This window comes from Ipomoea nil, unplaced genomic scaffold, assembly GCF_001879475.1.
Source record: "Ipomoea nil cultivar Tokyo-kokei standard unplaced genomic scaffold, Asagao_1.1 scaffold0642, whole genome shotgun sequence".
Lineage (NCBI taxonomy): Eukaryota > Viridiplantae > Streptophyta > Magnoliopsida > Solanales > Convolvulaceae > Ipomoea > Ipomoea nil.
Window position 1 is genome coordinate 2,861,062 of NW_017617070.1, and position 72,089 is coordinate 2,933,150.

At 36.3% G+C, this 72,089-nt stretch overlaps 2 long non-coding RNA genes across 2 annotated transcripts; both read left to right on the forward strand.

Annotated features, from left to right (window-relative positions):
- Window positions 1-746: 746 nt before the first annotated feature.
- LOC109174545 lies at window positions 747-18,268 on the forward strand. Its single transcript, XR_002053104.1, has 3 exons — window positions 747-757; window positions 2,371-2,374; window positions 18,188-18,268. It is a non-coding gene; the product is annotated as an uncharacterized LOC109174545 (long non-coding RNA).
- A 17,164-nt stretch (window positions 18,269-35,432) lies between these two features.
- LOC109174531 lies at window positions 35,433-41,453 on the forward strand. Its single transcript, XR_002053096.1, has 2 exons — window positions 35,433-35,568; window positions 41,077-41,453. It is a non-coding gene; the product is annotated as an uncharacterized LOC109174531 (long non-coding RNA).
- Window positions 41,454-72,089: the final 30,636 nt, after the last annotated feature.

Consider the following 72,089-nt stretch of genomic DNA (forward strand, 5'->3'; position numbering starts at 1 on the left):
GTTATAAAGTTATGGATGTGTAGTTATGCAATTCTAAATGTATAGTTATGAAGTTATGGATGTATAGTTATGCATGCAACTCTGAATGTATAGTTATGAAGTTATGGATGTGTAGTTATGCAATTTTGAATGTATAGTTATGAAGTTATGGATGTAAAGTTCAAATTATGCACAACATAACACCGTTAACGGTGATTGAAACTGATTTTTTTTTTTTTTTAAGTAGGACGTCAAAACGACATCGTTTTTGCAACCGTGTGCACCATGCTTGGTGCACACGATTACACAGCATAACGCTCCATAATAATAAGGGCCATTAAATTCAAAGTCCGTTTCGCCTTTTTGGTTATACAGGATAAGTTAAGTCTGTTTTAATGGTAAGTACAACATTTTCAAATGTACAACTATAATTACAAATAGACAATTGAGATTAGTTCTCACGTTTTGATGAGCAAATAATTCTTATTTAAAACCAATCTTATGAATATATATTGGCAAGTGAATACATATATTTTTGTAAAACTGTGAAATAATTTTAATTATCTATTTAATTTAAGATATTTGGAATAACAATGCCTAAAAAAGTGATAATATTTCTATAAAGAATTCTACTACATGTACTTCCTATTTCTAGTCATTCACTTTTACTCCTTATGTGACAATTGGTGATTAGTTACTATCATCCTGTGGATCTCAATGAAAATGTCAATGTCAAAATTTTGTGAGATGAAATAAAAATTGAGAATAATATTTAGAAGTATGAATAGTATTTTACTTCTATAAATATTATCAACTTTGAACGTGCCCAGGTAAGCATTAATTACCCCTACCTGGCTAGCTAGCTGGTAAAACAATAAATGGCATGGAATAAATCGCAACGGAAGAGATGGGGAAGAAACACGTACTACTACTCTTAGTTGTATCATTAATGCATCAAACCATAAACTATATACTATATATTATAATTTAAAAAAGAAAAAAAAAAACAAGAACAACAACAACAATGCATGCATTGTACCTTATGCCTTTTGGGTGTAAAAGTGGCTTTATTATTAATGATATATATATATATATATATATATATATATATATATATATATATATATATATATATATATATATATATATATATATATATATAGAATTGCACTCAGGTGCGAATGCTTCGCCCACGAAATAGGAATGGATTCTGTCCGTCCACGTGTCCAGATCTAATGGATGAGAAACAATGATTTTTTTTAAAAGCTCAGTGACATTTTCGTAAATAATTGAACATCGAAGTGCAAGTAAAATGTATTACAAGTGCATGTAAAATGTATTATAGGTGCAAGTAAAAATTTACACTGAGCATCAATACTAAGTGCACCTATAGTTCTAAGTAGTTGCACACATAGATATAAGTAGTTGCACCTAGGTGCATGAATGTTTGTGGGTGGTTTTCAGGGGTATTACTACCTGCTGAACTCAAATCAATGAATGTTAACAAGACAAAATTACATGCACTTATAGGTGAAAGGAGATGCACTGATAATTATAAGTAATTGCACATATAGTTATAAATAGTTGCACCTATAGTTATAAACACCCAGGTGCATGAATGTTTGCGGGAAGTGAATGCTAACAAGGCAAAATTACATGCACTTATAGGTGAAAGTAGGTGCACTTGTAAGTGATTTTACTTGCACTTCGATGTTCAATTATTTATTTTACCTTAATTTGAGGAGGAGAACTGTGAATTGGGATCGATCTTAAGGCGTAATAAATTCCTTTATTTATGTTCAAATTGAGACCTTAATTTGAAAATGACGAAAATACCCTTAATAATTTTATATTTTAGTGTGTGTAAAACAAATGAATGACCGGCATAATGAATTTTGACGCAAATAATAATTATGGACGAAAATTGGTACTAAAACAATAGTCGTGGATGAACATTGGTATGAATTAAACACGTGGACTAAAACTATCATTTTACTAATACTCGTAGGACCAAAATTGGTATTCGCTTAATTATTTCATAAAGACTAACAATGACATATTCCAAGCTAAGGTGTACAATTTTTTTTGCATCATTGATTATTTCCTTTAATGCTTCATTCATTCTATTTTATGTGTCTGATTCGGTTAATGAATCTTGACTGAAATTATTTCTAAATTAGTTTTTTTCAATTATTAAGTTTAATATTAATATATAAATTTAATATATTTAGAAACTGCATTAAAAGTATTATTAAACACACAAAATCAATATATTCCCTTCAAAAAAAAAAAAAACACATACAAAATCAAATTTAAAAACAATTAATAATATTAAAGAATAAAAAAAGAAGAAGAAATAATTGATTTAATCTATGATGAATAATAAATAAGAAAGGTAAATGGAATATATATTTTATAGTGTGTGCGTTGCAATTGAAGATAGAAATGGATAGACAACAAATAACATTTCTTGCCGAGTTAATGTCAGGTCCTCCGAGTATAGTGTTTTTGTCACGTTTAGTCTTAAATTTTTAAATTAATCATCCGTGATTTTTTGACTTTCAAATTTAATAATTCGTGGTCCAAGTTAACCACCTATGATCCTTCAACTTTAGAAATTTAACCAGCCATGGTCCTCTTGAAAGGACCATGATTGGTTAAAATTTAATAGTAAATTAGGAATTAGTAAAGAAAGAAAATAGACATCTTCATTAATGGAAATGAATTATTGAAGTTTGTTCAATTAAAATAAATTGACAATAAATGTTCTTTGTCTTCTACCAAATTCCATTTTCTATTGCAAAGTAAAGGCAAACACGCAATGTTATATAATCTACAATTAAAGAAAATAATCAACAACATAAAGAATTTTTACACTTTCAAATAGGTCATTGACTCATTATTGTTAGACTTTGTGAGAATTTTACTTGCATTTTTACCACTTTCTCTACCTTTAATTCATTATTACATTGGTCTGTTGGTGTATAATGGTTGATTTGTAATTCTAATCACACATGAATATGTTGAAAGATATTTTATTCTAACAATAATTGGATCTATATAGTCCACGGGGAGAGTTTATTGGTGTAGAAGGCTGGGTTGGTTTGTAATTCTAATCACACATGAATATGTTGAGTGTCATTGAAAGATACTTTATTCCCCAAGTCTATTGGTGTAGACTGTAGAATGGTTGGTTTATAATTCAAATCACATATGAATATGTTGAGTGCAATTGAAATATTCGATACTCTATTCTAACAATAATTGAATGTATATAGTCGGGAGAGAAATCATATTGATCGAATAATTACTGTTAATATAATTGTCAAATATTCGTTAAAAGTACCTACCTATTAAATATTTAATAACAAATTGTTCATAAATTTAAATATCTTCAATCAATAGTATCAACACAAAATACCATACATTTTTCCTGGGCTTCATTGCTTTAGCTAATAGATAAGATCCTCCATTGTGCACTACTGGAAATTATGAAATTTCCGACCACTTAAAAGTGATCTTAAATCAAGTCGAAAGCTTTGTTCCGATCACTTTTGGTATCCGGGAAAACCTTTGTTGTCATTTCCGACCACTTTTTGGTATCAACTTAATTTAAGAACACTTTTAGGTGATCGAAAATTCCATAATTTTCAGTAGTGGTGGTTTTTAAAAATGTGTTACGTTAATTATAGGGAAGTTCTATTTGCACCACCCTATTTACTATTTGCACCCACCTATTTAATAGGTCAAATAGATGGTGCAAATACCAAAGTAGGTGGTGCAAATAAATGTAGTCAAAGTAGGTGGTAACATTTATTATTTATTATTTTTTAACAATAAACATTAAAAAAAAAAAAAAATGATCGCCTTCTCCGGTGAGAAGGACTGCCTTCTCACCGGAGAAGGCAACTGGGCTGCCTTCTCCGGCGAGAAGGCAGCCCACTGTGTGGGTCGCCTTCTCGCCGGAGAAGGCAGCCCACACAGTGGGCTGCCTTCTCACCGGAGAAGGCAGCCCAGTTGCCTTCTCCGGTGAGAAGGCAGTCCGTCGCCTTCTCACCGGAGAAGGCGATGGCTGCTCCGTTTTTTTTTTTTTTTTTTTTTTTTTTTTTTTTTTTAAATTACATTTTGACCTCATAATTGTAAATTTAATAGGGTGGTGCAAATAGCATTTTGACCACCCATTAGGCTATTTGCACCACCCATATTTACTACCTTTTTACATTTTCAAAGTGCTTTATACCTCATTTTAGTCAATGGGTGGTGCAAATAGCAACACCCTTTTAAAACTGACCAAACAAATGAGTACAAACTTTGTCCTTATTTATTACCAATGAAATTTAAATTCAATTTTTATATTCATTTACGTGAACTTTTGGGTGTAAAAGTTGCTTTATTTTTAATGAGCTATATATGTTGTAGGCTTGTCCATAAAAGGCAATTGATGGATATCCAATTGTCCATACGTATAGGTTTCTAGAGAAATGGGAAAGCATGGAAGAAAGAGAGAAATGGGAACGCATATGAGGAAAGGAAATGGGAAATTGGAGAGAAATTAATGTTGTGTTGTACATTTGTCAGATTTTAAAAAAAGAAATTAAAAGAAAAAACAAAAATATTACTTATACTCTAAAAATTTATTTTTTACTTTTACATCCATTAACTCACATAATATACTATTAACTGTGTATATATATATATATATATATATATATATATATATATATATATATATATATATATATATATATAGAGGGTTGCATTTAAATATAAACCCCTTAAAATACAAACTCTCCTTAAAATACAAACTTGAGCTCGTGCACACATTAACATACTTACATGCACACAGTTTGTATTTTAAGAAAAGTTTATATTTTAAAAGGGGTTTGTATTTGAAAATAATCCTCTATATATATATATATATATATATATATATATATATATATATACACATACCGTTAATAATATATTATGTGAGTTAATGGATGTAAAAGTAAAAAATAAATTTTTAGAGTATAAGTAATATTTTTCTTTTTTCTTTTAAGGGAAAATGACACTTTTTCCCCCTGAGTTATATACTTATAGTACTTTTTCCCCCTGAATTATTTAAGTGGCTCTTTTTCCCCCTGAAATGTTAAATGGACATATTTACCCTTAAAATAAATATTTAAAATAAATAATTCATTTATTTTTCTTCTCCAACAAATTATTACTATAATTTGGTTCAAACCAAACAGATACTATAGCAACCAAACCAAAATATTCCAATTACAATTTATAATCAAAACGCGATATTTAGAGTTTATTAAAATCGCGAACCGGAATGGCCGGTTCATGTTCCGAACTGAAAAAATAAAATACATTTATTGTTGAATTTAGACTATTTTAAAATAAAAAATAAAATTTTAAAATAAAGACGGTTCAAAATTGCGAATCGGATCCGGAACCGCCGGTTCATGGTTCATGATTCAATTTTTTTTAATTCTTAAATTTAATAAATTGAAATCTAAATATTGGGTTCTAGATCTGAATTATAACCGAAAACTTTTAATTCGATTGCTATAGTGTCTGGTTCAGTTTGAACCGAACCGTGGTAATCGCTACATATACGCAATAATTAGTTGGATAAGTAAAATAAATAAAATGTTTACTTTAAGGGTAGAAATGTCAATTTAATATATTAGGGGGAAAAACCACCACTTTTAAAATAATTGAGGGGGCTAATGTGCTTACATAAATAATTGAGGGGGAAAGAGTGCTATAAATATATAACTTAGGTGGGAAAAGTGCCATTTTCCCTTCTTTTAATATACCGTTAATAATATATTATGTGAGTTAATGGATGTAAAAGTAAAAAATAAATTTTTAGAGTATAAGTAATATTTTTCTTTTTTCTTTTAATATATATATATATATATATATATATATATATATATATATATATATATATATATATGGATCATGTGAAAACACTTTTATAGGAGAGGAATAAGAACTAATCTTAGGTTTACATACGTAAAAATTCGACAGATTTGATTAGATTTTTTTTGTTTAAAAAAAAAGAAGAGATGTGATGGTAGTTTCGTAATTATCATAAACTTCTGTGCAAACTTTAACACTTAAATATGCAATCTTTAACACTGGACCAAATAAAATATAAAACTAAGTTATAAAACTCTAAAATCAAAATTCTAATTGCAATGTCCTTTTGCATTTTTGCAAGTGCAAACTTTTAATACTAAACATGCAAAATGTTCACATTAAATGTGCAAAAACATTAATACTAAATGAGCAAATGTGGAAAAGTCTAAAAATTGTAGATTTTAGTGTTCACATTTGCATAGCAAAGTTGGTGATAATTACGAAACTGTCGCTGCGGTTTTTTTTTTTTTTTTTTTTTTTTTTTTTTTTTTTTTTTAATATGATCTAGTGCATTCAATTTTTGTAAAAGTAAGGTTAGTGGAAGCGTTATTGACTCTTTATGTTTTAATAAGTTGAGAAAGTATATGAACAGATACTACATTGTAATAGAGCTAGTAGCATTCAAAAAAAAAAATTTAATTTTCTCCTACAAACTTGTTCTCATATAATCTAACACACACACATATGGATATACCCTGGGATACCAAACCGTACATATTAAGCACCTGACCGGACCACGCTTAGTAAGGATTGTTTACCAACCTAATCCAACCCCGAGAGACAACTCAATCAATCTGAACGGGAAATCTTTTCGCTTATTAGTTTTTATAATGCTGTCAAAATGATAATCCTCTAAATCTTACACATTTTAATATAATAAAGATGTCTTTAAAAAATAAATGTAGAATGATATTTGATGAACAAATATGCTAGATTTTAATTAGAGCAAACATATTTTATAATCTCGTGACTTTTCTGAAATTTACATGAGTAAAATTTTTGATTCTATATATTTTTCAAATATTGTTTAATGTGCACATTTTTTATTTTATTTTATTCTTTTTTGAAAATTACACATTTTTTTTTTATTTATGCAACTAACATATGTTTCATTGTTCTTGTATATGACAGACAATGTAATACATACTCGATCGCAAAATCAATTTGGATATGACATTATGTGAATCAAACAAATAACTTGCGATATTTAGGGATTGAAGGGTTACTTAGAAACGGTAATACTTGTGGGAAAAAATATAATACTTATCAAGAATCCGACTTATTTCACACAATTGTTATATCGTGCATCAGGGCGCACAATAAATTCCATGTTTCGTATGTACATAATCGTATAATAGAATACACATAAACTCCTAATATAATACACATAATTTTAACATAATACATAATACACATAAACTCTTAACATAATACACATAAACTCTTAACGTAATACACATAAACTCTTAACATAATACACATAAACTCTTAGCGTAATACGCATAAACTCTTAACGTAATATACATAAACTATTAACATAATACACATAAACTCTTAGGGCGCACAATGCATTGTGCACCTTGGTGCACGATATAATTTGTCTATTTCACAGATGAGGATCAATTAAACGGGTCTCGTCATAAGGTAAAATTATAAAAGGAAAAGGTACAAATAGGCAATTGAACTATTTGGGAGATAACAATTAAGCCACTGAACTCGAATAAGCTCCAAATTGATCCATGAACCTGAAAAAAATGTGCAATTAACATTTTTAGCAGGTTAACAACAAGTTTTTGTTGATTAGGATGTCATGTGTATTTTTTATTATTTATTTATTTATTTATTTATTATTATTATTATTATTATTGTTATTATTATTATTATTATCATTTGACCCTTAAAAAAACATTTGACACCTGACAACTGTTAAAGCATTTAGGATAATAATAATAATAATAACAATAACAATAATAACAATAATAACAATAATAATAATAATAATAATAATAATAATAATAATAACCAAACGCCCCCTTAGCAGTGAAATAGAGGATCACAAAAAGAGGCCATATATCTAATCCAATATAATTGAATTTACTGAACAGTATGAAGAATTGCATATTCATTTCAATATTAGGACTATATTATTTATATTAGACTAGGACTATATTATTCGTGTTAAACTAGGATTCTATCTAGTATCTATATATATGCTCTATGTACTCTCTGACATTATCATTGAATACAACACAATCTATATTCTCATCTGGTATCAGTTTTCAGGTTTTCTCTCATGGAGCTAGGCTTTAGCGCTTAAGAGTGTCGCTAATTACAATTGTTGATTGATGTGGTTCCATAATTACAATGAGCACTTGTTCGGCGGCGACGGAATTCTGGCTTGACGAGTTTGGGCGGTGCGATTATTAATCTTCTACCTCCATGCAAATTATTAATCTTGTTCCACTAGATCAAATCATTCTGTGGTGATCATATGGCTCCAGAAAAATCAAGGAAGCGAGGCCACCACCATAGCAATAGTAAGCATGCCGTACGTGGAGTTACCACGGAACTCGCGGAAGAAGTCGACAATCAATGTGGTGGCGGTAATCTTAATTGCCGTGGAAGCTGGCACCGTAGCGATGGTAGTGGCAGTCTGCACCAAGGTCAGCAACATGACTTTAATGAACCGTGTCAAATTTATAAAGGTTTCGGTCACACGGGAGCTAATTGTTTATGGCGCTATGATGAACCGTGTCAAATTTGTAAAAGTTTTGGTCACACGGGAGCCAATTGTTTTTGGCGCTATGATGATCCGTGTCAAATTTGTAAATGTTTCGGTCTCACGGGAGCCAATTGTTTTCGGTGTTATTCAGGGGCTCCGGGTTCTCAGCGCTTTTCACCCTCCCGGCTCCTCAGGCGAATGTAGCCGTTTCTGGTGATGACTCGGGTGGTCCACATGAGTGGTTTCCTAATACTGGTGCTACCAACTATGCTACGCCCGATCCTTCTTTGTTGACCTCTGCGACGGGTTATGATGGCCCTGAGACTCTTCGTGTTGGCAGTGGTACATGTTTGCCTATTGTTAATGTTGGTTCAGCTTCGTTAGCCACTAATTCTAGGTCTTTTAAGTTAAATGATGTTTTGCATGTTCCTGATCTTTCTAGTTCATTATTATCTGTCCAGCGTTTTGCCAAAGATAATAATGTTTTCTTTGAGTTTCACCCACTTTGTTTCTTTGTGAAAGACATTTTGACCAAGAAAGTCCTATTTAAAGGGCATGCATCTGGTGGCCTGTACTCCTGGCCTACGTCCTCTCCTGCTCCAGCTGCATTTGTTTCTGCGTGTTCCTCTTTTGTCTGACATATGTGGTTGGGGCATCTGCATTCTAGAGTCTTACGTAAAATTTTGGAGTCTTCGTCTATTAGTCATTTTAATTATAAAGATCTTCCCAATGTTTGTTCTTCTTGTCAATTGGAAAAATCATCTCGTTTTTCATTATCTCGTGTTGACACTACTAGTACGCATCCTTGTGCTTGAGGGGGAGTATTAGGACTATACTATTCATATTAGACTAGGATTATATTATTCGTGTTAGACTAGGATTTTATCTAGTATCTATATATATGCTCTTTGTACTCTTTGACATTATCATTGAATACAACATAATCTATATTCTCATCTTCAAATCCCATACGTATTTCAATGTTGAATATTAAATATATTTGGACGTGGACGGAGAGGTAAAGGACGCGATTATCCCCCGTCGATCTGCGTTTATCTTCTTTATTAAGCACGTAGCGTTCGACGTATTTTTAGTTTTTTTTTTTAATTTATTGTAGTATGTAGCCCTTGCACAGTCGAGGCATTTTTGGAAAAAACTCTTACTATTATATCAACTAGTTTGTTCATTTTAATAAAAACAAAAAAAAAAAAAAACCCTAAGATTATGGCATACAAGAATTTTTTATTTTTTTTTATGTGATATTCATTCATTAAACAATAACAAAAATATTAAACGAAGAAAAGAAAAACAAAAGTGTTTATTTGTGGAAATGATTAAATAAGGGTAGGTAAGCATAAAGATGTAAATAAGGGAATTAAATGATAGAGGGAAGCTAATATGCAAAGTTCACATGCTAGAAGTGTGTATTAAAATAAAAATAATACCTAAAATTATACCCTAATATAATGTTAATTATATGACAAGATGAAGAAAACATTTTCTTTGGTCTACAAAATATTAAATTTGTAATTCTAATTTGATTTTTTTCATTCTATTAGCATAAAGAATAAGAATTTTACATTATATGAAATATGATTTGATATTTCCAATTAGCATTAGTGTGGTTTCATTGTTACAAGACTTTTTTAAATCTTCAAAAATATATTATGGGCAATCACATATATGTTAAAAAGAAAAATGTGAATTAAAGTTAAGGGTGGAGTAGGGAGAGGAATAAAAGGCATAGGGGGCATGACGTAATGCAAACTAATATGGGATGGATAGTATGGTAAGAAGTAGCTTCATGTATTAGAGTATTAATGTTTTTCAATGGTGAAGACTAAATTATGGGCACATCTACAAAACTCTGCACAACTAGTGTGATCTCACCTATCACCTCTCATTGATGTTATCACATTTGTGCCTGTTTTTATAGCTATTTTGAATCATCTCAGTAACTAAGTTCTTTAATTTTGCTTATTTAATACATGTTTTCCCTTGCTTTCTCATTAGGACATGGTTTTACACTTGTTTTGAACGTCTTACGGTGTTTGGTAGTGTTTTTTTCACCATTACAGGTTAAGTGTAAAAGCAAGGGGGGATTTTCAAGCACGACTGGATAAAAAAGAAGAAGTAGTCGAAGCATCAAAGCCTCGACGCGTCGAGCCCGCTGCTCGACGCATTGAGAATTTCCAGTAGCTACAGAACGTGCCAGATTAGAGGCTCGACGCGTCGAGAACGCGGAGTGCTGAATTTTGGAACTTTCCTAAAAGAATTCCATTGTGTTTCTACTATAAAAGGATCATCTTTCATCAACCCTAGAGTTCTTCTTTTTTTTCAGATTTTGGTATTGGAAGGCAACTAAGAGCAAGAACCAAGAGGACTAATTTGAAGATTTACAATTAGCTTTGGAATAGAAAATTGGCTAGGAAGATTCGGGAGAATTCTTTCACTCTTTCTCTTATTCCTATTGTTGTTTATTTATCTTTAAACATTGTATTGATTGCTATTATGACCATGAGTGGCTAAAACCCTTAGGGATTTTTGGGTGAATTTGTTTATGAACCTATGTGCCTAGTTCTTTAATTCTTTAATATATTTATGTTTGGTTTTATGATTTGTGTTGCAATCTTGTTTTAATCTGTTGTTGTTAGTAATTAAAGGCCTAAATTACTTGCTTCATAGGCATGTTCGTGTCATAACAAGAGTTAGACATAAATTAGGGCACACACGATTGCACTTGACTTTTGCACCTTGAGAAAGGGAAAATTGGTTGGGGAATTTATTCTAGATTGTTGCGCATCGAGAAGTGGTAGTAATTGGGAACAAATGAATGCTGTTCTTTGTTCTTAATGAGTGTTTAAGCCATGAGAGTGGAAATTCTCCAGGAATAGAGATTACGAGAGTAATTCGATTCCACCTTGCATTCTCACACAAGTCTTAATTCCAAACTAAATATTACAACTTTAATTGGCATTAGGTGATTAAACATTGTGATCCCAAGAATCCTGCTTTGCTCTATTGCTTACAACACCTTGTTAATTAGTTTATTCTGCTTTGTATTTTCTACAATTATCATCTTCAAGTTTCGTTCAGATTAGTTCCATATGAGTAACCAAGTATCTAGTGCTTAGTACCTCACTTCCATGTGGTTCGATAACCCGAATACTCCGGGTATTATTTGTTTGCCCCAAATTACCGCAATCACTCATCTATCAGTTTTTTCTTACTATTAATTAAGACTTGTATATGAAATTATAGATTAGCGATGTCAATCGAGCCAGCCCTTTCGATTTCGGGCTAGTCCTGTTGGATTGTCGGGCTAATCGGTTATTTTATTATTTTATTTTCAGGTTCGGTTTGGCCCTAAGCCTAAATTTCGGGTTGTCGGACTAATCGGGCGGGCTGAATCATCTAAACTAAAATTGAAAACTGAAAGTGAGTATCCATATTTAGAGCTATAAAAACAGACCCGATTTGTCGAGCTGAGCCTGTTTAGCCTTTGTTTACGTATGTTAAGTTGTATAGTTCTCCGATACGATCCAAATGGGTCGTCCCGCTTAGCCCCTATGGGGTACCCGTGTTATACAGGTTAGTCTCATGACCTATGTAACCCACGGGCACACCTATATATCCCGCGAGGCCGCCACCCCTAGTCATACCTCCATTGTAAGCTTATTTAAATGTGTTTGTAATTGTGCATTACAATTTAAAAATAATGTTATTAGTAAGAATTAAACTTTTAATTTCTCATTTATTCTTAACCTATCAAGATCAATTAAATGCTAAAGGTATTTATTAAACTTTTTTGTATAACAATATGTTTATTTAAATCATTAACAAACATTATATAGTTATATAATTATATAACACACTCACACGCACAGAATAATGATCAAATGAAAATCACCCTATATGCTAGAACATGATGAGAACCAACATAATTGTACACAATCTACTCTAAGATAAATTGTGTGCATTGTGTTTTTCGAATATTATTGTGTGCATTTATATTGTCGTTGGCAGTTCTCAATTAAGGAGTGATGGTCACTTGAACGCAAGCATATATATATATATATATATATATATATATATATATATATATATATATATATATATATATATATATATATATATATGTTTATTTATTTATTTATTTTATATTTATATATAATTTAGTCATATTATGATTATTAAATTTTACAAGTATTATTTAATACGTTTAATGGTAATTTTATATTAATATTAATATAATTATATATATAACTAATTTAAATTTTATTTATTACATAAATTAAGTAAAGTTATTATAAACTATATCATTTATAAACTTCATAACTTTTTTGAATACTATAAACTCTATTACAATGCACTATCTATTTATAAGTACTTTCTCAACTTACTAAAGCACAGAAAGTCAATAGCGCATCCCCTGAGGCTCAAACCTACAAACTATAATTATATCAATGTTAAATACATTATAATTATATTTCAAACTAGGACATATTCACTAACAAATATAAACTTATACATAATTCAATTAATCTAAACTGACATTTAATTTCTAAATTCTAACTATAAATAATCAATATACTTACACAGTTATACTATAAAATAATATTTAAATTAAGTTTTTAACTTTCATTATTTATTATTATAAAATAATTTATATTGTAATATATTTATTAAAATTTTATTTAAAAATGTAATAAAAAATACTAAAGATAACTCACCTAAAAATTTAATGTATTTTATTTTTCACATCACTTCTATAATAAAGAATAGTTTCAATAGTTCGTGTTATCGGGCTAGCCCATTTAATTTCGGGTTATCCCTATCGGGCCATCGCGTTAATTGGTTTCGGGCTCATTGAACTAATGTTTTTATCGATCTAGCCCATTCGGGCTATAGCCCTATCGATTTTGGTTTTATCGGGTTAGCCCATTGGGTTCAGACCCGATTGACATCCCTATTATAGATGTAGAATGTTAGAGATAAGCCCGCACATGCTTAGCTCAATGGTTAAATAGGTTGTATTCAGGAGAAAAGACCAAGATTCGAACCTCGGCGGTGGCAGTGTGAGGATTATGCCCAAAGTCAATAGATTCTTATGCACTCTAGGAATATTTGGCACTGCCTACTGAGCCATTGAGCCAAATGCTTTGACGGGCCGGGAGTTGAGAATTCAACCTTTTGGGGAAAGAATGATAGAGATAAGAATTTCTTATATGCCATTTTTCTTTAACAACACGTCTGGTTCACGGAATGAATTTTGAGGTAATAGGAATGCTATTTCATAAGGAATATAATAGGCAAAGAATAGAATAAGAATTGTATTCTATTGTTTGGTTCGTGGAAGGAATAGACTTAAGAAATTATATTACAGTGTTTGGTTGGTTTAAGGAATAGAAATGAAATATGTTTTAAAAGACATAAATACATACCCTTATAAAAATATTTGGTGGTGGTGGCGAGTGGCGACGATGGTGGTGGTAGTGGTGGCAGCGGTGGGGTGGTGTTGGTGGCAGTGGTGGCGGCGGTGGCGGTGGTGGTGGTGAAATAGGAAATAAATTTAATTGGAGGGTAAAATACGAAATAGCAACTTTAGGCTATTCCTGAGAACTTACGAATAACCTAATACCAAGGGGTCTCCCAGGAATCTCTATACCCCTTGCAAGGGGAATATGTCATTCCCTGAAAAAATAATAGATATTTTTACAAAACAAAGGAATATGCCTATTACTAGGAATGCTATTCCATTCCATGCCTATTCCGCGAACCAAACGTGCCATAATACATTGGGTAGATATTCATAATGATATAATGATGTTCATTTAATTTCAAGCTATATGTCAATAGTAGTTTATTTAAGTTACCCATTCGGAGACGAAGGAGGAGGGGGAAGGGGGTGACAGGCAGCCACCCCTACGCTTTTTTTATTTTTATTTTTATTTTTAAAGTTTATTATTAAAAATTGTTTAAAATGTCAAACCCACCTTTCAGGTAAGCAGGAAACTTGATGAAATGGTAACATAATATCAGGTGAAATTGCATATATTTAGGGTATTTAGTGGTCTAATTACACTTTCTTTTTATTCAGTGGATTAATTACATTTTCGGATTACATTCAATTAGAACCTTGCTTATTCCTATTAATTTTTATTTATATTTGTATCAAACTTTTTTAGAATGCATATTAAGCTCTCTGCCGCTTCTATTTTATTAATTGGTTATATTTGACATTATTTCCATGACAGTTTGAGGGTTTAAAAACTTGATGAAGGCATTAGTGAATGGTTGAATTTAATGGTGTTAATTATTAATTTTAATTAATTAATTAATTATATCATTACTTTAAAACAAGCTTTGGGTGAATGTGATGCGGGAAAAGTATGTTAAAAACGCCAATAGCTCTTGGGGTTGGCGTAGCATTTTGAAGGGCAAAAGCTAAGGGGCATTCAGTGGAGAGTGGGTAATGGGTCTTCAATCAATCCATCCCTGGCATCAACCAGCTCCATCCCCCTTCCTGTTAACAGTGATAACTTGCAGGTGAAAGAAAGACGTGCTTAATAATGACAGTTCATGGAATTCATCAGTTCTTGAATCCCTCGTCCCGGAGGATCGATGTGGTAATAAATCGTATACGAGACATCCCCATACCGATCACCAACGGTCAAGAGGATAGACTCTTTTGGCCTCATTCAGACACTGCTGTGGTCACGGTAAGCTTGGCTTATTTTTAGCCGATCTTTGGGGACTCCGGGAGGGTCTCCGGCTTGCTAAGTCGCTCGGTTTCGATAAAGTGGAAGCGGAAATTGATTCTATGGCTGTCATGCAAGCTCTCAACAAAGAGTTAGAGTCCTTCCTGCAGGTAGCTGACACCCTTATTCTTGACTGCAAATCGCTCATGCAAAGCTTCCCAGGCTTCAAGCTCAATCACATCCTTAGGGAAGGCAATTGGTGCGCAGATTTTCTTGTCAATTTGGGTTAGAACTCACCCTGGCGTACGTCCACACTGATGCACACTCCGGACGAGACGGTTCCATTACTGAATGGTGACGCGAACAGAGTCGCCGTAAGAAGATTTTATTAACCCCGGGCCCTCGGCCCCTTCCCCCGTATCAAAAAAAAAAAAATTATATAATAGAGTGATGGCATACATGGTATAATTCCGCATTTTCCACATATATGCGCGAAAACGAAAGAATATGTCATAACATAAAAAATGTATCATATATATTATACTCAGTATTTGTGTATTGTAGAGAATTAGACAAATTTTACCTTTGTTTTTTTTTTTTTTTTTTTTTTTTTTTTTTTTTTTTTTTTTTTTTTTTGAAACAAATTTTACCATATTACCAATAGTTTGCTGGCAACATACAATACAATATTTGGTCATAATAATTTTTTTTTTTTTTTTTTTTTGAATGCTACTAATTCTATTACATTGTAGTATCTGTTCAAACATACTTTCTCAACTTAATGAAGCACAAAAGTCAACAATGCCTCCACCGAGGCTCGATCTCATGACCTCCCACATGGAAGAGGTCACTACAAGCCATCTGATAAGACTCACCAAAAAAAAAAAAAAAACAATCTTGATTAAGAAAGCGACATGTCGCTACTTTTACGCAATGCATTTTTGCCAATACTAGTATGGGCCAAGCAGTATCTGGATAATCGAATAATCTCCGAATACAATCTCCTATTTCTATTATCATATCTTTAGCAATTTCTTCTGAAATATCTATACTAGCCAAGGTCCCTCGAGTATAGTGGTTTCACCATCAATAGTCATAAATTTTCGTTTTTACCCTCCGTCATCCTTCGAATTTCAAAAATGACCTCCACTAGTCCTCCCGTTAAGCTTCTCCGTCTCATTCGTTACATCTTAAGGGCATAATAGTCATTTTGTTTATTTCTCCCAAATACACAGTTTGTCGAGCTAAGAAGTAAAAAAACCCATATGCAATCTGACGAAGTGGGGGTGCTTGATTCTACCTAGCGTCTGAATCTCCACCGAAAAACCTTGGTTGTGGCAGCCGGTGCCGCGCCCGATTAGCTTCTTGATTTCCATGTCCATGCCGGAGGCTTGGATTTCCGGTGAAAGATGATGCTGAGGAGCGGAGGAAGATGAAACTGAGGGGCAATATCGGGCGTGAGGTGAACAAAGGCTTGGATTTTTGGCGAAAAACTGTGCCAAAGTTTAGAGAAGTGAGACAGCGACCGTGGGGAAATGGGCGGTGGAAATATGAGATCCCCTGAGCCGTCGGCGGGTATGATTAGAAACCTTTGGCAATTTATACCATACACCCCGGCGTATAGCTCTATGTGTGCCCAGCATCAAAACGACGCCGTATGGAGTTGATACGTAACGGCCTTTTTTTTATTATTCAGTTAACGCCGTCAAGTGGTAAGAAGAGGGAAGTGAGAGAGGGGTTCTAAAGAGATGGTGTCGTCGCGCCGATCATGTCTGTTGGATTAGAGAACACGGTAGCGATCTGATTGTTCGATTTGTTCCGTATTTTGCAATTGTTGGATGTAAGCCATGTGTTCTTCGATTGCGCAGCAGCATGTGGCGGAGACAGAGCATATAACTGATCCTGTTGAAGTGGAAGATACAGAGGATGCTAGTCCAGGTATTAATATTTGATTTTTAAGATTTTCTTTTGTATTTTGTTTGATGTATGATGAATATATTGAATTCGCCGTTGAATTATATAAGAATTGATATAGGATTGTTGTTTGATTGTGGTTGTTTTGGATGTTAGTATGGTCTGATTTGAAGATGTTGATATAGGGAGGTTTTATGTGCATTGTATGGTTTGATTTGTTCGTTTTTTTTTATGCAATTGTGTAGATTTTTAGGATTGAATGTCATAGTAAGATGGACTGAAAAGATAGGTTTATGTATTTATGATTATGTGTATTGTGCCATATGTTTATGTGTATTATAGTTATGGATTATGTACATTAACAGTATGGGTAGTTAAACTGTATGTGATTTGCAGCTGATCAGGATTTGGTAGGGATGTCAGTGTGTTCGGTTGATGAAGCATATGACATGTATAATAATTGTGCTTTTAGAGTGGGTTTTAGTGTGAGGAGGGGTAAGCAAAGATATACTTCTGCTACAAAAACAATGAAGGCGAAGATGTTTCATTGTTCGAATGATGGATTTAAAAGGAGTACAGGAAAAAGGTGTTATTCTAAAATTGATGGTCGTATAGGTTGTGGTGCATATGTCCAATTTGATTTACTAGAGAATGGGACGTGGATTGTTTCAAAGCACGAGAAGTTGCATAATCACGAATTGGTTCCACCAAGCAAGAGTTACGTTTTAAGGTCACATAGGATGGTGTCTAGGAATCATATATCCTATCTTACTGATTTGAAGAGCAGTTGTGTGTCTGTTGCAGATGGTGTACGATTCTTTAAAACACAATCAGGGGGAACACCACTTGTTGGTTTTACAAGTAGGGATGCATATAACTCTCTATGTACCGATGCATTGAACAGATTGGATGGCATTGATTCAAACACATTGATTGAAATATACAAATGGAGGCAGTCAAGTGAAAGGGATTTTTACTTTGATTTTGAGGTGGATTTGGAGTCAAGGTTGTGTAGTTTTTTTTGGAGGGATGGACGAATGAGGAGTGATTATGATTTGTTTGGGGACTTGTTAGTTTACGATACAACATATCGTACTAACAAATATGACATGATTTGTGGACCTTTTGTTAGCATGAATCACCATTGCATGAATGTTATGTTTGGATGCGGTTTTTTGATGAATGAGAAGACTGAGTCATTTGTATGGTTGTTTAAGACATTTTTGAGATCTATGGATTACAAAAGTCCACAAAGCATAATGACTGATCAATGTGCTGCTATGGCTGTTGCAATTGTTCAAGTTTTTCCAAGTTCACGACATCGGCTATGTATATGGCATATTGGTGAGAACTCAAAGAAGCACATTAAAGGGTTAAGAAATCAAAAAGATTTCTTAGATATATTCAATTGCTTGTTGAAGTATACGGATACAGAGGCAGAGTTTGAATTTTACTGGACAAGGTACGTGTCTGATGTATGCTTCGTTATTTTTTATATTTTATTATTAGTTTATATTGGATTATCATTGAATGACTATTTTTTGATTATATTACACAGAATACAGAATTAATTTTTTGGATCAAGTTTATGTGTATCTATTTGATAGGTTATGTGTATTCATGTATAAGATTATGTACATTAGTCTGTTCTGTATGTGATATCCTGACATGCTTGTAGGTTTACTTTAATATATTTATGGCATGTTATTTCACAATAATCATTGGATTGAAAAGCTGTATGGGTGTAGAGAAAAATGGTGTCCTGCATTTAATAAAGATTATTTTTCGGGTGGGATTTTATCTTCTCAAAGGAGTGAGACCACAAATCACTCTATTTCTAGAAGGTTGTCCAAGACATCTGGTCTGTGTGATTTTTATAACTCATTTGTTGGGGTCATATCAGAGTGGAGAAGTAGAGAGAATGGGGAAGATGTTCGGTGTTCACAAGGGGTACCCACAATGGTGATGGATAATGTTAAGATTCTGTTGCATGCTAGGGAAATTTATACAATTGAGATATATTATTTGTTTGAAGAACAATTTTTGAAAGGTGGATCATGCTATCAAGAGTGTGTGACGTTGCAAGATGGTGTGTATAAGTATCATGTTTAGAGGCCTGATGTTGATATTATTAGGCATGAAGTGATCTTTAACAGTAGACAAATGGACATTGGATGTAGTTGCAAGTTGTTTACTGAATTGGGGATTTTGTGTTGTCATTGTTTACGCATTCTAAATGTGCATTGTGTTTCTGAAGTCCCTGAGAAGTATATTTTGAAGAGGTGGACTAAAAAAATTGTTGAAGTTGATAATTTTGATATAATGTCTAGAAGTTGATAGTGGTAATGGTGCATCTTCTGTTTGGTTATTAGAAATCATTAGGAAATTTCAGAGGCTTGCTGTTTACAGTCAGGAAAATATCGAAGGATGGAAGATTTGTGAAGAAGCAATTGCAGATGCAAAGAGAAGACTTAAAGCTGATTGTGGTGGTAGTTTATTTGAAGAATGTGACATAGGATCGCCAAGTGGTGTTATAAAGGATCCATCTACTAGGCGGACGAAAGGGTTGCGGAATAGGAGGGTGAGCAGTGTTATTTCAAAGAAATATAACAAAGCAAGGGGACGGAAGCATCTTGCAAATATGGTTGCTTCCAAAATAAAATCTGCTGTAGTTCAGTCTCAAGTTGAGGATGATATTGTAAATATTGCGGGTGATGGATATCTTGTCCACCCAAGTTCCGGAGGTTCTAGTTTTTGTCACGTTAGCACAATGTCAAGCATGGAGGATAATTAAAGCATATGTTAGTGTTAATCATCGTAGTTATATGTATCACGTACAGAAGGATGTTAAATCATATAACTCAGCAGTAATAAAATAGACATTTATTATGATATGTGCTGTTTTAAAAGTTTATGTGTATTCATTATATACTTTATGTGTATTACTTCATATGATTATGTACATTTTTATTTGTGTTAATTACTTTTATATATTTATGTACATTTCTTTTTTAAATTTGCAGTTATCAGTATAGGGAAATGATATGCTTGGTCCTATGTGTATTCTGTACATGGATTATATTCAGTAGGATGTTTGATTGTATATATTAGCAGAAACAAAATATTTGTTAGACTTTTTTTAGTAGTATGTGCACTGTTTTGAAAGTTTATGTGTATTCATTATATGGGTTATGTGTAATACTTCATATGATTATGTACATTTTTTGATAGTTCATAGTTTGTGTTGTATTTGCATTGATTATGTACAAAACTATATTGGGGAATATGAAAAATATAGAATACAAGTAAACATTAGATTGGATTACCAAAAGGAGCATATACAAATTTCTGATAATTGTTTATCAACTGAAACTTCCAAAAATTGAACAAAAAATACAAGTAAGTCTGAGCTTGGATTAGCAGAATTGCTTTTTACAGATTCTTGTTAGTAGTTTCACTTCTATTTCTTGTAGTTGTCCCTCGCTGAGTGCATGACTGTTTCTATGTATTCGTTGTTCTTCCACATGAGGATGTTTGCTGCATATTTGGCTCTAAGCGATGTAATGAAAGCAGCCTACAATAAACAAAAGATAGATGTTAAAATTAGAAGAAAGAAGAGATAACATGTGTAATGTAGAACAAAGTTGATTATTACTTACATCACTATCACCCCCTATGAAACCAGTTTCCCACTTGTCTACCTCAGTTCCTTTGTAAGTTTCCATGTGGCGCATGCAATACACGCCACAATCTGTTGTGTTCTCTTCATCCTGCCATGGCATGTGAATGCACTCCACTTCGATATTCTTCACTTTCCTTGCAAGGGAGTTTTTCTTCGATTGGAGGTATTTGTAGAAAGCTGTTTTCTGCACATTATAGTAATTGTAGTGTTTAATTAATTTAAGTAATGTAAATATTAAACTATAGATATTAAATAGGAGTATTAGTATATCTTACCAATTTAGCCGGGCAGTTCTCATATCTGTTCTTACTTGGTATTCCCTTGGACAATAGCTTGTTATTAATGATCTGAAGTTTTGACTTGGGTATGTTAAAGCACATTAGGTAGTAGTGATTGTGCCTCAAGATTGTAAAGAAAACCTGAAATGAATAATCAAAAGGTATTTAACAAACTGTGTCAAATACAAACATAAATTCAATAATCTTAGAATTCATATATATATATATATATATATATATATATATATATATATATATATATATATATATATATATATATATATATTTTACTTACAAGACTTGTATCTGTTATATCAATTGCAGTCCCCCTCAACTGGTAGTCAATATTTGTACAGAAGTCACCAATATCCATATTCCTTGCTTTTATTTCAACCTTTTCAAGCCTCATCTGTAAAGAAGAGGTTGTGTCATATAGTACATTGTTTAAAAAAATGCTTAGTTCTAGATGTGTACATTCATAAGCAGCTTCCGAGAAGAAGATCCTCTTTGGTTGATCAATTGCTCTTTTCATATCAAGCATTGTCAATCTGTGTGCCCAGATTTGCAGGATATTTGTAGCTAGTTGCCCACTTGCCAGTGTTGCAATGTCCTCTCTCGTTGCAAACAGATCATGGGCAGAAAACAACATTTCACTGGAAATAAACAAAACAAGTTGATATTACAAAATAAACACTTCACAATTTAAAGTAATCTACTGTTGCCCATAATGTAAATATATAATGTACATAATGTTATGAAGTAATACACATAACATATAACCAGGATACATATAATTTTGTGTCTAAGAATAGCTGTTATTTATGATGAGGTATAGCAACTGAAAGCATCTGTTATAACAAGTTATAAATGAAATACATACTAAGAAGGGTAGTCAGTTTAATTTGGTGGCAGGAACGCATAGTCCGAGATCAGTTTTTCCCTGGCGGAAACATTCTTGAGTTTTGAAATGTTGCTTGTCCAGTACGGGGATCGACAAGCTAGAGGGAGGTTCTTGAACTTTCGCTGTGGCCTTTTCCGGACATTGACATCTTCAACATCATCTTCAGATTCAGCCATGATGCTTTGTAGAGACAGAAAAGTAATTAGAAACATGTTTTAACTTTTTAAGCAGTAGGCATAACACATGATTAAATAATTAGCAAGGATAATAATGTACATAGTATTATAGTAGAATACACATAAAGTTATGAAGTAATACACATAATCACATTTGGGTTAGGATTGATGAGATATTAAATTGGAACATAAATGTTCATAATCAATAGATTAAACACACATAAGGATACTGTTAAGTGATAAGTGAGTTTTACCTATCAAAATCAATTTGTTCTGGAGTTTTCTGTTCCGTTGTTGGTAGTGATTGGGGTGAACCATCAGCCATGTCATCAACGAGCTGTTCCAAGAGTGTTGCAATTGGGGTAACTGCTGCTGCTGCTGCTGTATTTCCTTCTGTTGTTTGTGGTGGTGGTGTGGTGGGTGATGCTGATAGTGTTGCTGCTCGTGGTTCAGATGTGGGTTCGGGCGGAGGTGGTGTTGTTTCAGGTGGAGTTGCATTTCTTGGGGCTTCTTCAGGAGTAGCATCACGGGGTGGAGTTGCATTTCTTGGGGCTTCTTCAGGAGTAGCATCACGGGGTGGAGTTGCATTTCTTGGGGCTTCTTCAGGAGTAGCATCACGGCTAGTTGGCGTCAGGAGATTAAAAGTTGGTGCAGGTATGTCAGCAGTTTTCATGTTCTTCAATGTTGCCAGGAATGCCGCTTCAAGTTCAGCAACCGCATCCAAGAAACTGGGTTGGTTGTATATATCATCATCTCGCCGCAAGCTCTCCGGTGGGGTTGGATTCAGGCTTGGGGTGAGGTTGGCAGTGGTGGATAAGTTGCTGAACACATTCTTTATAATCTCAACAATAGAGGTGTTCGCCCCAACACCTGCCATGACCTCACCGAACTCCATAATGCTCGTGGTCATCTTTTTCAAAGCTGTGGTGACCTTTTCAACTTCTTGACCTTGTGGCAGTTCACGGGGCGGTGGCAGTTCATGAGGTGGTGGCTGATGTGCAATTGGGATATATTCAACAACTTTCCCTTTTCCAAAGCCTCTCTTTCAACCTTGACCCTTGCTCTCAAATCACTTGAAGTCCACGAAGTGATGGTGGGAATTCTCTTTCTGACTATCTCTCCTCTAACCTGCACTTTGTCTAAGTATGCCAGCTTCAAATAGAGAAACAAAACAAAAAGAAAAAAAAAAGAAAAAAAAAAGATAAACAATTCAAAATCAGTATCAGGATGACACAGTAAATACACATAAATTTATTAAAAGATGTACATAATTATAGTCTACAATGTACATAATGTATATCATGAATACACATAAGGTTGTAGGACAATATACAGAGTGCATACCATCAGGACCAGTGAAGGCTGCATCACGCTTGCCTCTCCATGTTGTGGTGGTGTCAACAAGAGATCGTATCGTGTAAGCACACCAGTTGAAGTCTTGGATCTTGCTGACATCTTGCAGTGAATACAGGAGCCTGTAGTTGCAGAACATGTTCTTGAAGCCTCTTATCAATGTGGAAACAACATAGATTATGAAGTCACGTTTGAACATGTTGCCATGATCACGCCTCTCAATGATGCCATTCAGCATCTGGCTTGTAGTTGGTGTGCCTGTCTTCACTCCCCACCGATGTCTCCAAAGTGCAACCAAGTGAGTGAACTGTGGGTCCTTGCTCGTTACTTCAGCCTCCACAACAGTCTGTTGGCCTCTGGGGATGCCAAGTGTTGATTGTACATTATCATCCCCTAGAAGGAGCTCTTCCTCTTCCATATGTATTGAGCATCTACCAACATCAAAGCGCTCTAGAAGGTACCTCAGAAGTTCACAATCACACGAGGATAGTGTTGCATTTAAAAGGGATCCAAATCCCATATCTCGAACAGCTTGGTGCTGTTCCGGGCTCAGACTACTGACAAGTGCACAGAGCTGCTTTGGGGAGGTCCGTACAGATAAATAATCACTGTTTCTTGGTTTTTTCTTCTACTGTTTTTCATCCTTTCTTATTCTCTTGGGGCTTTGTCAGGTTCAGCAGCTGTACTGGCATGGGTTTTCTTTTGTTTTTTGGCAGCAGGTTGTTTGGGGGCATCACCAACATCTGTAATGGTTTCAACATTTGATGGTTTAGAACATGGTTCAGCACCTGTTGATGCAGCAGTGATATGTTTCTTTCGTTTACCCTCTCTGGCAATTTCTCGTAGTGTAGGATCAGACGTGGTTGGTGGTGTTGATGTAGGTGCAACATTCTTATTTCTGGGAGATCTCCGGGGATTAGTGGTTGACATATTTGTAACAACATAATACACATAAATACAAATATAAAGAATACGTAACACTAATATTAACACCAAACAGGCAGTAGATTGGGATTGAGAATTTTACAGGGGTGCAAATATACAATGTACATAATCTTATGAATGAATACACATAATATATAACTAGGATACACATAATGTTGAATATAAGAAAAATGGTTATCTATGATGAGGTATAGCAACTGAGAACATTAATGTACTTAATATTATATCAGAATAAACACAAGTATAAGTAATATGTAACCCTAGTTGACATAATAACATAATACACATAATCACAGTTCTAAGTAATAGGTAAAACTAATATTAACACCAGACAGACAATATATTGGGATTGAGAAGTTTACAGGGATGCAAATGTGTAATGTACATAATGCTATGAAGTAATACACATAATATATAATCAGGATACACATAATTTTGGAATACAAAATTAATGATTATCTATGATGAGGTATAGCAACTGAGAACACCGATGTACATAATAGTATGAATGAATACACATAACATATATCAGGAATACACATAACATATATCAGGAATACACATAATGTTGAGTATAAAAATAGCGGTTATCAATGATAAGGTATAGGACCCGAAAACAGTAATGTACATAATCTTATACTAGAATATACACAAGTCTAAGTAATATGTAACCCTAGGTATCGTTGCTGTATTAACACAATGAAGTAATAGCATGAATGTTTGGACTGAGAAGTAATAGCAGTTATGCTTACCTGTATCTTTGCGATGCTGTATGTTCTTTTGCAGAAGAATGTGATGAAGTATTTGCGGTTTTTGCCGTATTTTGTGGAAGAACAGTGATCGTTTTTGAATGTCCGAGAGTGGTAATGGAAAGACTTTGTGAAGAAGAAAGATTTGATATATATATATATATATATATATATATATATATATATATATATATTTTTTAAATGCGATTGGATGGACGGAAAGGCGTCCGTCCCGTCAAATGCCACTAACGGACTAAACTTAAAACGCCACCGTTTAGCACATAGGCGCATAGACCTACGTGCAACGTGGTGTATGATATAACGATTCAACACCACTGAAGAAGCCGCAGTGGTTTACGACAACGCGGCGATCCAGCTGTGTGGGCCTGACGCGTTGACCAAGTTCTTTGCTCCAACCGCCGCCGCCGTCGAGGCTCCACTGAGGAGTGCAAGCCACAACCAGTAGACTCCGGGTACAACTCATGCGAAGAGTCCCACAACAACCACCGGTTTCCCAAATCGGTGTTGTTCTTCAACGAAGAAACCGAAATAGAGTCGTTTCTTCCCTTGCCAAATGACGCCATCGAAATGAGCCAAGAAAAAGCGACGAAGAAGAAATTTAATTCAGAGCAAATGAATTCATTTGGGTGAGAAAAATGTGAAAAGTCATTTATGCCCTTACATTTTAAGGTTGAGACAGAGCTTACTAAATGAAAAACTATGACAGGTCAATTTCGAACGTAGAGGATCACATAGGGTTGATTTGAAAGTTTAGGACCATAGGTGGCAGAACCACTATACTTGAGGGACCTTGGTTAGTATTAACTCTTTTCAATAATTATAAAATTGACCATGACTTTGTTTGGCAATCATCGGATAGCAGTTTGTGTTTGCGGATAAAGAATAGCAGATTGTATTAGCGATTTCTAAAAAGATGTTTGATAAAATTAGTTGTTTCATTTTAACGGTTAATTGGTAAAAGACACAAAAGAACATTAAAGTATTTTGCATGCTAGGGATCTTTCATGTTAAGATAATCATATAGATTTGAGAACCACATTAATCAAACATACCATACGTATTTTCTTAAAATTTTCGTATTATAACAATTAGTAGTAGTAGTAGTAGTAGTAGCAAAAACAACCATAAACTATTTTGCATGCTGGGGTTCTTTCGTGTTAAGATAATCATATAGATTTGAGAACACATTAATCAAACATACCTTACGAATTTTCTTAAAATTTTCGTATTATAACATTTAGTTTTACACGACAAGAAAGAAAGAACTATATAAAAGGCATTTTACTCAAACGCCTTTTGAAAATCGATTGATAAAGTGATCACAGTGTACCAAGTACCAACATGCCTAATTCACCTGCTAAACCATCGGCAAAAATGAGCTATTATCAAACAAATGAAAGTTTTACGCTATTGTAACTATATATTGTTCCCTTAAATAAAAATATAACCAATAAGTTTAGGAAGTTACATTTTTTGCATCTTTCATTCCTTTTCCCATTAACTCATCTTAACCACTGGGAAAATCCTTAGAGCTAACTTGAAATTAATTAAATGCTGAATGGAAAATAAATAGGGGGGATTTCACATATTGCACCAATTTTTTTGGTTGGAAGCACTACATAAATTCGAAGCTACGTAACGTTGGAATAATTTTTTTTATTTGATTAAATGTTAATAATAATATATATAATTAAATTAACCAACTTGGTGGGTGTGAGTGCTCGTGCACTATCGTCTCTTAAGAGAGGTCGGGAGTTTGATAGATTAATTACCTGAATAATAGTATAATTACAATTAAAGATCGCACGTGTATCGCACACGCATCGCACATGTAATTGGACAATTATTTGCTCAAACTAAAACACGGATAATATTAGAAAACATAATTGATCCAACCCATTTATCAACTGCACTATATAATATTCATTGTTTTAATTTATATTATATATCGATCTAAATATTTTGAAAATATTATAACAAATCTATTTTGTGCAACGCACGGGTAAAATTACTAGTTTAATCTTATACCTCAAATCAACTCATTTTTGAAATGCACCCAGGTAATGACTTGTTTGGTTGCTAAATAAAATCCAAAATAAATTTCTTGTCAGAAATGAAAATTGTTAAATATATACCAACAAATGCCAAGATGGAAGGATGAGAGAATTATTACATGCAAAGCAACCACATCGCAAAAACAACCTTAAAGTATTTTGCATGCTGGGGATCTTTCGTGTTAAGATAATCATATAGATTTGAGAACCACATTAATCAAACATACCATATGTATTTTCTTAAAATTTTCGTATTATAACAATTAGTTTTACACGACAAGAAAGAGAGAACTATCTAAAAGGCATTTTACTCAAACGCCTTTTGAAAGTCGATTGATAAAGTGATCACAGTGTACGAGGTACTGTAAATGTAATCTGTTTATGGTAGATTGAAAAGAGAGAAAGATAACAATATAAATACAGAATGTTATCCCTAACTATTAGGCTAATTGACTAATCTAATTAGACTAATTGACTAGGCTAATTAAGGACTTCCTAATATAGCTAATCATACCAAGAATACAAATATATATCTTAATACACCCCGTCAAGCTAAAGTTTGGAGGGCGACAACATTAAGCTTGTCACGAAGAGCCGCAAAACTTGGAGCCGGGAGCGGCTTGGTGAAGATATCGGCTAGCTGATCCTTCGTGGACACAAAATTGACTAGAAAATCCCCCGCAGCGACCTTGTCACGAACAAAGTGAAAATCAATTTCCACATGCTTCGTTCGGGCGTGGAAAACAGGATTAGCGCAAAGATAAGTCGCACCGAGATTGTCACACCAAAGAGTCGGTGGGGTGACCGGATGCAAGTGTAGCTCACGAAGGAGAGAGACAACCCAGGTAACTTCAGCGGCTACATCGACAAGCCCTTTGTATTCGGCCTCAGTGGATGAGCGAGCAACGGTGCGTTGCTTGCGGGAGACCCAGGAAACTAAATTATCACCGAGAAAAATAGCATAGCCGCTAGTGAACTTGCGATCAATGGGACACCCCGCCCAGTCTGAATCGGAGTAGGCGTGAATGGCAGAAGAAGACGAACGTGAGAAACGCAGTCCGTAATGTAAGGTACCTTTAACATAGCGTAATACACGTTTCAAAATACCCCAATGTTCGACTGTAGGTGCATGCATAAACTGACATAGCTTGTTGACCGCATAGGAAAGATCGGAGCGTGTAATAGTGAGATATTGCAAGGCACCTGCCAAACGCCGATATTGAGTGGGATTGTCATACACCTCATCAGACGGAGTAACTGCCTTTGTCGTAAAAGCTGGAGTGGAAAGAGGCTTGCAGTCAGCCATACCTGCACGGTTAAGAAGATCACCCATATACTGGCGTTGAGAAAACAATAGATTCCCGTCCACAAATAGAGTCTCAATGCCGAGAAAGAAAGTAGGTTTGCCCAGATCCCGGATTTTGAATACAGCTGCAAGACGGTAGAGGATAGAGTCGATAATAGCAGGATCATTCCCCATCATAAGGATTTTGTCGACATAGACAAGGAGAAACACCACGGTTGTACCAGCAGAGTAGTAAAAAAGAGAGACATCGGTCCGTGATGCTGAGAATCCTGCACGAAGCAAAAAATCATGAAGACGCTTGAACCAGGCACGTGGTGCCTGTTTCAAGTCATACAAAGAACGGCGGAGATGACAGACATGATCAGGATGAGCAGGCTCCTCATATCCCGGTGGCTGCCGCATGTAGACAGTTTCAGCCAAGTGCCCATTCAAGAAGGCATTGTGGACATCTAATTGCCGCACAGTCCAGTCACGGGACACCGCATAAGAAAATAGAAGGCGAACTGTTATCGGTTTGACAACCGGACTGAAGGTATAAAAAAAGTCTTCCCCTAGCACCTGGTTGAAGCCTTTGGCCACTAGACGGGCCTTATAGCGGTCAATGGACCCATCAGCTTTCCTCTTGGTGCGGTATACCCACTTACAACCAATAACATTCATGCCGGGTTTAGCAGGAATAAGATCCCAAGTATTGCTGTGGAGCAAGGCATTAAACTCTTGGTCCATAGCATCCCGCCATTGAGGATGGACCACAGCCTGGGTATAACAGGTAGGCTCAGCAGCAGCGGTGTGAGTGGCGAGAGCATGGAATTGCTCATCAGTCCCTCGCATCATGTGGCGTAGACGCATTACATGACCTTGAGCTGCGGGAGCCACAACCCTGCGCCGCTTAGGTGCTCGAGCACGTGTAACAGCTTGCGGTGCAACAACTGGGATGGATGCCAAAGTAGTGACATGCCCAATATTTGGCACAATTAGACCGGACCCCCACGGTTTGTCCAATATAGGACCTTGCATGTGTGCCTGCGAACCAGATTCTGTAGAAAAAGGAAAAACAGATTCGTCAAACCGCACATGGCGACGGATAAAAGTTATTCCAGTAGAAAGGTTTAAACAACGATATCCCTTAAAAGACGTAGGATAACCTAAGAATACACATGGAGCAGACCGATACTCAATTTTGTGGCAATTATATGGACGAAGGTAAGGGAAGCAAAGACACCCAGAAGAAACGTGTATGTGGGCGGCTTTTTATAGATCATGGAATAGGGAGTATTAAATTGAATAGCAGATGACGGGAGACGATTTATGAGGTAAGTGGCCGTTTCAAAAGCGGAATCCCAATGCTTTAAGGGAACGGACCCTTTGGCTAAGAGAGCAAGACCGGTCTCGACAATGTGTCGATGGCGACGCTCCACACGACCATTTTGCTCGTGGGTAGAAGCACAGGATTGCCTGTAGACAATCCCGAGAGTGTCAAATAAAGTATGCAACCGACGATACTCACCCCCTAAGTCAGACTAAATGGCCTTGATAGAATGGGAAAATAACCGCTCTACCATGGCCCGAAAAACATCAAACACTTTATATATATCGGTTTTTACACGAAGAGGATAAAACCAACAGAAACGACTATAATCATCTACGAATAATACGGAATAGCGAAAACCATCAGCATAAATAACGGGGGCAGGACCCCAAATGTCTGAGTACACTAGATCTAAAACAGCATGACTAGTGTAATTTATTCTGGCTAAAGGAAAGCGACTGGATTTGCCCAACTGACACGCCAAACAGAGACTCGGTGGACCAGATTTGTGTGATGTAACCGGACAGGACTTGTGCGCATGTTGGAGGACACGAGCATGCGGGTGGCCTAGAGGACAATGCCAAATAGCAGACGTGGTCCGAGCTGACAGAAAAGCCAAGTGAGACCTCGGATAGTTAAGGAGTACAGACCACCCACACTGGGACCCTTAAGCAGCACCCCCTTGGTTATGCAGTCCTTCACAACAAAGTAAGTTGGATGAAACTCAAAAAAGACGTTATTGTCAGTGGCAAACCGATTAACAGACAATAATGAAACTGATAAACTAGGCACATGCAAGATATTTGACAGTTTTAGAAACTGATGGAATTGTTGCACAACCTACACTAGAAATACTCAAACCTGTATCGTTACCAACACGGAAGACATCATTGCTGGAGTAATCCTCGGAGTGTGACATCATGGTGGGATCGGGAGTTGCATGAGAACTTGCGCCAGAGTCGGGAAACCATGATGCGGCGTCCTGCGGTGGTCCGACATCCTGGCTCACGGCCAGGTTGGCCTGCGGCGGCGGTGGCTGATCGGTGTATCGCCGGAAGCAAAACACGGCGGTATGCCCGTGCGAACGACAAATCTGACAGCGAGGGGAGCCACCGCGTCCGCGACCATTTCCACCACGGCCACGACCTTGCCACTGTCCTCCCCGATTTTCGCCATAATTCTGCCGGCCTCGGTTCGCGATCATCGCCGTCGGATTTCCAGCGGCCATACCCGGCGAGAAATCATCGGAGTGGATGAAGGTTTGAGCTTGAAGATAATCAGAAAGTTGAGACGGAGTTACGGGATTACCGAAAACCGCCAAGGTGGACGCCATTGCACGGAACTCCTGCCGGAGACCCCTAATTGAAAATGTACAAGTTCTGTTCATCGAGCGACATAGGCCGGCCGGCTTGCGCGAGGTCCTAGACAAGTAACTGGGCACGGCCAAGGTATTCGGCCGGAGTTTGGTCACCTTGCCGGAGTGACTGGAATTGAGCAAGAATATTCAGACAACGCACGCGGGTAGCAAAGCCGAGTGCTGTCTCAATAGAACACCAGACTTCCCTTGCGATGGAGCGACCAACTGCTAGGTACATGACCTCCTCGGAGAGAGAGGAGATCAACAGAGACAAGATCGACTGATCTTGTTGAATCCAGGTGGAGAACGCTGGGTTGACTGCCATAGACGCTGCTTCGTCGGAGGTACTGCCGGCGACGACTGGCAGAACGGCAAGCATCGCTGGTGGACACGGCGTTCCTCCATCTACGTAGCTTAGCAATCCTTGACCCCGGAGGAATGGGACGACCTGCGTACGCCAAAAAAGATAATTTCGTGTCGTCAATTTTATTGACACAAAATGATGAGTGGAGGTGAGATGGTTGGGCGAGGTAGTTGCAGGCGGAGCCGTGGTGGCAGCACTCATGGTACGCTCAGACGAGTTCGTAGCCATGGATGAACAGGGAGAGAAAAAAGATGAATCCTAACCCTTATCTGATACCATGTAAGGGTCCGTTTGGAAAGTAGGAAAATGACTTCTGGAAAATGTTTTATGGAAAATGAGTCATTTTCCATAAAACATTTTCTTTTCCAGTGTTTGGCTACATAACTGAAAACGGTCTTTGTGTGTTTGGTTCATTTTCCAGAAAATGAGTAGGAAAATGCAAAACTAAAAAAAAAAATCACAAACTTCAATGGAATATTAAAAACATACAATTAGATATAATATAAGTGCACAAGTGCATCAGATCTCAAAATTCATTCAGATAAAACTTGGCAATTTCAGTGGCAATTTTGTTCAAGAAATCTCTGCTATTCTTGAAGTTGTACGAGGAAAAGTTGAAATCCTAGTGTTCTTCGATTTAGTCTACAGAATGGGGGAAGGGTTGAAGAATTTCGACGTAGAGAAGCTCAACCAAACGGGAAAACAAAAAAAAAATTGTAAATTTACAGCTCTCTGTATTCAATAGAGCAAGAAGCCCTTGAATCTCCGTCTCCCTCAGAAATTTCAGCTCTCTGTATTCACCTACAGAAATGGTGAAATTGATTTCCAGTGTGGACGCAGTGAAGTAGCCCTTGAACCTCCGTCTCCCTTGAAGCAGATTCGGCGGTAGGCGACGGTGACCGGACGGCGGACGCAGGGGCGGCGAGGGTAGAGTAGCGGCGGCGACAGCCCAATCGATGCAGTGGATGGGTTTCTTCCTCGCTCCGTCTTCCTCAACAGCGGGCAGAGAAATGAGATGAGTGATTTCCGTAATGGAAAATGACTTCCCCCAAAAAAAAGGGGAAGTCATTTTCCGAAAAATTGGTCTCATTTTCCATTGACTTGGCCTCATTTTCCTTTGACCATTCATTTTCCAGCCTAGCGAAACACCAAAAACCCGGAAAATGATTTCCAGAAATCATTTTCTGGATTTCCAAACAGACCCTAAATGTAATCTGTTTATGGCAGATTGAAAAGAGGGAAAGATAACAATATAAATACAGAATGTTATCCCTAACTATTAGGCTAATTGACTAATCTAATTAGACTAATTGACTAGACTAATTAAGGACTTCCTAATATAGCTAATCATACCAAGAATACAAATATATATCTTAATAGGTACCAACCTGCCAAATTCACCTGCTAAACCGCCGGCAAAAATGACCTATTATCAAACAAATGAAAAGTTTTACGCTATTGTAACTATGTATTGTACCCTTAAATAAAAATATAACCATTAAGTTTAGAAAGTTACATTTTTGGCTTCTTTCATTCCTTTTCCCATTAACTCATCTTAACCACTTGGAAAATCCTTAGAGCAAACTTGAAATTAAGTAAATGCTGAATGGAAAATAAATAGGGGGGATTTCACATAATGCACCAAATTTTTTGGTTGGAAACACTAAATAAATTCGAAGTTACATAACGTTGGAAGATTTTTTTTTTTGTTTGATTAAATGTTAATAATAATATATATAATTAAATTAACCAGCTTGGTGGGTGTGAGTGGTCGTGCATTATCGTCTCTTAAGAGAGGTCGGGAGTTTGATAGATTAGCTACCATAATAATAGCATAATTACAATTAAAGATCGTACGTGTATCGCACACGCATCGCACTGGTAATTGGACAATTATTTGCTCGAATTCAAATAAGGATAATATGAGAAAACATAATTGATCCAACCCATTTCATCAACTGCACTATATAATATTCATTGTTATAATTTATATTATATATCGATCTAAATATTTTGAAAATATTATAACAAATCCAATCTGCGCACTGGTGAAATTACAAGTTTAATCTTATACCTCAAATCAACTCATTTTTGAAATGTACCCTACAGGTAATGCCTTGTTTGGTTGCTAAATAAAATCCAAAATCAATTTCTTGTCAAAAATAAAAATTGTTAAATATATAAACCGATAAATGCCAAGAAGGAAGGAGGAGAGAATTATTACATGCAGAGCAACTACATCGTAAAAACAACCTTAAAGTATTTAGCATGTTGAGGATCTTTCGTGTTTAGATAATCATATAGATTTGAGAACCACATTAATCAAACATACCATATGTATTTTCTTAAAATTTTCGTATTATAACAATTAGTTTTACACGACAAGAAAGTGAGAACTATCTAAAAGCCATTTTACTCAAACGCCTTTTGAAAATCGATTGATAAAGTGATCACAGTGTACCAAGTATTAACCTGCCTAATTCACCCGCTAAACCGCCAGCAAAAATGACCTATTATCAAACAAATGAAAAGTTTTACGCTATTGTAACTATATATTGTTCCCTTAAATAAAAATATAACCATTAAGTTTAGAAAGTTACATATTTGGCATCTTTCATTCCTTTTCCCATTAACTCATCTTAACCACTTGGAAAATCCTTAGAGCTAACTTGAAATTAATTAAATGCTGAATGAAAAATAAATAGGGGGATTTCACATATTGCACCAAATTTTTTGGTTGGAAACACTACATAAATTCGAAGTTACATAACTAATATATATAATTAAATTAACCAGCTTGGTGGCTGTGAGTGGTTGTGCTCGTGCACTATCGTCTCTTAAGAGAGGTTGGGAGTTTGATAGCTTAATTACCATAATAATAGTATAATTACAATTAAAGATCGCGCGTGCATCGCACGAGTATCGCACACGCATCGCACGGGTAATTGGATAATTATTTGCTCAAATTCAAGCAAGGATAACATTAGAAAACATAATTGATCCAACCCATTTTATCAACTGCACTATATAATATTGAATAGTTATGCTGTGCATCTGTATGCACCATGCATGGTGCATACAGATGCAAAAACGATGTCGTTTTATTAAAAATGCGCGTCTCCCCTTAAAAAAAAAAATCAGGTTCGATTCCTAGTAACAACATTATTTTGTTTATTCATTATGGAATTTTAGTTCATGGATTATGGAATTATAGTTCATCGATTATGGAACTATAGTTCATCGATTCTGGAATTATAGTTCATCGATTCTGAAATTTTAGTTCATAGATTCTGAAATTTTAGTTCATTCATTCTGAAAATTTTAGTTCATAGATTAGATTATGGAATTATAGTTCATCAATTATGGAATTATAGTTCATCGATTATGGAATTATAGTTCATCGATTATGGAATTATAGTTTCGAACCTACTTTTTTTTTTTAAGAGGAGACGCGCGTTTTATAAAAACGACGTCGTTTTTGCATCCGTATGCACCATGCTTGGTGCATACAGATGCACAGCATAATTTGCCTATAATATTCATTGTTATAATTTATAGAGTTAATAACCAATTTGGTCCCTTAACTATAACGAAATTACCAATTTGTTCCTCGACTATCATTCTTACCCAATTAAGTCCTCCACTATGAAAATCTTACTCAATTTAGTCCTTCCGTTAAAACTTCATTCATAACTATTAAATTTAAGGACAAAAGGGTAATTCACTTCTCTATGCTTTTCTTCTACAACGTCTTTCCTCTCCTTGGTACCGAATATGGTTATGAACACAGCGAGTAGAGCAGCCGCAAGGAGGAGGAGGAAGAAGTAAGAGAAGTCAGGTTGTAAGATTTTCCCTAATATTATATATTATATATTATATATTATATATTGTTAGGAATATAGCGGAATAATGCGGAAACGAAGAATCGAAAATTGAGAATTATAGAAGTTAAATAATAGGGAAAATATATAAATGACAAATAAATTACTAAGAATGGGAAAATATATATATATATATATATATATATATATATATATATATATATTAATCTCTAAAAAAGAGAATATAAATGAAGAAATATATATATTTGCTACGTAAAGAAAGAATAGGATAAAGATGAATTCAAATTGATGTGTTACAAAGCAAATAAAACAAAGCTATTTATACATTGTAAAGGGAGAAAAATGCGCATGAATAATGGGAACATGTGCATTACGTGGGTGATGGTGCGACATGCAGTTCGTGAGTGCTGGAGCGCAAGGAGGATGGCCATGCGACGTGGATGCAGCAGAAGACTAATTCTTCATAGATTTTGAGCCACACATTTATGTCCTAACAATCTCCACCTTGGATCAAATCCACTGTGGGAATTAACAACTAGAACAGCGCGACTAAACTTAAGCACGGCTTGAACTTAGCAACAGGAAAAACCTCAGAATAGCAGGATGGATCACCATCAAATTCCTGTGTGACTGAAAGAGCATGCGCAACCATATTGGTTTCATCGTCACTAGCGTACCTAGCAGGTTTTTTAATTGTCCTCCTAGGACGATCCATAGCAATGGAATACTCTCGTTGTGGCTCGACGAGAGGTGCGATGTTAGTAGATGCATCATCTTTAGTATTATCATCAGCAATAGTAACACTATTAATAGGCCTAAACTCAAACTCCACCATCTCACCAGTACTCTGCGTCTCATCTGTACTGGGAACTTTTCCATAAGAAAATAGTGCATTTTCGTCAAAAGTGATATCTCGACTCAGAATGATTTTCTGAGAATCAGGAGACCATAGACGATACCCTTTTAACTCAGAGGCATAACCAAGGAAAATGCATTTGACAGCTCAAGGGTTTAATTTGCCTGTACTGGAATGAGCATAAGCAGGACATCCAAAAACACTTAAGATAGATTAGTCAACAGGATTACCTGACCAAACTTCTTCTGGAATTTTGAAATCAAGGGATGAATGTGGAGATCTATTTACCAAATAACATGAAGTAGAAACGGCCTCGGCCCAAAAATCACGCCGTTTCCATAACCCAGCATTAGAGAGCATACAACGAGCTCTTTCCAATAGAGTCCTGTTCAAACGTTCGGCAACACCATTCTGCTGGGGTTTACCAGGCAAGGTCTTGTGCCTGGCGATTCCATTTGCCGCACAGAAGTCATTAAAATCTTACTCACAGAACTCCAAGCCATTGTCTGTCCTGAGCTTCTTGACTTTTTTACCTATCTGAGTCTCAACAAGTATTTTCCACTTCTTGAAAATAGAAAATGCCTGATTTTATATTTCAGGAAATAGACCCAGACTTTACGAGAAAAGTCATCAATAATAGACATAAAATATCTACAGCCTCCCATAGACTGGAATTTAGTTGGTCCCCATAAGTCGGAATGTATGTATTCCAATACATCTTTGGTACGGTGTGTAGCAGTAGAGAAACTAACCCTCTTTTGTTTCCCAAAAACACAATGCTCACAAAATTGTAATTTACCCGTACTTGAACCACCAAGGAGTCCTTTCTTGCTCAGGAGATGCATGACTTTCTCACTCATATGCCCCAGACGCATATGTCATAACTGAGTGAGATCCGCATCAGACATTGATGAGGATACCGCTACTGAACCTGTCACAGTACTGCCACGCAAGACGTACAAACTTCCAGATCGAGAAGCTTTCATGAGAACAAGAGAGCCTTTTATGACTTTCAGAACTCCACCTTCAGCTATGTACTTGCACCCCAGAGATTCCAAGGTGCCCAATGATATCAGATTGCGTTTCAAATCAGGAATATACCGAACATTGGTAAGAGTCCTGATAACATTATCATGAGTTTTAATCTGAACACTTCCAATTCCACTAACCTTACATTAGGTATCATTACCCATCAAGACAACATCACCATCAACCGGTTCCAGAGAGACGAACCAGTCTTTGTGAGGACACATGTGGAATGTACAACCAGAGTCCAGAATCCACTCGGTTTCGCTCCGTTTGTAACCGGAGCTAACAGATAACATAACATCGCCTTCTGAATCACTTTCAACAACACTAGCTTCAGTGGACTTTTCTCTCTCTTGCTTGTTTTTCAACTTGAAGCATTCAGTCACATCATGACCATGCTTCTTGCAGTACTTACAGGATTTGTTGGACTTTCGTCCTTTGGACTTGGATCTAGAATTTTTATTGCTACTCTCGGTTTCAAGTGAACGACCCCTTATAGTCAAGCCTTCACCTTTGTCCTCAGACTTAATTTCAAAGTCAAACTTTTCTTTGAATAATAGGTTTGACTTAACATTGTCGAAAGTAAGGGTATCACTACTATTACCATACAGCATAATTTCTTTGAAATGCTTGTATGATTTAGGGAGAGAGACAAGCAATAAAATAGCACGATCCTCATCGTCAATTACGACATCAATATTTTCCAAGTCCAATAAAATAGAATTGAATTCATCCAAGTGAGATTTAATAGAAGTACCTTCCGTCATACGGATTGTGTACAGACGCTCCTTCAGGCGTAGTGTGTTCGCCATAGTTTTGGCCATGTAAAGCGTATCCAACTTGGACCATAAATCTGACGCAGTCGTCTCACTTACTACCTCACGTAGAACCTCTTTAGACAGGCACAAAAGAATGGTTGAACGTGCCTTGTCATCCAAATCTTCCCAATCTTCATCTGTCATTGTAGCCGGTTTCTTCTTCTTCCCAGCTAACGCTTTCTTCAAACCGTTCTGGGTTAGAACGGCTTCCATCTGTACCTTCCAGATAGAAAAGCTAATTTTCCCGTCGAACTTCTCGATATCGAACTTAGTAACAGTCGACATCTTCGAAAATAACTCTCAATTAAACCGCTCTGATACCACTTGTTAGGAATATAGCGGAAGCGAAGAATCGAAAATTGAGAATTATAGAAGTTAAATAATAGGAAAAATATATAAATGACAAATAAATTACTAAGAATGGGAAAATATAAATAAATAAATATATATATATATATATATATATATATATATATATATATATATATATATATATATATATATATATATATATATATATATATATATATATTAATCTCTAAAAAGAGAATATAAATGAAGAAATATATATATATATATATATATATATATATATATATATATATATATATATATATATATATATGTATATATATATGTAAATCAATTTATTTACTTTGTGGTTATTTGTAAATAATTTCTAATTCTATCATGAAGTTTAATTTTATGATGTAAATTTTAGATCATATTTCTTAATTTGCCCACATGGATTAAGAAAAGGAACATGATCTCTTAAATTTTTTATCATAATGATAGCAATGAATCTTATTGACTAAAACTTTAGCCTACAGGCAAGTTTTACAATCGTTATGCTATGGACCCGTGTCCAGCTAACAGTGCCGTTAATGGCACTGTTATCTTCATCTTTTTTATTTATTTATTTATTTTTTTAATTTCAGACCGCTTCGTTATAGGAGTATATGTTCATAATTTTATTACTATATGTTCATAATTGTAAGTTCATAATGTTAGAGCTCTATGTTCATAATTCAATAAATGTACATTCATACTTCCATAACTGTACATTCATAATTCCGTAACTGTACATTCATAATTCAATAACTGTAACTTCATAATTTTCGAAGCTCTATGTTCACAATTTTAGAGCTCTATGTTCATAATTTTATCACTATATGTTCATAATGTCAGAGCTCTGTGTTCATAATTCCATAACTGTATATTCATAATTGAATAATTGTACATTCATAATTTCATAACTGTACATTCATAATTTCATAACTGTACATTCATAATTCAATAACTGTAAAATCATAATTTTCGAAGCTCCATGTTCACAATTTTAGAGCTCTATGTTCATAATTTTATCACTACATGTTCATAATTGTAAGTTCATAATGTCAGAGTTCTGTGTTTATAATTTTATAACTTACATTCATAATGTCATAACTGTACATTCATAATCCCATACCTGTACATTCATAATGGCACAAACGAATAATGCCGTTAACACCTTTAACGGCGAGACAAAATCAAATTTTTTTTTTAAAACTGGAATGACACGTTTTTCTTAAAAACGACGTCGTTTTGGACTCGTGTCCACAATGCATTGTGGACACAGGTCCATGGCATAATTTGCCTGCATAAGTTTTATGTCATTTGATTCTTCAACTCATTTCATAATGGTTTCATCATAAATAACATTTTTCAGTTGGATCTAATTGAGTAAAACTTTAGCCCACATGCAAGTTTTATATCACTAGATTCTTCTAACTCTTTAATTAGTAATTGTGAAAAATATTATCATAAGGGTTTCTTAATTGGATTTAATAGAATTAAAACTTTAGCCAATAGGCAAGTTTTATGTCAATAAATCTCTCAACCCATTAGATAATAATTTTATCACAATTCTTAGAATTTATAAATTTGGCTTAATTATAATTCTAAGTTTCATCGTTTGCATTGGCAAAACATGTTTTCAGTCACTTCCCAAAATTTAGCCACTTTTATTAATTAATCCACGAATCTTGCTCGGTTCTTCGGACTAACTGTAGTAAGTTACGTGATTTGATATACATCTTTTGGATTCCATTAATAATAAAATGTATATTTTGAGCCAAATTCTAACTTGATTTTGAAAGATGTATTTTTTTTTTTAGTATGTCCAACTATGATGTGGAATTATATCTTCATTATTTAGTTGGACTTTGGAACCAAAAATTGATTATTTAGTATGTCCAACTAATGGTGGGGAATTATGTCTTCATTTGTTAGTTGGTCAATGAATCAATTATGAATATGTATATTATTAAGTTCACTTTATTACTAACTATCATATTTTGGTATTCATCGTTGGTAATAATATTAAGTTTTGGGTCTACTTCAGTATTAGACCAATTTCCATCCATGTTATAATTTACTTGGGTCATTGATGTTTATGGGCCTAATTTGAGTGATTAAGTGCTATAATTTGAGTGATTAAGTGGTCTGGTTGGACTTAATAACTAGAAGTTGTTAGTCAACCAGACTATGTGCCTAATATAATCATGGATTGATGGGATACAGGATTATGAATTAGTTAGCACATTCGGTACTCAGACTGCTCAGTAGACACCAATACACCATCTAGGGTTCTGAGTCAGGTCTGAGGCAAAACATGGCTAACGGTCTACCATTAAGAGGCAACACAACAGGAACATCAACTATGAATGGAGATCAACACGGCTACACTTCTGCTATCATACGAGGTCAGGTTTCACGTATACTATGGTTTATTATAGTTAGACTATTTAGATCTAATACAGGTTCCAAGTGAGTAGAGCCAAGATGCGAGCAATAATAACTCAGCTGTTGAATGGAAACCCGTAACTCAACAACAATGGTAGGAGAGCGGTGCGAGAAGTGGCGGACAAAATTTTGGTGAAGTTTATGAAGAAGCACAACAAGACGTAGAGAGTGGGGGCGACGACGGCTACAGTGGTGGGAGGGAACAACCGTTTGTCTTCCTTTTAGTCTTCATATTTCCCTTTTCTTTTTCTTGTTTGCACTAACACTTTCTTTTCACTTCCTTTCTACGATGCTTCGTGGTCATATTTCCATAAACTTTTAATTCATATTGAAAATGCTGATTGTTGGTATGCGAAGACGACTCATGGTTCCATATAAATATTTGTTATATATCTACAAATCATGTCTGAATAATATCATTATCATGCGTCATTTGCTTCCAAACAAATCGATGGCCCTCTCATGAGTTCAGGAGATAATTTCATTGAATTGTAGAACTGAACACAAAACAATTTTTGAAGTCCCTTTCAAAAGGATAGATGTATGTTATAGTTCTGATAGCATCAAAACAGGAAAAAAAAATTGTTTCATGATTATATTCTATGGTAGGTATGCATTCTGTTATATGTCTGTGAGTCTGTTGTAACGTTTATCCGTTACTATTATTATAACATTAGGATAAGTTATGATAATATTCAGTATTTGATATGTGGTGCAACACTAATAACCTAATAGCTAGACTACCATTATGATTAGGAGTCTGGTTAGGGTTTAGGAGACCTAAAGACAATCAACCACAATGATGGCCAGTGGTTATATAAGGTCACTAGTCCTCTCACTGCTCACATTACATACCTCATACACCATCTAGAGAGAGCTGAGTAAAGTGAGAGACAAAATACTCGTTATCTCTGCAGCAGTCCGGATCGCTCAACCGTAATAGAAACTATGGCTGGAGGTTAGTCGATCCTATGATCACATATTCTTTGGTGCATGTGATATTTTAGTCTAACAGTTGGTATCAGTCGCCATAAATAATCTCTGCCTAGTTCGTTTAATTGCATATAATATTTGCATATGTTGTATACATATTTGTATAATTCAATTACATATGGTGAATATTCTTTGGTTCGCAATTAAATTGTCTGGACTGCTGGAAATTTTAGTTTATTCCGCATTAAGAAACAAAAAAAAAAAAATTAATTAAATTGGATAATTATTTTTTATTTTTGGCCTTTTCGCTTCTTCGCCGGAAATTGCTTCTTGTTTTTCGAATTCTGGTGCTGGCTTGCGATTATTCAGATGAAGAAGATGGATGATGAATGTTTGGCTTAAGTTAATTGGGCCAGGTCTGGCCATTTGGGCCAGACCTGGGCTCATATAAAAAAAAAATTAATAATAATAATATTATTATTATTATTTTTTACTGGGCCTGTTATGGTTTTGGGTCAAGCCTGAATTGATATTTGGATTACATCAATTCATTCAGTTTAATATCATCATCATATTTGGACTTCTTCTAATTAAATTATCTAATTGGAAATTTTTTTTTATTAAGTCCATTATTAAATTATTATTCAACTTTGAATAATTATTCAGTTTTTAATTTTTCAGTTGAATTTTAATTTAATAATGTTTTTCAGTTTAAATTGTATTAAGTGTTGCAATTTAATTGTGGAGTATTTGTGAGTAATATGCATAATCTGAGCATGCTATTTATCTCCTTATTGCAATAATTATTTGACTGTTATAATTATGCCTGTAGAAAAGCATGTTCATTAAGAAAAATTTAGAGCCTTTTAGGTTTGAATTATATGTTGATTATGCATGATTTAGTGCCTTTAGGTGAATTAGTGACTTTCAGGTTAGATTATGCATATTATTACTCAATCTTCAGTCATTACTCCACTCGTGTTTTATAAAGTTCCTAAAGCACATAAAGTACATAAACAATTTGTAGTTTACCCTATTTAAAGCCTTATCCATAGGTGAAACTACACTCTTTAGATCTCTCAAATGATTTTACTTCAAAAATGAGAACACATGAATTAGGGAAGTTTCTTGGGGAGGAATACTAGTTCTATGGCTCTGGCTTAAAAGCCTTGTTGCTACTAGTCCCCTTGCGACACTACTCTGTCTAAGGAGTTGGTTTTTAACCGAGCTTCGTCTCAACCAACTTTCCTGGGAGTATACCTAAGGATTGTCTATCATATTTTGGTTTAATCTGTTTGTTTATTAGGCTTTCTTGCTAATGTGATTATGTTCTTTGGTTAATTAAAGAGTAGCCACAGCATCTTTAATTTTTCCAAAATTACATATTAAGTTTTACTCACATAAAGTTAATGCAAGAATATTGTAATTCACTCTGCGTGATATGACAAAATTTAGCCCACAGGCAATTTTGTTATATTTGTAGGGTTAATTAGGATGAAATACCATACTATGATCATAATTTGCCCACAGGGATTATGTATCGGCATATAGTTTTGGTAGTTTTGTCATTAAGAGTGGAAAAATTAAAATCGCACCCATTCCGTTTCCACCATTCAGTTTTGGTAAATTCATTATGCGTAAAAATTTAGCCCACAGGCAATTTTTATGGCATCCGAATTTATCTTCTGCATAATTTTACATTGGTAATATTATGTACTTCAGTATCTCTCTCTAATTTTTTGTGCCTCGAAAATTCTAACCAAGCATTAATTATTATTCTTTACAGCAACTCATCCTGTCACCCAAACACAAATTAATGTTCCAATCCTTAATGAAGATAATCACAAAGAGTGGAAAGATGCTATTCTCTTGCAATTAAGATTATTAGAGTTGGATTACGCTGTTCTCAATGAGGAACCCCCTGAGGTTACTGAAGATAGCACAGGCGAAGCCAAGCAGCTTCGCGCACAATGGGAGAAATCCAATGGATTATGTGTGCTCTTCATTAAGTCAAGAATTTCCAGAAAAATTCGTTTTTGCTTTGAGGACATTAAGAAAGCGAAACCCTTGCTCAAAGCTATCGATGATAACTTCATTGAATCAAAGAAAGTTTTGGCAATGACTCTAATCATGAAGTTGAGAAATTTGCGTCTTTCCACTATCAAGGGAACGCGTGAACATATTATGCAACTCAGGGACATTACGGCTCAATTAAAGGAGTTGGAAATCATTCTACCAGATGATTATTTGGTGTTTTTTGCACTTGATACCCTTCCTCAGGAGTACAATCCTTTTAAGATTTCCTACATCACACATAAAGTGGAATGGTCTATCAATGAGTTGATAACCATGTGTGCAATGGAGGAACAAAGGCTTGTGGCTAAGCTTGGGTATGTTCCATCTTCTTTTGTTTGTTTCGAATCTAATATGTCAGAAGTTAATACTAATTCTTGGTGGGTTGACTCTGGTTCAACAATCCACATTGCAAACTCTTTGCAGGATTTGACAAAATTGAGACAGCCAACGGGAACTGAGTGTAGCATCTTCTCTGGAAACAAGATTGCATCACCAGTCGAAGCTGTCGAAATTTGCAATTTAGTTTTGGACAATGGCTTTGTAATGACGTTAGAAAAGACATTTTATGTTCCTAGTTTTTCTAGGAACTTAGTTTCAGTATCTAGACTTGTACCCTTCGGATATTCTTTTGAATTTAATACCAATAATATCAAGTTATTTCATTATTATACTTGTGTTGGTACTGGTACATTGTCTAATGGTCTTTTCCGTCTTAAATTAAAGAATGATTCAGTTTACAATTCTTTACATGTTCAAAACGGCACCAAACGGTGCAGTATTAACGACAATTCCTCAATGTTGTGGCATCGGAGATTAGGTCATATCTCCCTTGAGCGTATTAAAAGGTTGGTAAAGGATGGAGTACTTTCTACTCTAGACTATACTGACTTTGAGACTTGCGTTGACTGCATTAAGGGTAAGCAGACAAACAAGTCAAAGAAAGGTGCCAACAGAAGTTCAACGTTGTTGGAAATTATTCATACTGACATATGTTGTCCTGATATGACAATACCTGGTCAGAAATATTTCACCACCTTTATTGATGACTTCTCAAGTTTTTCCTATGTGTATTTACTTCATCATAAACATGAAGCATTGGATGCCTTTAAATCATTTAAAGCTGAAGTTGAAAACCAATGTAACAGGAAAATACACATAGTTAGGTCTGATAGGGGTGGTGAATACTATGGTAGATATACTGAGAATGGACAAGCACCTGGTCCCTTTGCTAAGTTTCTTCAAGAGCATGGGATTGTTGCCCAATACACCATGCCTGGTTCTCCGGACCAAAATGGTGTAGCTGAAAGAAGAAACCGGACCCTTCTGGATATGGTGCGGAGTATGCTTAGCAACTCTAAGCTTCCTAAGTCGTTGTGGGATGAAGCACTTAAGACGGTGACGTATATATTAAACCGTGTTCCAACCAAGGCTGTCCCTAAGACACCGTTTGAGTTATTCAAAGGTTGGAAACCGAGTTTGCAACATATGCGTGTTTGGGGATGTCCATCTGAGGTGAGGATATATAACCCACACGAGAAGAAACTTGATCCAAGGACGATTAGTGCTTTCTTTATTGGATATGCACAATCTTCTAAGGGTTATAGGTTCTATTGTCCATCTCATACTACTAGGATAGTGGAATCAAGGAATGCTGAATTTCTTGAAGGTGACTTGATTAGTGGGAGTGATCGGTTTAAGGACTTAGTTCCTTCTTTCGATCATATTGACTCTCACCCTTCTACGTCATTTGGTGGTACTTATCCGCAGTGCTCCTTTAGTTCTGCCTGCAGATATACCACCTACCGTTCAGATTCCACAAACTGTTGAGGATCAGCCTTTGGAAGAACCAGTTCAGGACTTACAGCAACCGCCTGAACTAGATTTCGAACCAATGGTTGAACCAACTCAGGATATACAGCAAGATTCTGAGCCGATGCAGACTGAACCAATTCAAGAACTGCCACCAGTTCCTGAAGAGGTAGTTGACCTGCAGCCTGTGCAAGGCGGTGGAGGTCCAACCTTAAGACGGTCTACTCGGATAAGGCGATCAGCAGTTCCTAGTTATTATGTTTCGTATCTACAAGAATCTGACATAGGGGGCGAAAATGATCCTGAAACATTCTCTCGAGCCACAAATTGTACAGTCTGACTTATGGTTGGAAGCCATGAAAGATAAAATGAATTCCATGAAGGACAATGGAGTTTGGGATCTTGTTGAGTTGCCTAATGGGGCCAAGGCCATTGGTTGGAAATGAGTCTTTAAGGCTAAAAGAAACTCATTAGGCAACATTGAGAGATACAAGGCCCGGCTTGTTGCCAAGGGATTTACTCAAAAAGAAGGAATCGATTACAAGGAGACATTTTCTCCTGTATCAAAGAAAGATTCACTTCGGGTCATTCTGACATTAGTTGCACATTTTAATCTTGAGTTGCAACAAATGGATGTGAAAACCGCTTTCCTAAATGGTGATCTAGAAGAGGAGGTTTATATGAAACAACCTGAAGGTTTCTCTTCTAGGGGTGGTGAGCATTTAGTATGTAAGCTTAAGAAATCCATATGCGGTTTAAAACAAGCCTCCCGTCAATGGTACATCAAGTTCGATGGGGTAATTTCTTCATTTGGTTTTGTTGAAAATCCCTCAGATAACTGTATATACCAAAAGGTGAGTGGGAGTAAAATTTGCTTTCTTGTTTTATATGTGGATGACATCTTACTTGCCACCAATGATAAGGGGATGCTTCGTGAAACAATTTCTTTCTAAGAACTTTGATATGAAGGATATGGGTGATGCCTCTTACGTTATCGGCATTAAAATTCGTAGAGATAGGTCCCGGGTATACTGGGTTTATCTCAAGAAACCTATATAAACAAAGTTTTAGAGAGATTTCATGTGCAAAATTGTTCATCTAATGTTGCTCCCATAGCTAAGGGTTAGACTATTGGAGAGCTGTAAAGAGGGTTCTAAGGTATCTAAGATGAACCAAATGTTACAAGCTTGGGTTTAGGCAGACAGACAATTTAGATCTTGTCGGTTATTCAGACGCGGACTTTGCTGGCTGTGTTGATTCTCAAAAATCAACTTTAGGGTGCGTCTTTATTATGGCCAGTGGGGCTATCTCATGGAGAAGTGTTAAACAGTCCTTAATAGCTACTTCTACCATGGAAGCCGAGTTCGTTTCCAGTTTCGAGGCAACTTCATAGGGTGTTTGGCTAAAGAATTTTATCTCTGGGCTTAGAATTATGGATTACATATCTAAGCCATTGAAAGTTTACTGTGACAACTCAGCTGCAGTCTTCCTAGCTAAGACCACAAAAGTGGGAGTCGAATTAAGTACATCGACATCAAGTTCTTAGCAATTAGGAATCGTGTCAAAAATAAAGTTGTATTCTTTGAACACATTCATACTGAGTTGGTGTTAGCAGATCCCTTGACTAAATGCATGCCTTCAGTTAAATTCAAGGATCTGGTTCAGAAAATGGGACTTTTTCCCACTATGGAATTTGTATATACATTCAGTTTAAAATTCTTTGGCATTCAGACATTTTCTCAATTAAGTGTGTACACCTTCATTTGCTTCATATTGATGAGAAAATGTACTTCAGGGACTTGGAATAAACATAAGGTTTATTTCGTTGGGTTTTGTTTCCTAATTAAGTGCTCAATGGCGGTTTGCATTTGATCATAATGGATACTACTCGTGCTAATGAGAACATATCATTATGGTTGGTGTTTTTCTGTTGTTGAGTGGTAGTGCTTGCACCAAGTGGGAGAATGTAACGTTTATCCGTTACTATTATTATAACATTAGGATAAGTTATGATAATATTCAGTATTTGATATGTGGTGCAACACTAATAACCTAATAGCTAGACTACCATTATGATTAGGAGTCTGGTTAGGGTTTAGGAGACCTAAAGACAATCAACCACAATGATGGCCAGTGGTTATATAAGGTCACTGGTCCTCTCACTGCTCACATTACATACCTCATACACCATCTAGAGAGAGCTGAGTAAAGTGAGAGACAAAATACTCGTTATCTCTGCAGCAGTCCGGATCGCTCAACCGTAATAGAAACTATGGCTGGAGGTTAGTCGATCCTATGATCACATATTCTTTGGTGCATGTGATATTTTAGTCTAACATCTGTCACTATTTTTGTATGCCTGGACTACTTTGAGAGTATTATTCAAATGGACAAGTTCCACAAATGTAGAGGAACAACTTATCGCTTAGGCGGCGGCGACGAATAAATGCAGAGGAACTTATCGCTTAGGCGCTGGCGACAAAGAAAGCGGACTTAGCCGAGCATTCGGAGTGCACTGAGAAGCCTCGAAGAGCAAACTTTTAGTTGAGCTTCGAATTTCCATTCAGCAGACCAAGTTTTTATTGCTCACATCCTGTGTTCGTAATAGTATTGGGTACCAAGGAAGAGAAGAACCAAGAAGAAAATCATAGCAGTAAAATGACCTTTTTGTCCTTAAATTTAACAGTTATGGATGAAGTTTTAACGGAATGACTATTTTGAGTAAGATTTTCATAGTTGAGGACTTAATTGGGTAAGAATGATAGTCGAGGGTCAAATCGGTAATTTCATTATAGTCAAGGGACCAAATTGGTTATTAACTCTAATTTATATTATATATCGATCTAAATATTCTAAAAATACTATAACAAATTCATTATGTGCAATGCACGGGTGAAATTACTAGTTTAATCTTATACCTCAAATCAACTCATTTTGGAAATGCACCCTACAGGTAATGCCTTGTTTGGTTGCTAAATAAAATCCAAAATCAATTTCTTGTCTGAAATGAAAATTGTTAAATATAAACCGACAACGGGCAAGAAGGAAGGAGGAGAGAATTATTACATGCAGAGCAACTACATCGCAAAAACAACCTTAAAGTGTTTTTCATGCTAGGGATCTTTCGTGTTAAGATAATCATATAGATTTATATTTGAGAACCACATTAATCAAACATACCATAATGATTTTCTTAAATTTTTTGTATTATAACAATTAGTTTTACACGACAAGAAAGAGAGAACTATCTAAAAGGCATTTTACTCAAACACCTTTTGAAAATCGATTGATAAAGTGATCACAGTGTACCAAGTACCAACATCCCTAATTCACCTGCTTAACCGACGACAAAAATGACCTATTATCAAACAAATAAAAAGTTTTACGCTATTGTAACTATATATTGTTCCCTTAAGTAAAAATATAACCAATAAGTTTAGAACGTTACATTTTTGGCATCTTACATTTCTTTTTCCCATTAACTCATCTTAACCACTTGGAAAATCCTTAGAGCAAACTTGAAATTAATTAAATGCTGAATGGAAAATAAATAGGGGGGATTTCACATATTGCATCAAATTTTTTGGTTGGAAGCACTACATAAATTCGAAGTTACATAACGTTGGAAGATATTTTTTTATTTGATTAAATGTTTATAATAATATATATATATAATTAAATTAACCAGCTTGGTGGGTGTGAGTGGTCGTGCACTATCGTCTCTTAAGAGAGGTCGGGAGTTTGATAGCTTAATTACCATAATAATAGTATAATTACAATTAAAGATCGCACGTGCATCGCACGTGTATCGCACGCGAATCGCACGAGTAATTGGACAATTATTTGCTCGAATTCAAGCAAGGATAACATTAGAAAACATAATTGATCCAACCCATTTCATCAACTGCGCTATATAATATTCATTGTTATAATTTATATTATATATCGATCTAAATATTCTGAAAACATTATAACAAATCCATTCTTTGCAACGCACGGGTGAAATTACTAGTTTAATCTTATACATTAAATCAACTCATTTTTGAAATGCACCCTATAGGTAATGCCTTGTTCGGTTGCTAAATAAAATCCAAAATAAATTTCTTGTCAGAAATGAAAATTGTTAAATATAAACCGACAAAGGCGAAGAAGGAAGGAGGAGAGAATTATTTCATGTAGAGCAACTACATCGCAAAAACAACCTTAAAGTATTTTGCATGCTGGGGATCTTTCGTGTTAAGATAATCATATAGATTTGAGAACCACATTAATCAAACATAGCATATGTATTTTCTTAAAGTTTTCGTATTATAAAAATTAGTTTTACACGATAAGAAAGAGAAAACTATCTAAAAAAAAAAAAAAAAAAAAAAAAGAGAAAACTATCTAAAAGGCATTTTACTCAAACGCCTTTTGATAAAGTGATCACAGTGTACCAAGTACCAACATGCCTAATTCACCTGCTAAACCGCCGGCAAAAATGACCTATTATCAAACAAATGAAAAGTTTTACGCTATTATAACTATATATTGTTCCCTTAAATAAAAATATAACCAATAAGTTTAGAAAGTTACATTTTTGGCATCTTATATTAAAGAAGATAGATATGGACAAGTAGTTGGACTTTACTTTAATAAGAGAGTAGAGGAGTCTATGGATATGCTTCAACTATTATATGATAATTGCAGTACATTAAGAGCATCTAATTTTACACGTAGATATAGTAAGGTAGACGTTTATGTTGACCATGGGATTCAAGAGGCAGAACTAGCTCCTAACTTTCTTTTACCTTCCTCTACACCTGAGTGTGAAGATGGTGTAATAACTCAACCTGAAAACAAGTTGCAGCTGAGTGAGAAGATAATTGTGAGGCAGATGATGAACCTATAGTGAAGTGAAATTAGGTATAGTGACTCAAAAGTTGCTAGAGGATAAGTATGAAGATAAAGTCATTGCAGAACCAAATATTGGTATTGTTGAGTTGAAGAAACATATTGAATCAGATCTCAAAATCACTTTGACAGTTAGCAAGGTATGGAGGGCATTGAAGGCAATTGTGAAGAAAGTGAATGGTGGTTATGATGATCAATTTAAAGGATTAAGAGATTATGTTCAGGAATGCTTCAACTCTAATCCAGGAAGAATTGTATTTATAAAAACAAATAGAGTTGTAGAAAATGCTCCTTGTGTCTTTCAAAGAATTTATGTATGCTTTGGAGCATTAAAGAGGCGGTTCATACAAGCATGTAGAGAAGTTCTTGGCCTGGATGTATGTTTTTTAAAGGGTAAGTTGAAGGGGGAAATACTAAGTGGTATAGGTAGGGATGCGAACAATCAAATGTATCTCGTTGCTTGGGCTATGGTAGAAATTGAGAATACTGATTCATGGAGGTGGTTCTTGGGGTTGCTAAATGAAAACTTGGATATACACAATAGCAGTGAGTGGACTTTAATTTCTAATCAACAAAAGGTACAAGTCTCCTTCTTTTTTTTTTTTTTTTTTTTTTTTTTTTTTTTGCTTGCAGATAAGCATAAACTGATTTGTAGGCTCACTGCAAACTGATTAGCAGGCTGATTCGCAATATAAATAAACTGATTTGCATAAACTAGTTTGTATAAATATGATTTGCAGGCTGAATTTTTTTATATTATAAACTGTGAATATAAATAAACTGATTTGCATAAACTAGTTTGTATAAATATGATTTGCAGGCTGAATTTTTTTATATTATAAACTGTGAATATGATTTATTGGCTAAATCTAAATCTGATTTGCATAAACTGCTTTGTAGACTCACTCTAAATCTGATTTGCATAAACTGATTTGTCGTCACTGTAAATATGATTTGCATAAACTGATTTGCAGGCTGATTTTTTTTTATTTATAAACTGTTAATATGAATGCTCACTGTAAATATGATTTGTGTAGGGGTTAACTAATGTGATCCAACAATTATTTTTAGAAGCAGAACATAGAAACTGTGCTCGACATATTCATGCAAACTGGAGTAAAAAACATAGATGCATGGTGTTCATGAAACTTTTCTGGAAATGTGCCAAGGCAACGACAACATCAAAATTTGATGAAGTTGTAAAAGAATTGGCAAAGAGAGACCCTAAAGCAAGTGAGGATTTGGTAAAGTATCCAGCCAAACTATGGTGTAGAGCATTCTTCTGAACCAATGTTAAATGTGATGCGATTGATAATAACTTGTCGGAAGCTTTCAATAGCAATAACTTAAAAGCAAGATCAAAGCCTATAGTGTCAATGCTTGAAGATATCCGTGTTGCCATGATGAGGAGGATTGCTGAAAAACATAGTTCTATGGATAAGTGGCAAGGAAATCATGGCCATATCATCTTAAAGAAATTAAACCAAAATGTGTTGGATAGTGTTGGGTGTCATGTCAACTTTAATGTTGTTGATGGGTTTGAGGTAAAGAAAGTGTTGAGATTAATAAGAACAAGAAAAATAATAATGGCAGTAAAGGATAAAGAAGACAAGATTTACGTGGTTCGGCAATGTGCCTACATCCACGGGAGTGAAAGTATTCTCTTATTATTTGTGATGGTGATCCAGGTGATGAGATACATTGATTATATTTATAGGCATATAATCTCCCTTTCACTCCTATTCCTTATATGAGACAAACTCATATTCCTAATCCTTATATGAGACAAACACAACAAATCTCCACCTTGGCGAATATGCTCTCTAGGAGAAAAGATAACTCAACAAATCTCCACCTTGGCGAATAAGCCCTTCAGGAGAAAATACTTATCTAACCATCTCCACCTTCGCAAATAAGCCCTTTAGGAGAAAAAACTCATCTCATAGTCTCCCTGGATTAGGACCACCATGTTCATTTAACATCTGGAAATACCCAACAAGTCCAAACAATGTTTGAACTTGTCACTAGTAACTGCCTTTGTCAACATGTCTGCTGCATTCTCACTTGTATGAATTTTCTGCAACAAAATCTCACCAGAAGCAACCAACTCTCTGGCCTTATGAAACCTTACATCAATATGTTTGGTTCTGGTATGGTATACTTGATTTTTAGCTAAGAAAATGGCACTTTGATTGTCACAGTGTAATTGAACTCCATCTTGCTCAATACCCAACTCCTTAATCAAACCTGAAAGCCACAAAGTCTCTTTAGCTGCCTCAGTCACAGCCATGTATTCTGCTTCAGTTGTAGACAAAGCTACAATTGACTGAACTGATGATCTCCAACAAACAGGACCACCCCCAAGAGTAAAAACATACCCTATCGTAGACCGTCTATTATCCATGTCACCAGCATAATCAGAATCCACATATCCCATGAGTATATGCTCATTCTGTTGACTCCCAAATACAATACCATGATCCATAGTGCCCCTTAAGTACCGGAGAATCCATTTAACTGCTTCCCAGTGCTGCTTCCCAGGTTTAGACATGTACTTACTAACTTGGCTAACAGCATGAGCCAAATCAGGTCAGTACAAACCATTGCATACATTAAACAGCCAACTGCACTAGCATAAGGAACCTTTGCCATATTTTCAATCTCACTAACTGTTTGGGGACACTGATTGGATGAGAGTTTAAAATGATTAGCCAAAGGGGTATTAACCGGTTTAGACTTACTCATCCCAAACCTGTCAAGAATTTTCTCTATATAACTCTGTTGAGTTAGCCACAACTTTCTTGCACCTCTATCCCTGTGAATTTCCATGCCAAGAATTTTCTGTGCAACTCCTAAGTCTTTCATATCAAATTCCTGACCCAACAAAACTTTCAATGCAGCAATATCATTCATACTCTTAGCAGCGATCAACATATCATCCACATACAGTAACAGAAAAATAAAAGAGCCATCACCAAGGCTTTTAACATAGACACAACAATCATACTCACAACGTGTATAGCCAATTTGAATCATGTAAGCATCGAACCGCTTGTACCACTGCCGTGGAGCCTGTTTCAGCCCATACAAAGACCTCTTGAGTCGACAAACCAGATGCTCACCTCCGGGTTTAACAAACCCTTCAGGTTGCTTCATGTAAATTTGCTCATCTAGATCACCATGTAAAAAAGCAGTTTTCACATCCATTTGTTCCAAATGCAAATCCCAAATGGCTACCAAAGCAAGTACTAATCTGATAGAAGTATGTCTAACAACAGGAGAGAAAACCTCATCATAATCTATCCCCTTCTGTTGAGAAAACCCCTTCGCAACTAACCTAGCCTTAAACCTTTCCCCTTCTTTTTATGATACTGGTGGCTTCTTCCTATAGACCCACTTGCACCCTATAGCCTTCTTTCCTTGAGGAAGTTGAGCTAACTCCCAAGTATGATTCTGATGTAAAGACTCCATCTCCTCAATCATACCTGCCATCCATTTATCTTTCTCCTGGCTAGAAATAGCCTCTTGAAAGGTAACTGGATCATTATTAGAAACAAGAAGTGCAAAAGAAACCATATCCTCAAACCCATACCTACTAGGTGGTTTGACATTGGTGCGTCTCGATCTATCTCTAGCCAAACTGTAATCTTGTAAATTTTCTAAACTCGAACCTGCTGCAGATGTAGGATCTGCAACTTCTTGAGTCTCAATCGTAGGTGGATTAACTACTTTCTCACTCAAAGGTACACGATCCATATCCACTTCTACTGTGCTAGAACCATAACTAGTGTATCTTCTTTCTTTGGCTGGAACATGAAATTCTCATCAAACACTGCATCTCTGCTAATCACCACCTTTTTTGTTGCAGGATCCCAAAACTTATATCCTTTTACACCTTTCTTATAACCCAAAAAGATGCACTTCTTCGACTTGGGATCTAACTTTGATCTCTCATCACCTGGAATAAGAACATAGCTAGGACAACCAAAAACTCGTAAGTGATCAAAACTTACAGGATTACCTAACCAAACCTCCTCAGGAACCTTGCCACCAAGTGATGTCCGTGGTGATCTATTGATCAAGTAACATGCCATGTTCACTGCTTCTGCCCAACAACACTTAGAGAGCCCAGCATTCAATCTGAGACACCTTGCTCTCTCAGCAATGGTTCTATTCAGCCGCTCAGCAACACCATTCTGTTGTGGTGTCTTACGCACTGTATAGTGCCTTTGAATTCCATGTTCTGCACAGAATTTCTGAAATTCTTTCTCAGTATATTCTGTCCCGTTGTCAGACCTCAGGTACTTGATTTTTCTTCCAGTCTGGTTCTCAACCTCGGCTTTCCACAACTTAAATTTCTCAAACACTTCAGATTTATGTTTCAAGAAATACACCCAGACTTTCCTAGAAAAATCGTCAGTAAAAGTAACATAATATCGAGAGCCACCCATTGAAGGTTCCCTGGTAGGTCCCCAAACATCAGAATGCACATAATCCAGAATCCCTTTAGTTTTATGCTGCCCAGTAGAAAAACTGACTCTAGTCTGTTTCCCAAGAACACAGAACTCACAGAAATCTAGCTTACAACATTTAACTCCTTTTAACAAATTCCTTTTGTGCAAATCAGACAAACTACGTTCACCAAGGTGACCCAAACGTAAATGCCACAACCTAGTAGTATCATCACTAGACTCAACAGAATGTGCTCCACCTACAACAGTACTACCCAACAACCTATAAATGTTCCCTGTGGTCCTTTTCCCTTTCATCACAGTTAAAGCACCCTTACTAATTTTAATGGTTTCCTTATCACTCTCAGACTTATGAATAAAACCATTAGCATGCAAACTGCCAAGAGAAATCAGGTTCTTAGTTATTCCCGGTATATGTCTGACATCATGCAAAGTTCTGACAATACCATTATACATATGGATGTTAACATCACCAATACCTATGATATTATGACATCTATCATCACCCAGAAAAACAGAACCGAAAGTACCTGACTTATAGGTTGTGAACCACTCCCTGTTAGGTGTAATATGATAAGAGCATCCTGAGTCTAGAATCCAAGCATCTGACAACTTACTCGATGAAACTGCTAGAACATCACCTTCACTATAATCTGAGTCATCAGCATGCACCACGTTCGCCGCCTCTTGTTGTTTTTTCAACTTTGGACAATCTCTCTTTATGTGCCCAATCTCATAACACTTGTAGCACCGGATTTTCCTGCTATTTCTGGACTTAGACCTAGAGTTTCTCCTCCCAGAATTACCCTTCTCTTGTTTCCTTCCACGATCCTGACCCTCTTTAGCATACAAACTTTCACCAACAGACGATCCATCTCCTACACTCTGCAAGCGCTTATTATGAGCCTGCAGGGCCGCATAGATCTCGCTGTATTTAATCGTGCTTTTCCCGTATGTTAGAGTAGTCACCAGATGTTCAAAGGAAAAAGGTAATGAACATAGCAAGATCATCGCCTTGTCTTCATCTTCAATCTTGACATCAAGCCTGGCCAGATCTGAGATTATCTGGTTGAAGACATTAATATGATGCACCAAGTCTGAACCCTCCTGCATCTTAAGCCCATAAAGCCTTTGCTTTAGATATAGTTTGTTCGTTAGAGATTTTTCCATTAACTGAGTTTCCAATTTATCCCAAATTTCTTTTGGGGCTTCCAGGGCCATAACGTGATACACAATTCCATCGTCTAGGCATAACCGAATGGTTCCTGCCGCACGCTCCTTCAAATCTTCCCAATCTTCCTCTTCCAGATTAGCTGGCTTATCCGCCTTCAAAGTTTTCAGAAGACCCTGTTGTGCCAACAAATCCTTTACCCTAGATTGCCATAACCCAAAATTCCCTGTACCATCAAATTTTGATACCTCGAATTTTGTACTTGAACTGGTCATCTCAACAGAGCTCTGATACCAATTTGTTGAGATTAATAAGAACAAGAAAAATAATAATGGCAGTAAAGGATAAAGAAGACAAGATTTACGTGGTTCGGCAATGTGCCTACATCCACGGGAGTGAAAGTATTCTCTTATTATTTGTGATGGTGATCCAGGTGATGAGATACATTGATTATATTTATAGGCATATAATCTCCCTTTCACTCCTATTCCTTATATGAGGCAAACTCATATTCCTAATCCTTATATGAGACAAACACAACAGAAAGGAAAACAACAATTCAAGGTTAAACTACTAGAGAGGACATGTAGCTGCAGAGCATGGGATTTGAGTGGCATCCCTTGTATACATGTTGTTTGTGCAATATTTGATAGGAAAAAAGATCCATCTGATTATCTACATCATTGCTACAGTAAAGAGATATACCAACTGACTTATTCTCAAGCGTAAATGGAGAATTATTCTGGCCAAGAACACAACTTGAAGATATTGGAGCTCCTATACCAAGGAGAATGACAGGTCGACCCATGAAAAGAAAGAATCGAGAGGAAACTGAGCCACGCCATACTAAGACCAAAATGTCTAAAAAAGGAGGAACAATCAGTTGTTCCATGTGTAAGCAGAGTGGACATAAGAGATTTTGTCAAAAAAACAACTGAAGCTGGAAGTGTATTATTGAATGTAAGTGTTACTAAAACTTGTATTCATTTTTTACCCTATTAGCTATTGAAACTCTATTTTTGGCTTTTATTATAGCCTGGCCAAGTAGGAGGGGAATGATCTTGGACAAGACGGGCTAGCTGCAAATGATGTTGAAGGAGCAAGACATAAAGCTTTCAAATGATTTTTGTTGGGCAAAATAGTATAACTTGTGAAATAAATGTTTTTTGTCAAATGGTTTTTGCTTAACACTGTCAAATGGTTCTTGTAAAACTGGCATGTAATTTGTTGGTATGAAGTGAACTCTTGACTTCTTGTAGTGGATGGTTGATTATTAATGTATGAAAGTTATGGTTTTTGTCAAATAGTTTTAATGAACTCTAACTCTGCTACATCTTATACTGATTTATTTTGGCTCCAATGATTGTTGTTGCTACATCATATGCATTTTCTAATGGTTGCTGCTGTTCTCTAATGGTTTCTGCTGCATTTTCTAATGGTTGTTGCTGTTTTCTAATGGTTTCTGCTGCATTTTCTAATGGTTGCTGTATATGAAAGTTATGATTTTTGTCAAATGGTTGTTGTTGCATCATATGCATTTTCTAATTATTGGTTTGGCAGATATCATATGCATTTTCTAATTACAATCTTCATAATAATGCTCATACTGATATCTAATTACAATATGATTTCATCATACTAATTTCTAATTACAATCATCGTAATTCTAAAAGAAAGCCTTACCATCTCAATAAATAGAACTCAAATCCATTCAAACTTATAAGAATATGAACATGCATCAAGTTTTCATTGTAAACCATAAACCCATACGATTAACCTTACTTCAATATAGGAATATATTCAAAATTAAGAGTATTGTGTTGGAAATTACTCAATAAGTAGATTCTTACAACTATTACAATAAAAATCACCCACATTCTCTTCAAATTTTTTTCCCGCGGATCGAACATCCAAATCCCTTCATAGGTGTTTGATTTCATCTTTCAAATCCAATATCAAACTTTTCAACTCATGAACTGATTGATTACTCGTATCATTCAAAACGTCAACATCTTTAGTCAATATGTCTTCTTTACAAAAAAAAAAAAAAAAAAAAAAAAAAAAACCACATCCTCCATCCTGTAAAATAAAAATGATATAAATTCAAATCCGCAAATGAATTAAAAATACACCTAATTTTTCACAAGCTACATATTAAGAAACATTGACTTTGTGTAGGATAATAATTTTTTTTTTATATACCCAGGGTTTCTACCGTCAGACACAGTGATTAATTCCCTCGCTGAATTGTAGTAAGATAGTAAATTTACATCTACCATAATTAATGTTTATTCAACATCCACTTTACATAAGGAAGTTTTCAGGTTTGAGTCTCATCCCAATAAAGGGTCGACGACATAATATGTTGAGCATATACTAATTTTTTTTTTTTTTTTTTTGGTGAGGATGTTGAGCATATACTATAGTTAAGTTAATGTGTACTAAAAAAATGAAACTAGTGCAATAAACTCAACTATTTGCAAAATCTATTGATAGGGAAATTTCCAGGTTGTACGCCCGGTAGTCAGTAATACGGTCGGTAATGAACCCTCAGGCCTCGTGGTCCCCAACCCGACCGACCCCGACCGGAACACTTGTCTTCCCGACCGTTTCCCCTGGTTAGCCATATAGACCGGATAAGCTTTCTGATGTTATGAGCCTTACGAAAGGACCGACCTAGGCAGATCTGCCCCGAGCACCAGCCCCATCACAGTAACCTTGTGAATATGGCACCACGCGTCGCAACCCTCTTTGGCCCCAGCCTCGACCAGTGAATGCGCACCACGTGCCCTCCATGCCGAAAGCCCGTTCCCCTTCCCTCTCCTATAAATACTACATTTATTACGAAGAGGAGAAATCTTTCACCTACTTCACCCCAATACCATTTGACTAGATATTCCGGACCTACTATCAGGATTCCGAGCTCTCAAGTACATCGTATTCCATACAGTATAAACATGCATACCCCCGTATATACTGTATCATTTTTGGCGCCGTCTGTAGGGATCGGTACGCTGTAAGTCGCTCAGTACGTCTCAACGGCAGCTAGGTAAATCCCGTTTCAGTACCCGATATACCTGACTACGATGCCTAACCCCGCGTTTCAATGGTGGTAGAGTCCACAAAGGTTTTACCCCCCGGCATATCCTTTCCAATCGGTTCCGGGAGCCTATCTTCCCCATGGTTACGTACCCATGCATAATACGGCGGATGCTGTTCTGGGAACTACAGTGGGTGCCCCTAAGCCCGAGCTCCGCCGAGCACAGTCTGAGCGTCGAGCACCGTTCGCCACCTAGGAACACCCCGATCAGCTCTACCGCCCAGTGTGATCCAGGTTAGGCTTAAGAGTCATGCCAGAAGTAAGAGGTGAAGATGCCGGGAAATGGACTAGTGTTTTCAAGAGGCTTAGACCGTCCATGCAACAACGATTGGGCTCGCAAAATAGTGGTCATATGTCCATCAACTTACCATCAACAAGTCACCAAGGAGAGTCAAGTGAGGTCAGCTCATCCCGATCTCGTCGACAAAAGGATACTTTGAGGGACGCAGGGCCGACCTTGAGGCTGAAGCCAAAGGAATCCTCGAGCAGGTTCGATAGGAATTCAATAAATGGAAGTATGAGTATGGTTCCCGGTCCTCCAAGGATGATGCACCGCTACTCCGAATGCCTTTCACAGTGGAGATTATAAACCACCCATACCCCTACGACCTGCAAGTACTAGGAACAAAGACTATAATGGCAAAACCGACCCAGAAGTGCACATCAATTCTTACTACAGTAACATGTTGATGATGGGAGTCACGGATGCAGTAATGTGTCGAGCAGTCTACTCTACCTTGACCGGACGAGCCGTAGACCATTTCAAATCATTGGAACCGGGATCGATCTCATGTTTTGTCGAGCTGGCCAGGAAATTCGGGCAAAAATTTGCAACCTCAAAGGCCGTATGGAAACACTTCACATACTTGGAGAAGGCAAAGTAGTTAGAGGGCGAATCGCTGACTAACTTCCTCGTCAAATGGGAAGAATGTGATCGGAAAGGTTGAGTCAGTGGATGACCGAACGGCGATAAATGTGCTTCATTCATCCCTTCGGGTTGGGGTGTTATACCAAGATTTCATCCTACACCCCCAAGGACATACAAAGAATCCATTCGCCGGGTCACTAACCATGCTAACTCAGGGGAAACGAATACGGCCAAGCGGCAGCAAAAAGCCGGCACAGGTTGATAACTGCGTATTTGTCTATATTTTCCCCGCTTTTACTAAGTCGTTTTGCTTATAGATTATTCTAAATTTGATGAGAGTATGACTAAATTGTGTTATTTTGCAAGAAGTTTGAGTTTGAAAACTTTGAAAGACAAGATGAATATTTTCATGTATTTTGAAAGGCATTGGAGTCAAGTGGAGCGTTTTGGATGCATTAGGAGTCAATGGGATCCAAGGGAAAGTTATGGAGATGGATGCAACACTTCCAAAGGAGCCAAGAGTGGTGTTTTCAATGGTGTTGATGATCATATGGACAAATTAACCCAAGGCAAAGTGGAACAAGTGTCAACAAGTTGAAATTCTCGTATAGATTGGCCACTATTCTGTATTCGCGCCATATCTTGGTCTAAAAGTATCTAAATTAAGTGATTCTTGTTCCATTGGAAAGAAGACTTAAAGGGATACAATTTTTTATAAAGACATCAAAACCTAAAAAGGAAGCTAAAGGGGTCAAAATCGTCATTGATGTTGAAGTTCCAAACTTACAGTCCAAAACCGACCACGTTTTTTTGTTTTTTTTTTTTGTTTTTTTTGTTTTTTGTTTTTGTTTTCAGACCATATCACCACCTAGGAATGTCCAAATGAAGTGATTCTTGCGTGATTTGAAAGAAGACTCAAAGGGATAAAACATTTGTCAAGACCACAAATCCAAAATCTGAAGTTTTGAAGGTCAAGCGACACGCCCAAGTGCACGACCGTGCCTGAGGTCGTGCCAACCTGGGCAGTATGCAGTGTCTTTGGGCATTTTTAAGACACGGTCGTGCCTATGGCCGTGCCACCCGTGCTCTATTCTATTTAGGCGTGTTTTTGTTTGATTTCAACTCGGTTTTGGACCTTGTTCCAACCGTATACATCTTCTACTCATTCCTATCATAGTCTCCCTATGATTCCTCTTATATATATTCCCCCAGTTTGTACCATTGTAACCATCACTATATTTTCAATACAATTCATTCAGTTCTCATCTGGTATCAGTTAGCTAGGGTTTAGACGATACAATGCCGCATGATCCGTACAATTCTTCTGCTCGCCATTAAATCTTCACCAAAAATAAATAAATAAACTGGCGCAAGATCCATCTTATGAAGCAGACTCCCAAGCAAATAATCTATGATGTTGAATCTACCAATCTGAACTCTATGCTACACTTGTGATTCGTGTAGAAAATATAAGGGTTGTATGCCATGTACGTACTGCATGCTACGAATTGAAGCCACCACTGCAAATTGTGATTCGTGAACACACGACCATGGTCCGTGGTAGTTATGGCAGTTGGAGTTGTGGCAGTTCGCACCAAGGTCAACAGCGTGGTAGACATGACTTTAATGAACCGTGTTAAATTTGTAAAGGTTTTGGTCACACGGGAGCAAATTGTTTTTGGCGCTATGATGAACCATGTCAAATCTATAAAGGTTTCGGTCACACGGGAGTCAACTGTTTTCGGTGTTATTTAGGGGCTCCGAAATCTCAGGCTAATTTTGTATTTCAGAATGTTTTGGGTGCTAGGGCCTCGTCAAATTCTCATACTTGGGTTCTGGACATTGGAGCCACAAATCATGCAACTCCAAACATAATCGCCCTTTCTACCTCGGAGAAATACACTGGTAATGACACTTTACGTGTCGGTGATGGTATGGGCATGTCCATTAGTCATGTTGGTCATGCTACTTTTAATACCCCTTCTAGGTCTTTTACGATGTCTGATATATTGCATGTTCCTGGCCTGTCTACGTCTTTATTATCTGTTCAACGTTTTGCTACAAATAACACTGTGTTCTTTGAGTTTCATCCTTCTTTTTATCTTGTGAAAGATATCACCACCAAGGAAATCCTCCTACGGGGCAATAGTTCGGGTGGCCTATACACTTTGCCTGTTCCAAATTTGTCTCCTTCCGTGTTTCTCTCCGCTCATGCTTCCGCTTTGGTTTGGCATGATCGTCTGGGTCATCCTCATCAACGTGTCCTGAGTCAAATTCTTCCGTTATGTTCGGTTAGTGGATCTAGTCGTAGTATTCATTGCAATTCTATTTTATGTCCAGCGTGTCAATTAGGTAAATCTGCACGTTTCTCTTTGGCACGTGTTGAGTTTAGTACTTCAGACATTCTTGGTTTGATATACACTGATATTTGGGGACCAACTCCTTTGCTATCTTCTAAAGGTTGTTGTTATTTTATCATCTTTGTTGATGATTATTCTCGTTACATTTGGTACTTCTCTATGAAGCAGAAATCTGATCTTTATGCCATATTTGATCAATTTCGTGCTTTAGTTGAGCGTTCATTTAATCATAAAATCAAGTCCATCCAATATGATCTAGGAGCTGAATATAAGAAACTACATTCCTCGTTTGTGCAACTAGGCATTAATCATAGACAGTCATGTGCATATATGACCTGACGCTTTTCGTTTATGATTCTCTTTTTAGATAGAGTCGTCAAAAGATTAGATAATATGGGGGGTCATGTAAGGATTTGAGGTGTACTAGTGATGAAACGGGGTGAGTGAGAACCACCCCGAGTGTCGTACTCAAGGATGGCAATGCGGAGTAATAGAATGCAAGACAATCAAGTGTCACAGTGCTTTAATGAGGGATAACTACGCACAAGGGGTGTCGATGTGTTCAAGAGAGTGTAAGGGAAAGGCATAACAAAGGAAACTAAGGAAAGAAATAAAAGAAACAATAAAATAGAAATCATAGTGGATTGGGATTCCCATTCCTTTGTGCGTGTGAGGTGAATCTGGGCTAGTGTTGACCTAATCAAGTGAGATGACTTCCAATGCCGTTCACCGCTCGGTTACTATGTCTTTCATAGGTGTGGAACCACCGTTCCGTGACCACATTCCTCATGAGCATTTCAACAAACACTTTGTCTCATCTCATTCCGGGCATTATCCGCTCATATATGAGGGCGGGAAATGCAAGGAGACAAGTCTAGATCTAGGCCACAATCTCTTGTCGACCTAATCCTATTCAAACCTCAAGCATATGTTGTACACCATACACAAGAGTCCATACAAGGTCTCTTCACAACAAGACATCAACACAAGGCCAAACAAATAGATCAAAGCATACTTAGCACAAATAAATGAGATCCAATCCACTACTAGAATTCTAGCCAAACATTGTAAAGCGAAAGATTAAGCAATGGCAAATAGGTAAAACAAGATATTATCAAGAGGAGAACAAGAATAGTTATTACCCAAATCCAAACTAAATCTCTTCAATAGATGATAGGGGATGAAGATCCGAGCTACAAGTTCTCCAAACCTTCAAATCTCCTTTACATATTAATTGGATCTTGGCTAAACCCCTAGAAAGAAAGGAAGAAAAACTAAGCCTAACCTAAAGCTTCTCTCGGAAAATTATAGAACTAGAATTGGACTCTTCCAAAAAAACTCCTTCAATGCTGAATTTCTCCATATTTATTCGCACTCCTTATTCCCCGTTCACGACGTACTCACTCCGTGAGGAGGGGAGTGAATGGGAATTAATTCCCATTCTATCCCTCTTCTCGTGCGTAGTCCCAGCGTGTTCGGTCCTTGTTCGCGCGCTTGCCTCGGGTTTGCTTATTTTCGCCTTTTCACCACGTTTTCTGTCCATAAACACCTGAAAATAGATAAAATGTAATTGGGAAGGTATTTCTGTGCTAAGCTGTGCTTTTAGGGTGTTTTTCTCTAAAAACACGACTTCTAAATTAAAACTAGTGCACAACTCCCTGGAAATTTAGTATATTTTGAGGCTTATCACAAGTTTCCACACTTTAGCTTGCTTGTCCCCAAGAAATTTCACAATTAAGAACTGATAAGCTCAAAATATACGTTTAAACAAAAACTTTTAGTGTACCAAGTGTTTCCTTTGAAGAACAAGTGCTAGACAAGCATAAGATTGGAATCCCTTGAATTATTTCAAAAATGTGTGAATCATTCACCAGTCAACAACTCTTGGAATATTTAAGAAAATTGTCCCCTTAAGAAGGTAAGAATATTTGAACAAAACGGGGTGACTCACTCTATACACCACTTAGTCTAGCATGCAATCCAAAGTGGGGAATTCACCTCTTATTTTACTCAGGCCTATAGCCGAGCCACACTAGTAGGAACGATGTGCACAACCCAACCGACATCCAACCTTATAGCGCCAAGGTCCTCTGCAAAAAGTAAGTGAAAGGTTTGGTATGGACCACTCACCAACCTTAAGTTAAAGTCCAGTCTCCTCCGACATAGAGCTCTGAGTTTTAACCCGGGGAGACTTTTAATGGTCCCGACTTAAGCGCTGGTTCTCACCTTCCTCCACCCTTATGCCAAAGATCGATTCCCCTCGGCATAGATCTCTATGTTTTAACCCGGGGGAACCTTTTGTGATCCCGACATAAGCAATGGCTCCCTCATTCGCTCAATTTTTTTCATTGGGTAGCCATTTTCGGTCTTTGCCTTTTTCTTTTGTAATCCCCTTCTTTTTCACTCATACTTTTTTCCATTTGGGATTTTTTATTCTTTTTATCCACGAGGCTCAACTTTTGCTCCATACCTCACCAAAAGATTTGTTCATTTACGACCTTGCTCTATTTTATCTTTCCAAGGTTGGAAAGTGCACACTCCCACTTCGAGAGATCGTTTACTAAGGTCTATGCAAAATAGGAGGTGAACTATCAAACAAGCATGCAACAAAAGTGACCCTAGTTGGGTTCTATCCAATCCCTATGGGTGTAAGAGGAAATAATTTTCAAAGATATTCCAAAAATTTAGCTAACTAAGGCATCATAAAGCACATTTTCAAAATAATGCAACTAATTCTATTCTTTCCTAGTCATATGCGCATTCTAATATTCACAAATTGGTATGCCAAAAATTTTCAAAATAAAGCACAAAAGTGCACCCCTTTCCACCCTTTAGAACAACATCGTCCTGATGTTCATTGTTGTGGACGCATGGGTGTGAACAAGAGCAGGAAAGCGAAACAATATTTCCGTTTCCACACTTTAGAAGTGTGGTGTGGGATGCTCTTGATTATTCCATCAACACCCAAAAACTATCCCAAGGAGGTTGTCCCTTTCCACACTTTAGGAATTGACACGGGGACCAAAGGGACAACAAAGCACTCGAAAGATAAAGTCTAGCAACACAGAGCACAGGAAAGTACCTTTCCACACTTTAAAAGCAAAAACTGTGGAAAGGTAAAAGATTAGAAAAGAAACCCCCTTTGTGTAAGAGAATTCCTCGACTTTGATATTAAGATTCTTCGCCCCCAACCTATTCTATGGACATCACAGATATGCAATTAAAAGTGTTAGTGGCAAAGGTTTTAAGTAGCTGAGTAAAAGGTGTAAGAATACACAACATTCTTACTGTTCCTGTAAGCACAAAAGCTGGACATTCAGATAAACAGGCACACAGGAGATAGGTAGGGAAGAGTTCAAATACTTATTAAAAGTATTAAAAGATAGTCTACGTTGATAAAATAGCAAAGAGTTCAAAAAGAAAACAAAACGAGTAATAAAATGAAAATTAAGCCTTCAAGATGATAGGCAAAATCACCATGACCCAAATGGTCCATTACGGTTACTGCAACAACTGCTTCGAGGTGAATGTGAGATGTAATTTTCAACGTACTGCTAGAGTTCTTCAATCTATTGTTGTTGTGCATCATGCAGTCTCTATTGATTGGCCACTGCTTCTTGGTGAAGCTGATAGTGAAATGCTTGTAAAGTGGCCCAATTGGTAACTGATGCATAATGTGGTGGCACAGGTGGGAATACCGGTACTGGTGGCTGGGATGGATCCATATTGATTTCCTTGGGTACTCGTGGAATCTCTAAAGCACACATATCTTCCCTGGACAAGGCTTTCATCTTGCAATCCCGCATGCGAGTCCCTCGTGCGAGTAAGATGTCGAGATTTAATCCCTTGCATAACCGGGTAACTAGTGGTCCGACAAAGATGTTCTTTACTTTCTTCCTGCACTGCGACACTAGAAAATTTCTACAAAACATCCCCATGTTGACAGGGATCTCAGAGTCCATACTCCAAAGAGCCAAGAGATCGGGGCGGTAAACCTTACTGAAGTTGGATCTTCGTCCTCCCCAAGAGTACGCTATGATGCATCTTACCACCCTTAGACATTTTTCATTATATCATTCCCATGTACTCGGCATCCTCTCCATTGGATTCCTGTTCGTGCGATGGATGCCCAATACGTACTCATGATTTGTTCTTCTTCAAAGTCAAGTGGCAAAGCCCTATACCAATCTTCTTTTTGTTCTTCTTGGGAGTAAAAACCCAAGATTATCCTGAGCGTGTCGACTTAAATGTGGTAATCCTTGTTAAATAACCTAAACCTAATAGCAGGGCTTTTGGGGTCATTTTATCATCTCGTAATTGTTAGGCTCGCCACAAATTCATACACAACGGGTTGGTAGGTATCGTCTCTCCATGCGAATATTGACTTCCAAAAGCGATTTATGAGTTTCTGAACTTCTTTCCGGCATCCAAATGCATCCAACAATGCGGGTTTAATAAAACTCCATGTTATCACCGGCTTCACTGCAGCGTGCCGGATCTTTACTAGCATTTTGTTACAAGTTTCAGCACGTTCGTCTCGGACAGCGTCCATCGCTTCTTTCACCCTTACTTTTCCTCCTATTTTGCTTGATTCCCCTTCTTCTTTTATCCTTTTGAATGTGACGCTCCTCGTGCCCCTCATTTTCTATAGGATTAAAGAGTCACAAGGAGTACAATATGGCGTTCAAAGCACCTGGCAGTCACTTAGTCAAGGGATCAAGCATTTTGCATTTTATAATCAGTTAATCAAGAAGGCAAAGAGTTAATCATTTCAATTCAAGGGCGAGATTTTCACACTCTCCTTGATAAAAGAAGCAGTTGGACACACTTTTCACTCTTAAAAGATATTCACTGGTGACTTACCTTCACTCGCTAGCTCAAGAAAACAAGAGAATGCAACTAAGAAAATAAATGTGAAAATGAAAAATGAAAACTAGACTTTTATTTCGCTGGGTTGCCTCCTAGGAAGCGTCACGTTTATCATCCTTGTTAGACGAAACGTAGGTCATGCGTCGAAACACACGAGGATGGGGACCGCACCATGCGTCCCATCTACCCTAGATTTGAGAAATGCCCCTAAGTGTCGGGCAGTCTTGAACTCTCTTAGGGAGAGATGGTGTACATACCCTTCTACGGTTCTGTATAGCGGTGGCTCAAGGGTAAAGGCATCCGAGTCTGTCTTTTACTCTCTTCGGTTGTGTTCCTCCCAACCTTTTTCTAGAATTTCTATCCTTATTCCTTCCTCACTCTCTATGCATGCATATTTGGTTCCACCATTTTCATAAAGGGTACTACTTCCCACAACATCGGTATTGCTGCCAAAAGTGGCAACATAAGACATTCCTAATTCATTTCTATCAACACCATCCACCTTTTCTTGATTACTAACAGGAGTAATTTCCTCACATGATTCCAGAGTGGGATTATCAAGAGGTTGCGCATAAGAATTTTGGAAGGTAGATGCAAAGGGAGGATTAAGAGGGTTACCATTCGAAGAAGCACTCATACCATAGGTTGTCTCTTCGTCCTCCCAGACTACTTCAATCTCCTCATCACTCGAGCTCGCCCCTTCATTATCTATTTGACTTCCTGATTCATAGATCGGAGCTTCTTCGAGCACCGGGGTTGTATTTAACATGGGATTATCCTTGGCCCTTATTGGTTCTGGGGTGTATCAACGCCCCTCAGGGTATTAGCTTGGGTCTCCATCTCCCTTTGCTTGGTGAGCTCATCTATCAAGAGGCTAAGAGTTTCCACCATGATTTACATTTTTCCAAATGCTTTGACAGGCCGGGAGTTGAGGATTCAACCTTTTGGGGAAAAAATGATAGACATAAGAATTTCTTATATGCAATTTTTCTTTAACAACACGTTTGGTTCACGGAATGAATTTTGATGTAATATGAATGCTATTTCATAAGGAATTGAATAGGCAATGAATAGAATAGGAATTGTATTCTATTGTTTGGTTCGTTGAAGGAATAGACTTTAGGAATTATATTACAGTGTTTGGTTGGTTTAAGGAATAGAAATGAAATATGTTTTAAAAGACATAAATACCCTTATAAAAATATGTGGTGGTGGCGGTGGTGGAGACGATGGTGGTGGCGGCGATGGCTAATTCAGACACCCCATTCCCTCGTCCCGGAGGATGTGGTAAATCGTATATGAGCCATCCCCATCCCGATCACCAACGGTCAAGAGGATAGAATCTTTTGGCCTCATTCAGACACTGGTGTGGTTGCGGTAAGCTCGGCTTATTCTTTCATTGCAGGTTCCATGACTGGATCTGGCGCCTGAGATGCAGAGAAAGAATCAAACTGTTTATCTGGAAAATTGCCAGAAACGGCCTACTAGTGAACACTGAGCGGAAAAGACATGGCTTGGCGTAGGATGACACTAGCCCGAGATGCAGCCATGGCGAAGAATCACTGGACCACCTGTTCCAGCAGTGCATTACGTCAAGACTTCGAGAGGGTCTCCGCAGGTGGTCTCCTAAGAGATCATACCGGTACCTGGGTGGCGGGTTACACTTCCAAAATTGGCTCTACCACCCGTCTTTTAGCCGAGCTTTGGGGACTTCGGGAGGGTCCGGCTTGCTAAGTCGCTCGATTTCGATAAAGTGGAAGCGAAAATTGATTCTATGGCTGTCATGCAAGCTCTCAACAAAGAGTTAGAGACCTTCCAGGGAGCTGACACCCTTATTCTTGACTGCAAATATAATCGCTCATGCAAAGCTTCCCAGGCTTCAAGCTCAATCACATTCTTAGGGAAGGCAATCGGTGCGCAGATTTTCTTGCCAATTTGGGTTAGAACTCACCCTGGGGTACGTCCACACTGATGCACCCTCCAGACGAGATGGTTCCATTGCTGAATCGTGACGCGAACAAAGTCGCCGTAAGAAGATTTTATTAACCCCGGGGCCCTCGGCCCCTGCCCCGCTACCAAAAAAATTATATAATAGAGTGACGGCATCCATGATATAATTCCGCATTTCCACATATAAAGAAGAAAACGATGCGCGAAAAGGAAAGAATATGTCATAACATTAAAAAAAAAAAAAATGTATCATATATATTATATTTGTGCATTGTAGAGAATTAAACAAATTTTACTTTTTTAAAAAACAAATTTTACCTTATTACTAGCAATAGTTAGCTGGCAACATACAATACAATATTTGGTCCTAATAAGTTTAATTTCTAATCATCTTGATTAAGACTCAAAAAAAAAAAAAAAAAAAAAAAAATCTTGATTAAGAAAGCGACACGTTGCTACTTTTACGCAATGCATTTTTGCCCATACTAGTATGGGCCAAGCAGTATCTGGATAATAGAATAATCTCTGAATACAATCTCCTATTTATGTTATCATAGCTTTAGCAATTTCTTCTAAAATATCTATACCAGCCAAGGTCCCTCGAGTATAGTGTCGTTCTAGATGGGGGTAATTGTTTGTACTAAGACTTGTTATATTCTGGTATGACTTCTTAAATGGTTTGTAATGTATTCATGGCTTCTTCACGTGATTTACCCACTTATTCACTTCATCTGAAGTATGAGATCTGACCTGTCAACTCTCCTGACGAACATATGAATTAAAATCAAATATCTCCAGTTCATGACCTGTTGGTCTAACCGATCAAAAGCATTAATAGTGTATATATCTATCATTTCAGTAATTTTTTTCTTCTTTCTTTTTCTCTAAGTTGTCCTAGTTTGGTAATTCTTCTTTTATTTTCTTTCTTTGGCATAACTTGTGCAGTTCACTATTAAGATCAATACTTATTGGTTTTTTTAGATGTTCAATCTAATTAATGATGTAATTTCTTGTCTATAAACAAGCAAACCGTGGAAAGCTACACTCAGATTTTTGAATTGAGGATGAGGAGACATTTTTGTTTGACTAGAAGTTTACATTTTACAAATGCACCTATTCACCAAGAGCATGCACCTATTTACCTAGAACCTTTTCAATTTGGACATTCTTTGTTACAGCATATGTATTCTCCTATCCTCTGTAGTTACACCTAGAACCTTCTTTGCATTCTCTGCAGTGCATCCATTGTTGCAGCGTGCTTGATGAGATCTGAACAATTGTCATATGAAGGTATTATAAACTTCATTATTATTCGGTTGCAGTGTTGCTCGATCTTACAGTAGTTTGTTTCGTGCTTTATTTAGAGTCTTCTAAATTGATGACAATTTACCCATAATTTGTGTTTATTATTTTCATTTACTCCGTCTTTGCTTAATCATTTCTAAATTGTTCATGGTCCAACTAATGATAACACTTCTGGCAATATGACCCCAACATCGCGACCACCCGACAATGCTACTTCTGCAAATGTACAAGATCAAATTTAGAGTTTGTAGTCTACTATTCTCCTTATGCAACAACGACTTGATGCTATCGATGGCAGGAGAGCGGGTACTTCATCATCACCTCCATCTCAAATAAATTGATTTTAATGGTTGTTTGTTAATGTTGTTTAGACTTGAATTAACTATTATTATGTACTAAGTGTGGATTGATAATGTATTATTATGTTGTTTAGACTTGAATTGACGATTATTATGTATTTAATGTGGATTGGTAATGTATTATTACTTGAACTTAATTTAGAATTATGTTATCTTTTATTTTAAAATCAATAGCATTTTTTATATTAATATTTTAAAAACATTCATTATTATTTAAAATCATAATTTTATTTTAAAATAATTCAAAAAACACGACGGAATTGCGACAGAATATTTGTTGCAAACGATGCAACAGAATCATGACGGAAAATATTTTCGTCGTGTTTTTTGCGACGGAATTGGCGACGAAAAAGATAATATGGCAACGGAATATTCGGTTAAGAAATAACGACGGAATTGCGACGCGAACAGGTTCCGTTGCGAAATAGGCGACGGAATCGCGACGGAAATATTCCGTCGCAAAATGGCAACGGAAGTATTCCGTCGCGAAGTCCGTCGCCAATTATTATGTGATTTGAATACTCTTTTGTCAACTGATGATTGCCAAACAAGGAAATTGCGAGGTAATTTCCCACTTTAATTTGTTGTGTGATTTGAATACTCTTTTGTCAATCCGACGAGTAGTTAATACGATTGGCTTAATTATATTTTTTTTTTAAACAATTATTATTATTATTATTATTATTATTATTATTATTATTATTATTATTATTATTATTATTTATTAATTAATGCATACATATACACATTAGCTATTAATTTAAATAATTATTTACTCAAATTCAAGCAATGATAACATCAAAACACACAAATGATCCAAACCACATTTTCAATTGCATTATATAATACAAAGTATTTGATGTTC